The sequence below is a fragment of the Embiotoca jacksoni genome, unplaced genomic scaffold, assembly GCF_022577435.1.
Source record: "Embiotoca jacksoni isolate LCO1_2020_lvr unplaced genomic scaffold, fEmbJac1.0.p SCAF_23, whole genome shotgun sequence".
NCBI classification, from domain to species: Eukaryota; Metazoa; Chordata; class Actinopteri; family Embiotocidae; genus Embiotoca; species Embiotoca jacksoni.
The window spans coordinates 11,049,794-11,120,711 of NW_027185374.1; the positions used below are offsets into that span (position 1 = coordinate 11,049,794).

Sequence of the window (70,918 nt, forward strand, 5' to 3'; positions counted from 1 at the left end):
AGGTTCCAAAACCTTTCAGACCATGTTGCACTTTTTAACAATTCTTTTCATAAGATGGAATTGACTGATTTAACCATGCAAACAGCCTCAGACAGGCTAACTACATACGGCTACTGTTAGGGTCAAAGAATACATTTACATCTCTCAGCCACTCCTCAGCTCAACTGTCGACTCCTCCTCTTTTTCTTACTTGTCACTTTCCTCTCGGTTGTTTTTAGGACCTTGTAACCAACTGTAGTAATTGCTAATATCAGCGACTGAGGAGTCTGAATCTGACTGCATCACCTAGATTATAAATGTTTTTTACATTGCTGCAATGGGATGTGTACAGGTAATGACAATTGTTCGTGATGACAACATTTTGGACTTGGCCAGCTGGAGTGTGGTGGTCATAAACTTTCAGCAGGGCTCCTACATACCACCAGGTGGTGCTTTGTGTGTCACAGTTTGTGAATCTGGGCTCAATTATTTGAAACACACCTGTGTGGCTGTGAGAAGCCTTTAAGTAGGACTCATTTTAAAGATTTTAACCATTGAAAAGTTAAGAAGCAACACGCATGATGTCTGTTGAGCTTAAAATTATTTTGTATTCAAAATCTCTACCTTCAAACCACCAAGTCAACAGCCATCCAAAAAAACTAAAAGTAAAAGTAAAAGTAATAATGTAATCATGTAATCATGACATTATTTCACTTTTTAGTGTCCCGGAAACTCACAAAATGGAAATAGCTGTCTCTGTCGAAACCGCATTTTATAGTTCTATTAACTTCTGTCTGAGTCAACCCTTTGTGCTACAAATAAAACAGGAAGTAGAAACATAATTTAACATTGACATTTAAAGGAACTAGTTTTGCAGTCTTGAAAAGTATATAATTAGCACACACTCTGTTGTTGTCTATTCATGCTGCATGCCGTGTTGACCAGCAACCTACTGCCCAAACTTCTGGGGACATTCAGGCTCCGTGCCTTAAACTGCCTGCATTAGGTAGAAACATTTATCATGTCAGCACAGACACACAAAAACTATAAAAGACAAACAGAAGTCTGTTCACAAGGACAGTGGAAAAGAAAATTTTTCTTCAAGATAAGTTTTGGTATTTGAAAGAGTTCCAGGACACATTTAAAGAAGCTTGGGGAATTGTTTTTGAAAGTGTACCCTTAAATGGTGTGGAAACAGACCCCATAAAAACATTGAAGGGACCATGGATTGTCGAGGTGCACGTGTCCGCGGCTCCCTCAACCGTGGCAGAGTCTCAACAGTACTCGATCATGTGGGCCACAAATGAGGACTCAGTGTGAACCTGGTCAAAGTGTCTTCCCGCAGGAACAAAGACCACGTATCCCTCTAAAACCTGGAGAATTTTCTAAGGAGAGTTAGAGTCATATCTGGTGACATCCAAGAAAAAGTACAAGAAACTCATGGTGGTGATTTTAAGTGTTTAAGATTTCTGTATCTTGTGTGTTTGGTGAGTTACTGGAAGGGAAAGAAGTGTGGGACGTTTTCCTGGCTGAAGCTCAGGGGACTGTTGATGCGACACAAGGGACCTGCTACAAGGCAGGAGAAACCCCAGTTGGAAGGGGACAGGACGGACTGAAGCCTGGGAAATGCAGAAATAGCAACAACTGCACATCCTGGCTCCGAGTTGTAATTCTTTATAATGTATTTATACATTTGAAAAAAAAGAAAACAACAACATCGCATTCATTTGACACAACCTAATTACTTGTACAGGAGTCGTATATCAAACTTATCAGACTCATATCAGACTTCACTGGCGCTGCTATGTACTCAGCTCTCAGAGAGAAAAAACAAATCCTCATTAAAATGTTTCTCTAACGGCACTTCCTGTAGTTATACAGCTTTTAAGAGCCATTTATCTACGAGCACCTGTGATTCTAAAATACTACTTCAAGCACTCTGGAAGTGCTGGCAAGTGCAAGATAAAACCTCATCTGAGAAAAAAAGAAAAAAAAAGAAACCCCTCTAGTATACTAAAGATTGTGGAAGACACTGCACACACATCCCATAAAAAAAAATACACGACAACAGACATGTGTCCTGCTCAGTTCTTCATCAGGCTCAGTATACTGACTACTGTAAAGGTAAATAAAAATAATCCTGGATCTTATTGCTGTTCTTGTACGAGTATTGGTTGCCACTGGCAGGTGTTTTTTTTGTTTTGTTTGTTTGTTTGTTTCTTTTATTTATTTATTTGTTTTTTTCTTTTAGAATTTGATAAGATTTTATTTTCAATTTTATTTGATTATTATTTGTTCCTGATTATTTTGTACATTCAATGACTTGTTGCTGGTTTGTTGTGTATTACTTTGGGGTATTTTTGTATACTGTTTGCAATGACGTTTAGATAAATATGTCTAAGATTCTCAAGCATACTTTTCTCATCTATATTTCATGACTAACCACTACACAAACTGCGTTTGTATATTTAAAGCATAAATTCTTTGTTTTCATGTTCTGTTCATGTTACCTTATTGCCCTCCATTCTTTTCTTCTGTTATCACAAATAAGAATGTAGAAAATAAAGAAAATAATCCCGTCTGTGCGAGACTTAAACATTTAATGAACAAACTGCAGAAATGACTATAAAATGTTGTATTAGAGCAAAAACTAACATTAAACATTTAAACATGGTTTAATACGTTTTTATGGACAATGCAATATACGTTGTTTTTTTTGGCTAAAAAGTCCTTCAAAGACCATGAAACAGACCATATTTTATCCTTCACGATGACATCATTTACTGTGTGTTTGGGTCAGATAGATCCATTTTGGTGTGAGTCATCTCTTACAAACAAACTGTTCCAAACAGAAATCCAAACTGACTCCAACACCACATAGAAAAAAGGATCCAGGCTCTGCAAGATGCTCAAACAAATGAATTTACAATTTATATACAGATAAGTGCACACAGCCTAAATTTCCAGAGGAAGACCCCTTTCCCTCCACGTTACAAGTAACTGCACCACCTGTTCGAATGAGAAACCCTAACATCCACAGAAGCCACATTTTCTGTAGATGACATCTGAGATATATAGTATTGGGAAACAAAGGGGTCTGTAAAATAATGTGAGCAAATGTGAGTGAAGGGGTTTGATTTTGAAAAATGTACACATAAGTATCAACATTAATAATTCAATGAAATGCATTTGGAGGAAAGTATAAGATCCCAAAAATAAATGAAATTACACTTCCCAGATTGCTTTTAACCGGCCAGGATTGTAGTTGTGATATGAAGGATTTTGTGGTCAACAACATGGTGAATAATATTGATTATGCCGCTGATCAATGACAGCAAAGGCTTATATTTGCACTTCCACTTCACCTCCAGTCAGTAGTGTCGTGGAATTTGTAATTAAAATAAAACGTCCTGTCACTGTTTGTGGTTCATTTAAAGGATGAGTACCAAAATAAAGAGAATTAGTACAATGCCTCTCTATTTTGTTTGGCCAACTTTATTCAGTTTTCAACGTTTAAAATCGGTCATATACTATTATTCCTCAAACTTGCACTAAAACACATTCAAATGTTCATGAGTGATAAATACAGCATCATGGAGTCCAGAATCTTCCTGATAAAACACTGATGTATGTCAGAGGTTTTTTTTCATCTCTGTTTCCTGGAAGTGCGGACGCTCTGTGACCTGCGCTTACAGCCCGGTGATTTAAATGTGAAATTATTTCAGGCAGTGTGACAGTTTATCTCAGAAACATCCACATAGTGTGTTTGCCTGAGAAACAGGAAGTGACCCAGCTGCCTCAGTAAGGTAAGAAGGTAGGTATTTACTTTATTAATCCCTGAGGGGAAATTTTTTTCGCTACAGCAGCATACAGAAGCAATAAGATAATAATAGAAATAATAGAATAAAATAATAGAATACAATACAATAGAATAATAGAAAAGCAATAAAATAGCAGTAAATAGCAGTAAAAAATATAAAATGCACAGTATATACAGTACATTATATATCTATATATATTATATGCAAACAAACCAAGAAACACAGTCAACAGTGTTATTGTACTGTGATGGATTTTGCCAGAGGTGAGTTATTGTACAGTCTTATTGCAGTAGGCAGGAATGATCTCCTGTATCTGTCCTTGTGACAGCGGAGCTGGAGGAATCTTTTGGAGAAAGTGCTCCACTGTCCCTGCAGCAGGTGGTGGAGAGGGTGGTCAGGATTATCCAATATGGATAATAGTTTGTTCAGCGTCCTCCTCTCCACCACCTTTTCCAGGCTGTCCAGTTTGTAGCCAATGATGGAGCGGCCTTCTTCACCAGTTTGTTAAGTCTGTTGGTGTCACCGGCTCCAATGGTGCTACAGTACAGTTCACTGGCCACAACAGACTGGTAGAACATCTCCAACATCTTGCTGCACACATTGAAGGATCGAAGTTTCCTCAAGAAAAAGAGTCGACTCATCCCCTTCTTGTAGACAGCATTGATGTTGGTCTTCCCGTTCAGTCTGTTGTCGATGGAGACACCCAGGTACTTGTACTCCTCAACCATGTCCACCTCCTCTCCCAGAACTCTCAGCGGTTGTGGAGCCGTTGTCTTCCTCCTGAAGTCGACCACCATCTCTCTGGTCTTGGCCACGTTCAGGAGCAGGCGATTTCTTCCCGCCCACTCCACAAAGTCCTCCACTACTGCCCTGTACTCGTCCTCCCGTCCATCCCTTATACATCCCAGTCATCAGAGAACTTCTGCAGATGGCAGGACTCTGAGTTGTACTGGAAGTCAGTTGTGTATAAGGTGAACAGGAAGGGAGACAGAACAGTTCCCTGTGGAGCTCCAATACCACTGACCACCGTATCAGACAGCACACTGCCCAGACGGACAAACTGTGGTCTGCCTGTCAGGTAGTCAGTGATCCAGGAGACGGTGGACATGTCCACCCCCACCACCTGCAGCTTCTCACTCAGTAGCAGTGGTTGGATGGTGTTAAATGCACTGGAGAAATCAAAGAAAGTGATTCTCACAGAGTCACCGGTTCCATCCAGGTGAGACTGAGCTCGTTGCAGCAGGTAGATGATGGCGTCGTCCACTCCCACACGAGGCTGATACGCAAATTGCAGCGGGTCCAGAGAAGATTTCACCAGCGGCCTGAGGTGTGCCAAAACCAGCCTCTTCAGCACCTTCATCACATGAGATGTGAGGGCAACCGGTCGGTAGTCGTTGAGGCCAGATGGAGTCGTCTTCTTGGGGACAGGAACCAGGCAGGACGTCTTCCACAGCACCGGGACTTCCTCCTGCTTCAGGCTCAGGTTGAAGAGGTGTTGTAGGACCTCAGCCAGCTGGACGGCGCAGGTCTTCAGGACCCCGGGGCTGATGCCGTCAGGCCCTGCAGCCTTGCGCTGGTGGATTCTCTCCAGCTGTCTCCTAACCTGGCCAGTCGTCACAGGGGGGGGGGGTTGTGAGGGGTGTGTGTGTGTGTGTGTGTGGGGGGGGGGGGTCGAGGTGTCGATGGTGGAAGAGCCCTTTGAGATTGAGGGCTCTATGCAGTTCACCAGGGGGCGCAGAGGGAGGAGGGGGGGGGGGGGCAGCAGAGGTGTTTGGGAGGTGTGAGGTGTGGAGGAGACAGATGAGGGTGGTGAACTAAACCTGTTGAAGAAACAGTTTAGCTCATTGGACCTCTCCAGGGAGCCCCCTGGTTGTCTCTCTCTCCCCTTGAACCCAGTAATCTCCTTCATACCGGTCCACACCTCCCTCACGTTGTTCTGTTGGAGTTTGGCCTCCAGCTTCCTCCTGTAGGAGTCCTTGCACTCCCTGAGCTTCTCCTTCAGGTGGCGCTGCACTCTCCTGAGCTCCTCTCTGTCCCCAGACCTGAAGGCTGCTTTCTTCTTATTAAGAAGAACTTTCAGGTCACTGGTGATCCACGGCTTGTTGTTGGGGAAGCAGTGTACAGTCCGGGATGGTACGGTGGTGTGTTCACAGAATTTATTGTATTCTGTGATACAGTCCGTCATGCTGTTGATGTCCTCCCCATGTGGTCCACACAGCACATCCCAGTCTGTGGACTCAAAGCAGTCTTTGGCCTCCTGTGTCCACCTCCTCACAGTCCTGGTGGTTACAGGCTGCCTCTGTACCAGAGGAATATACTTGGGAGTCAGCAGGACCAGGTTGTGATCAGACCTACCAAGGGGGGGGGGGGGGGGGAGGGCAGTAGTACTATATGCATCCATGGCATTAGCATACAGTAAGTCCAGAGTTTTATTGTTCCGTGTGGGGCAGTTAACATACTGGTGCAAAGTTGGCAGTACTTTATCCAGACTGGTGTGGTTAAAGTCTCCAGTAACTGCCAAAAACGCACCGGGATGCTGAGTCTGCAGTTTAGACACAGTGGAGTAGATGGTGTCCACTGCTGCCTCTGCGTCAGCTGATGGAGGAACGTACACAGCGATAACAATAGTGGACGAGAACTCCCTCGGCAAATAATACGGGCGCATCCCCACGGCTAGAAGTTCAATGTCCGGGCTACAGAAACGTTCCTTCACACACACGTGGTCGGGATTGCACCACCTCTCGTTCACATAGACTGCAATCCCTCCACCCTTCTTCTTGCCGCTCTGCACAACGTCTCTGTCCGCCCGAACAGTCCTGAAGCCGGGTACGGCCGCGCTGTGGTCCGGGAAATGTGAGTGCAGCCATGTCTCGGTGAAACACATGATGCTACACTCCCGGTATTCCCGCTGGGTCTTTACCAGCGTGCTAAGCTCATCTGTCTTGTTGGCCAACGACCTCACGTTCCCCATTAAGATCGCTGGTACCGATGGTTTGTATTTCCTCCTTTCCGCCTTTAGCTTAGCTCCAGCTCTGCAACCCCGACGTCTTCTCCGAAGTTCAACGGGGATCTCAGGCCTCGCTCCGGGCAGCAGCAGTAGAGGGCTACTCAGCGCGATCAGCTGATCACAAGAGTAAACAATAACAGTGCCCCCATCCAGAAACGTGGAAAAATTACGGTCCATTGTCTGACCGTTAACTTAACACACGAGAGAAAGAAAAAAACAACTCCGAAGAGGAGAAAGGCTTAAAAAATACTAATAACAACACACTCGGGGAGGGGAACTGCTGCAACAGGCTGCCGCTAGCGCGGCGCCATCTTAGCACTAACAACAGGCCTGCAGAGGTGTTATCAGCCCCCCCCAAAAAAATGTTATACAGTGTTCTCAAAAGGTAATGTGCAGGTTTCAGTTACAGACTGCATCATTGATAGTTAAGATACAAATGTAGTCATGTAAGTGGTTGACATAAGTATAATTTATATATATAAAGAACTGCAGTCTGCGCAGCACTTTAAGAAAAAGAGCATTTTAAATCAGTTCTGTATTTTACTGGTAACCTGAAGGCTGGGCGGTGCAGGGCAGATATGGTCGAACTGACCTGAGAGTTTATTATTGCCTTGGCAAAAAACAGTTTTCACTTTTAAATCAATCTAACACGGAAGACGCAAGCTCTAACAACTTATCAAATTTAAACTAGACTCAAAGGCGACACCGAGATTTCTTGCACGGGAACGTACATTTTAGGACGGGGCCTCTGGTCTGTAGGAGGGTTCAGTGACATCATGCTACATTTTATTGCAGTAAAACAAATGCACCTGTTTTTTTTAACAGTGATATCCTCAGAAGTCCTCAAACAAGTTCATGAAAAAAGTAGATCCCATCAAGCTTTTTTATTATATATTTGGACAAAAAATAATTTTGATCCTCTTTGAGACAATGCCTAAAGATGAATGTTGTATACTTGAACATTAAGACAAGGAAACGTATCTTTTTCAAAGTATTATTAGATGTATGATGCACTATTTGTCCATGAAAAGAGTAAGTCGCAGTAAAGTCCATCATTGGCCTTATGAAGCTACTATTGCCTCCTTTGGCAGAAATAACATTGGTGTGCTGAAATTTTTGAACTGTCTTTCAACCCAAATCCCCTCAGCTAAAAGATATGTAAAGGTTTTCTTGAATGCATACTGCCTGTTTAAAATCCCTCCAAAACATTTCAATGGGTTTTAAATATGAGCTTGTTTTTTGTTTTTTTGTCATTTATTGGTGGATGTGTTGGTGTGCTGAGGATCATGATCTGGTTAAAAGGTCACTTCTGGCTGAGCTTCAATTTTCAGACAGATGGCCTCAGACTATCATCAAGCACTCTTTGATATGGTGCGGAATTCATAGCTGAGTCAATTCATACAAGCTGCCCAGTCCCAGAGGCAGCGAATTAACCCTCAACCATTATATTACCACCACTGTGCTTCACAGCTGGTCTGAGGTTCTTCTCCTTGATTCTTCTGTCCAGAGCACATTATTCTAAAACTTCTGGTCCTTGCCTGCATGTTTGTTGGTAAACTGAAGTTTTGCTCTAATGTTATTTTTCTCAAAATGTATACAGTCTCTATGTTATCTGAGTACCTATCTTACTGTTTTGAAGAGGTTCACGTGTTTGCTTGTTCAAATGTGTTAAAAAAAAAGTTAACGACATCCCTGATTATAAAATAGTGAAATACAGCATGTAATGAGGTTATAATGGCACAGTTAGTATTGTTACAACATTGTGACAATAAAGGGAATTAAATACTTAAAGAGGAAAACATAAATGCACCAGTTGTCTCACTGTTGAATACTTGTCAACCAACCGAACCCCGTATAAAAAGAATAAAATAAAAAAAACAACAACGGCATGAATTTAGTGCTATAGGTGATAAAAGATAGCCTACCTGTTGCCCCTGGAAACATTGCCTGTCTGGTTTGGTGATTTGACGACACTGTATATTCTATTGCAATGTTGAAAATCTAGGCAGGGCTGATTTATGGCAGTTTTGTTATGAAATTTCTGGCCTTAATGTGATTAAGTACTTATGGTACCTCTAGTTTTGTCTTTTTTTTTTAATTCAAAATTTACTATTTCATACTATCACTAGATTAATTCATATTTATGTGGCCTTCAAATACTCTGCACTAATATAAAAAAGTGTTAAGCAAATCAATTAAACTTTTTCCAGTTCCATTACCACTGCACCTCTGCGCAGTACAATACTAATAATACTGGTATTCTCCAACATTGCAGTGTCCTATTTAGGCCTAACACTTTCCCAGTATCTCATACCAAGTCCCAGCCTCTCCAGTTCCATCTCCTGTTGTTAAATCCTGCCTTATCAGGGTTATCAAGTTTTCAAGCCTAATAGTTTCAGGTATTACACCCCACATGCTTTTGATATGTGTTGAACCAGTCAGACCTGAACAGATAACAGGTTTTTTTTTTTTTTATTTTGTTTTTTTTTAATTATTCTATGGGTCCAAGAAACTCCCTTGAAAAACAACAAAACACAACTTCTGTAAATTATATAAACAAATAACACTGGTAAGTGTATACACTGCTTTTATCGACATAATATATATATATATATATATATATATATATATATATATATATATATATATATATATATATATATTTTATATGGCATGGCTTAACAGACAAAACTTTTGTTCAAATGTTATCACTGAGTTCACACATTTTCTGTAAAACGTTTTCCTGCAGTTCACTATTCAAATGAAGCACGCGTTACATTTCCTCCTCATATTACACAGCTATAGGTAGGGCAATGATTCGTTGAGCGGGAGCTCAGTCTCTCCCCCCGTTGGCTGAATGGTACACGTCAGCAGTCCACAAGTTGTACCCAACATGTATCATAGTCATATCATCCTCTTCCTGGTGTTGAAGCGTGTTGACACATTACAACTGGTTTGGGTAAGTCAAATTAGCTGCGAGTTAGCTTTTTCTAACTCTCGAAATGAACACCGTTTAAATGAACGTAACTTGTATAAAATGCTCACTTACTCCGTTCGCTTTGTTCTGTGTTGTTGTTTTTTTTTTTTTGTCCACACAGGTGCTAAAAATCAAGCGGTCGGAGCGGCAGTTCGGCAAATGACACGGTTTCTGGTGGGGAGACAGTAGCGTGAAAAGGAAAAGCAGCCGTCGAGAAACACTGGCGCTCGTCACGCTACGTTGGACTGTTTAGAGGAAGAGTCGCACGAGGAAACGATGTTCGAAGCAAGTTTACGACGAAGACGCGCGTGATAAGGTGAACGAGAGCCTTTGTTGTTGTGGCGACTCTGAAGTCTGCTTCTACTGAGAGAAAATGAGGTTTCGGCTGCTCAAAAAGAATCTGCTCGCGCTGCTGGGTGTTTCCGTTATAGTTGTGACTCTCTTGTTTTCCACACGTGTATTAATAGTTTCTGATAATGACACAAGTGGACCCCCAGTCCTTCAGGTGAACATGGTGAAGTTTAACTTTGGCTCGCCGTCAGAGTTGACTCAGTCTGTTTACAGTGGCAATTACAAGCAGTGTGTTCACAATGCAGACAAGTTTCCAGGGGAACCTCAACTGGTGCTGGTGGTCCAGGTCCACAACAGGCCCGAATACCTCAGTCTGCTCATCAAATCACTGGAGAAAGCTGCTGAGGTCCACAGCTTTCTCCTTATCTTCAGCCATGACTATTTTTCAGAGGAAATAAACTCAATTGTGCAAGGGATAACTTTCTGCAAGGTACTGCAGATTTATTTCCCTTTCAGTACTCAGCTGTATCCCAGTGAGTTTCCTGGGCAGGATCCACGAGACTGCCCTCGAGACATAGCCAAGGACAACGCTATCAAAACAGGATGCCTCAACGCTGAACACCCCGACTCCTACGGACATTACAGGGAAGCCTCCATCACTCAAACCAAACACCACTGGTGGTGGAAACTGCACTTTGTGTGGGAGCGAGTGCAGGCCATGCAGGGCTACAGCGGCTTTGCAATATTTCTGGAGGAGGACAACTATATCTTACCAGACTTTTTCCATTTTTATAAGTCAATGATAGAGTTCAGGAAGAGCAGCTGCCCCGACTGTGACATGCTGGCTTTGGGTAACCACAATGACCTGGCTGATTTCACCAAACAGACCAATAAGGTGTTGACCACTGGGTGGATGTCGACTAAACACAACATCGGCATGGCCATCTCCAGGGAGGTGTACTACAAGCTGATGGGCTGCAACAACGAGTTCTGCACCTACGACGACTACAACTGGGACTGGACTCTGCAGCACCTCTCGGGAACCTGCGTATCGAAGGCCCTCAAAGTGCTGGTAGCTCAGGGCTCCAGGGTTCTCCATACAGGGGACTGCGGTCTTCATCAGAAGCAGAACTGCAGGCCAGAATGGGCCTTGCAGAGGGTCGAGGACAGCCTTCAAAAAGCCAAGGAGGGCCTCTTTCCCCAGTCTCTCGTCCTTAACGGTGCAGAGGCAGCGGAGCACAAAGCGCACATGAAAAATGGAGGATGGGGAGACGTTCGAGATCACATCCTATGCAAAAACTATGCCAAACGCCTTTGAAAGCTTGCCTTCCGGGGCAGAAATGTTCACTTGTATTCTGCAGATGTGCCATCTTTTCAGCTTTTCAGGGTTTTAGAGGCTATGATGGGTTGGGTTTTTTGTTTTTCCTCTCCTCTTGCAAGGTCTTCTATGAAATGAGACCAAATCAACATTAAGCATTTTGAACACGGTTCAATTTGAGTTTAAATCTTTTATTTTTTTATTCACCAAAGCTGCATCAGTGCCAAAGCCCTTTCGGATATATTTCTGTTGCGTTTAAAATGCAAGCTCGGTCATGCTGTTCAATTTCATGTCACCAGGTTTGTTCTTCTCTGGGTGTCTTAAAAGCCAAAACATTAGAGTAGATTTAGTGCAGTGATGCAAAATGAGAGAAAACTATATATATTGTGTGTATGTGTGTGTGTGTGTGTGTGTGTGTGTGCGCGCGCACAGGAGAATTTGCATTTTTTTTTTTTAGCAAATCTATTTCCTTGATTAAGAATGCTGCACATGTTGTTTACTCTGTTAGTACACAAGACGTTCACCTTTGTTAATGTGGTGTCATGCATGGCTTTAATCAAACTTTAAGATACTATGTTTTTTTACATGTGCTTTTTATGGTACGGTTTTAAGTGCGACAACAAAAAAAGGCACATGTAATGTACTCGTAGGTTTAATCAAAAGGTGTTTGACAATCTTCCAGTGTAACAGGAAAAGTTGTAGTTTATATAGCCGCTGTTTCTTTTGAAGCTGACCATTGAATGATTTTGTACATGCATTGGAATTTGTGTTACTGAATGCAACTGCCACTTTGTCTCTTGTAATCAGGGGTCTTGGGTTTTTTTTGGTCTCATTTTTTTTTTTTTAAGGTGATGTTGCCAGACGCCACTTTTTTTTTTTAATCAGTCCCCTACTCTCCATCGTATTGATCCCTGGTAACAAAAACAGGAGCTGGCTCAATATCTCTTTTCTTTTCTTTTCTTTTCAAAAAAATTTTTTTTTTTTAGGAATTTGTGACTGTTTGCTGTCTTGCAAAAAAGTGACCTTTTGGAACCAGGATTTTTGTCCTGCAAAGCAAACATCAGGGTCACCTCTGATGCTGCATTTCTGTATTTGCACCTTCTTTGTTGGCAGAAGAGACTTTGGGATGTGACATTCAAATAAGAACAGAATGAACTACATTGGAATTTTGTAAAAAAGAAAAAAAAAAAGCTTCCTTCTGTTCCACTATTGCTCAAGTTTCCTTTTTGCAGTGTGACACATTAAGAGGATTTACATGAGTGTAATAATGCTTTTGTAATTGCCTTTAAACTCACCAAAAGTGCCTTTTTGCTGAAAAGCTTTTTCCAAATGAGATTTTAAAAGTGCACTGATACAATTGCTATTGACCAAGTACTTGTATGACTTATATTTGTCGAGGTAGATATTTTATGGTAATGCTCTTCATTAGATAATGCTCATTTCTCCCAAATCTTCACTCTGTAGTTGAGTAAAATGATTGCAGCGCTGCAATCATGCTTGTATCAGGTGTCAGTGTCCCCAGATATGTGGTTTTATCACATATTAATGCACCTCAATGTGCCTTTTGGAGATGTCTGATATAGAAATATAAAATGAATGTTATTGTGAAATAAATTCAAACCAATTTTTTTTGTTGAAAAGCACAATCACCTCTTACAGAACATAGCAAAGATGACCCTTGTAAAAAAAAAAAAAAAGACTATCAAGTGTGTGTGTGTGTATGTGCCTATGTGTATGTGTGTATGTTTATGGGATGTTTGATGGTTCCTTGTTTTTTTTTTTTTTTTTTTTTTTTTTTTTTTTTTTTTTTTTTTTGGGGGGGGGGGGGGGTTCTTTGTTTTTGCTTGTTTTCTTGTTTCTTTCTGATCATCACTTGAAGTAGCCTGGCTGTATGTTGTTCACTCTAACGTTTACCAAATGGGAAAATAAAAGAGAACATCAATTTTCATTGTTTTTTTTTGTAAATGTCACATATTTTAATATGTCCTAAAAATAACTCAAACTCTAGGTAGCTGAAAAACCTTTGAAAACATTTCCTGGAAATAACTGACAAGCAATAGGCCTAACTGTTTTTGTTTTTTTTTAATTTTAAATTATTATTTTTTTTAACAGAAACGGTGTTCAGTACATATTCAGCAGATACACTTCCAGCATGCTTTAGGCATCACATCGCAGGTTAATGTAGTTTCAAACAATAACCAAAAGTTGTCTCAAGTTAGTGTGTCTGGCTGCTCTTTTTACTATTAAAACCCCAAACTAAAGAGAAGCTGATCTTGGATCCGAGGTATTTCCCGTACGCACGTCAGGTGACTGAAACGTGCTTTTCTATTGGTCAGCTGCTGCGCCGTGTTTATTTCCGGAAGTAAGTTGTTGTCATCCTTAGACTTTCCATAAGGACTATCAAACCTCAAATCTACACCGCCGCACCGACAGGTAACCAGGGACAGCTCGACTGTCTTAGAAACAATCACAATTCATATGCTTAATATGACAAAAACGCAGTTGTCACATTGTTTAAATGAATCATGTTTACGTTTGTAGATGTAGCTACTGTTAGCCGTTAGCTGTCGCTCACCGTAGCTTACGTAATGGACTACTGTCTACAACCGACAGAACAAATACGAATTTAATCAGCATTTATAGCTGCCCGAAGTGACGTTAGAGGATTTATATGGTTTCCGTTTGGCAACGTGAGTTTGGGTCGGGACAACAAGTGCCTCGTAAGAGCGCTAACACGACGAGTCGTAGCCACAGTGTCGGTGAAATGACGCTAGCCGTGATGACACTTTTGCTAGCTCATTTTGGTTATTTGATAAGTGACACGTATAAATGAATTAATTAAGTGGGAGGTCATCCACTCTGTAAACTACACGTCGTATATGTCAGCCCCAGGTGCGTAACGCGTGTATCGTTCACCCTCCCCAGGTGTGTCCTCCTCACCCACAGGATGGCACATTGGTTTCACAGAAACCCCCTGAAGGCTACAGCGCCGGTCTCCTTTAATTTCTACGGGGTGGCCGGCAGCCCCGCCGCCAACAAGATATGCAAGTATGTCCGCATTGTCTTTGTGTAGCCTTCTCACCTCCTCCCGAGGAGATATACATCATACTGTCATTTGATCGCAGTCACCTCTCTGCACGATAAACTGACGATGGGTTGTTTAGATTGTAAGCAGCCCGAGGAGCGTAACGATCCGCGTAACACAGAGGATCAATAGATTGCTCTTTTGCTTGACCCACTCAGTGACCTGCGGACCACCAGGGCGAGACTGCTGGAGATGTTCACTGACGTCACCTGCAACCCCGAGATCATGAAAAATGCCACGGATGCATATTTCTCCCTCCTGCAAGGTCGATTTACGCATATCTTTGGCAAATGTGTTAATTTTTCATCTCTTTTGAGCGTCTCAACCTCAAAACACAGAGAGTTGCCTGGTAGTAGCTCAGTCAGTAAGACCTCATGCTGTTCAAACAAGGCGTTTGGTTACGGTTCTAGTGACGATCCAGAAGTTTTGCAATGTACCAGATGAGTAAGGCTGAATTTTAATGAAGTGATATACAGGGCATCTGTATTATTTCCAGTTGCTGAAATAGTGCAGCCATAAAAACACTCAGTGTAAATAGCTCATTACTTGAGTACACAGGTGGGACAAGTGGGCACAAAAACACACTGACATGGCGGAATAAGATCCATTTTCCAATATTAAGGGGAAAATTAAAGAGGAAAATTGATGTTAAAGGGCTGGAAGCCAGTTAATTATACAAATATGTGTCTCATTTGTGCCATGTCATTGTCTAAAAACATGTTGATTTACCAAATTAACTGCAAAACATACTGATTTAAATAGTTTGAACATTTAATAGAAAACTATCTTCACTTTGTGGAACACAGTTTATTATTGTTAATTGTGTTTCTCTTTGTTTGCCTTCTAACATTGCATTCATTTTTTTTTTTTATTATTATTTTGCTTTGCACCTAACCAGCTGCTTCTCTTGTTTCAAACCATCGGTTTATAATACAATAGGCTTTATTGTGTCCCTGGATGGAACCACACAGGAGAACAAGATGAGGTTCATCCAGAACTTCAAGTGGACGGACACTTTACAAGGAAACACACCGAGGTAAAAGTAAAGAGTGAATACTTTTAAGTCTCATAGTCAGTGGAAGCACTCATCATTATGGAAAAATTCAACGTAATATTTGAACGGTGAAGTGATGCACGAGCTTAAAGACCACGACATGTACCGTCACTCTCGACAACCTACGAGGCGCGATAAAAAAGGTCACAGACGGTCTTTGGTCCCACAAACGCAGCGCAGGAGGGAAGCTATGAGCAAGTATTCCAAGTTACATTGCTTGATCAACATCAGCGCCTGTGTTACACATGTTTTTATGAGCACTGACAGGTGCACATTTGTGATTTCACCATGGAACTGAAACTAGACCAGCGAGTGAACGTGGAATTTTATATGTAATTATCGGGGAAGGTGGCCAAATGTGTTGAGAAGAGGTGATGGGGATACGATACGATCGTTTTCGACACCCTGTGAGTCGGGCGTTGTCGCGGTGGAGAATCCACCATTCAGCTCATTGCTGTGTTAAACTATTTGTTGACACCTCGAAGATGAATTCACGGTTCAAATCCCCGTGAATGTCTTAACCAAACCTGGCTGCGTTCCTAACCTGATGCACTTTCTCTGGTCTTGGACCGTGACGTTTTGTATTTATCAAAACTCAAATGCCACTAAAAGCATCTTGCCTTGGCTCATTGATTTATTGCTGTTGGCTTTCTGAAGCATTCCACGAGTCTCTGTTGCCGATTTCATGTGTCTGATACAATATTTAATGTGCGCTGTCTGCTCAAGTCCATGGTGCATTTTGAAATGTGCACCTACCAGTGAAACTACGGTACGGGTGTCGATCGACTTGGAATCGACTTGTGACAGTTTCTCCTTCCGCCTGCTGCGTGAACATTACGGTCCTGCGCTCTGTTCAAGTGCAACAGGAACAGTCTCTGAACTTTGATTCAGGAATTCTGAAGTGAGAAACTCTGGCCAGAGTTTTAACCTGGAAAAATACATCAAGACAGGAATGAACTGTTTTACTTTTTGTTGAAATTGAATGGCAGAAGTGAACGTAGACATACACTCTCTGGTGTTGGGTCATATCCAGCGTGACAGTCTTCACACCGACCATAAGCTCTGTTCCAAACACCTCATGAACTATGTTCAGTTACTACCTGGTAAAAGTCGGACAGCAGAGTCAGTGTTTTTGTGGGTGGCAATTTTCAATCTTGGTAGCACTGACCTGCCACTGTCTCTCCTTGCTGTCCTCCCAGTGCCCAACAGGATGCCATCTTTGAACTGATCTCTATGGCCTTCAACGTCGCCCTCTGGTACACCAAGTTTGCCTCGAGACTAGCAGGGAAGGAAAAGTATGTGCCTTTTTTGTTATTTTTGTTTTTACCATATAATCTCCATCCTCTTTTTCATTATTATTCAGACATACATTCATCTTCGTTTTAAAACTCTACATTCATTTGTTACTTTGAGCTATTCGTGACGCACTGACTCACACGTTTTATCTATTTAATAGCGTAACGGAGGCGGAGGCAAAAGATGTTCACCGGAGCTTGAAGGCTGCTGCCGGAATATTCAAAAATCTCAAGGTAAAGCAGACGTACAGACAAATTCCTTTAAACAGTGACCACGACGATCACGGTTTCTCCCTTGGTCTCGTTCCCCCATCCAGACTGAACACACTGGTGCTGGTCAAACCCAGAGAGAGAGCGGATACAATTGTCCAATCGGTGTAGTCAACTCTGCTTAAAACATTTAGGACAAAACACAAACCCTTCGGAAGACACGACCCTCGTTCAGATCGCCACCATTTCTTACATGTTACGAGTAAAACAGTGAAAAGATTTATGACATATTAAGTGTTTATATGCCTTTTTGTTTCGGCAGGAGGTGCACATCCCTCGCCTCATCACCCCGGCTGAAAAGGGCAGAGACCTGGAGCCAAGAGTGATTGACGCCTACATCATCCAGTGTCAAGCAGAAGCACAAGAAGGTAGCTGTACTTCTCTGGAAATATAAACTGGAGTTATATTTGAATAATATGAAATTTACATAAATGTTAGACTGCTGTCTGGTACTGTTTTTTTTTTTTTTTTTTTCATTAAAGCTGCAACCATCTAGTAAGTTCAGAAAATGATATAACCTTATTGTAATGCAGCTTTTATTACTAGGAAAAGTCAACACCGATGCTATATCACAATATTATGATGTCCAAATCTAACATCCTATCTAGTCTCATACCGATCTTTGTTAGAAACAGATCAGCTAGTTAGGACTTTGTTAGGACTTTGTGAGGATACTTTAGGGCTTTGTTAAGACTTTGTTGGGATATGTCAGGACTTCGTTAGGATATGTTAGGAATTGTTTCTGCTAATCCATTGTGCTCTGCACGCGTGGGTTCGAATCCCATCCTCGTCGATAACTTTTTTGTTTTTTTTGTTAGGCTTATTAAACAGCACTATAGGTTGAACGTTTACAAAATTACAATATTTTACTTTCGCTTTTTGATATTGTGCAAACATCTATGTGGCTCTGACACACAAGACATGCCTGTACATTCATTATTGTTGTATTCATTTCCTTACGCATAAGAATAATTATTTTTAAGTTGATAATCACCATCATCATCAATCTGTACCAATATTTCAGTTCTTTTCTGTGTCTTTATGCCTCTTTTACAGTGACAATTGCCAGAGCCATTGAACTGAAGCACAATGCCACACTCATTGCAGCTTTGGCATTTGAGACGGCAAACTTTTATCAAAAAGCTGGTCAGTATTTTTACACATGGTTTTAGCATGACTGTAAACTTGTTACATTACAAGTTCAATTTAGGTAATAATTTGCTCTTTTTAGAGTCCGAATGAAACTGGAGATTTTGAGCCGATGCCGATATCAATAATGACATAAGGGAGTAAAAACATTTTGATACTTACAAATCAGCTGAAATATCACAAAAGTATATAATGGAGGCTGGATATTTAACAGTCTTATGATAAAGTTACTTGTCCAAAATTATGTCAGTGCTGTGAAACTATGAACGGAATGTTATATTTATAACTTATAAATAAAAAATGCAAATACAATAATTTCATAAATACCCCCAAGCCTCTTTTTCTGCCTTATGTCCTGTACATTTTTGATATGGAACAACATATACGTTGATACCAATATATCTGTGGTAGGCCAGTAAAATTGTCCAACCACTAAATTGGTCTAACTATAGTCCCAAAGCCATTCCCATTTGACTACGGGTTATTGAAGGTGTTTTCTGTCTCTCCAGACCACACGTTGAACACCTTGGAGCCGGAGTGCAGCAGCAAGTGGAGGAAGTATCTTCAGCTGAAGCAGCACTTTTACATGGCTTATGTAAGTTCCTGCACATGTTTGCAGCGCTGCGTTTGATGAAAAGCTCTTCTCTTTACAAAGACGGAAACAAAACAAAGAAATCCTGCTCCTAATGACACCATTTAACTCTGTTGGCAGGCGTACTGCTATCATGGACAGACGCTGCTGGCGAGTGACAAGTGTGGCGAGGCTATAAGATCCCTCCAGGAGGCAGAAAAGTGTGAGTATATCTACGTCTTGGACATGACGTTTGTTTAATGTGTTTTAAAGCACAGACCGTATGAGTGTATTTCTACCCGTGTTGATTTTAATGCAGTCATTGTGTTGCCACAAGTCAATCAGCTGAAGTTCACATCACACACAGAAGCCTGTTTTTGCCCTCTGATGAATGTGTGTCTTGTTCACGTTAATTTGTCTGTTAACTGCATTCTCCAGCGAAACTTCACACCGAGCGTTTCTGTCTGCCGACTACGGCACTTATTAATTGTCTGCTCACTCAAGTTCAGTGTCATGTAGTCGAGGCACAATCAACACTGCGCGTCCCCACACAATTGTTTCCTGTGCGTTTGCTTCCTGTGCGTGACTGCAGTATTTGTGAACACATCGTGAAATGAAGAGTGCGAAGCTTTGCGCTCGCTTACGCTCCTCTGCTCTCCGGGTTTCCTTATGCATTGACACGAAGACGTCTCTCCGTGTAGGTTACTCCCGTGCTGAGGCGCTGTGTAAAGAGTATCGTCAGACCAAAGGCCCGGGCACCACGGCCAAACCCTCGGAGCAGCTCTTCTTCCTCAAGTTGGGCGGCCTCATCAAAAACACACTGGAGAAGTGCCAGAGGGAAAACGGCTTCATGTGAGTCAGTCAGAGCAGCCAAATGCGTGCCCGCGCACACGCACACGCACACGCGCGCACACACACACACACACACACACACACACACACACACACACACACACACACACACACACACACACACACACACACACACACACACACACACACACACAGATTCTGTACACATTAGTGGTCTTTAAGTGGCAGGCGCAGTCATATTTTAGTGGAAACATTTCTGTATTTAAAATTTGCACAGTGCTGGATGGCTTTACTGAGGACAGCTGATAGTGTTTTTAAATTAAAAAGCTATAATAACATGTATATTTGGTCATATTTTTCACTGTGAACTGATCATTGTACATTTACGCAGATTTTGTGTTTAGTATATTAAAAGAAGACGGTCACGTTGTCGGATCAGAGTCAGCTGTGTCATCTGATTTTCCCAAAAGTTAACAATCACTTCAAGCTCATTTGAAAACATACTACAATAATAACAATAACAACAGCAGACACACACAACTTGTTCAGGTTAACTTACAGTAGTAACTAACACAAAGAAAATATCTCACTTTAAACCTACTCTGGGGGACTTTTAAACAATGCAAAGCTGATTAAACCCATCACCACCAGTTAGGTGCAGAGTTGCTTGAATTTCATAACCGATGCAGAAACGCAGCTGAAAAATGCATAAACAAGGTTTGTTTTTTTACACGGTTCAGACCTGTTACAGAAAGCCCGCCTTCACCGGGAGAGAAACACTAATTATTATTATTAATATTAATATCAGCAGAAATCAAAAAACAGTTATGCTAAATGTGAATGAACATGGATTTTGCCTAAGATACTGAAATAAACTAAAATAGATTTACTCTCAAGCATATACATAAACGGCATCATATTTGCCAAGATTTGTATTAGTATGTTTTGGAATTATAACTTTAAAACCGTTTGGGATAGAAATCGGCCACTTGGTCTTTGTGATGGTCTCTCAGGTATCATTCTCTTTTACAGTGTAACATTACTGACTGTAGGTTATATTATTGTGTTATGTAATATCTCACACCTTTGACTGCCTCTTGTTTGTCTTGGAGAGCTTTTCTTTAAGAAATGTCAAAATGAACTTCTATCACAGTGCAGCACTGTTCTGATGTGATTTCCAGTTATACCACATCTCCTTGCACTACTGATTATACTTCTTTTTTTTCAGCTCATTTCCTGCTTTGCAGTGTGAAAGTCTTATTTTTTCCTTCAGTAACATTTTTGTAAAAGAAACAATTGAAGCAGAAGAGGGAGCTTTATGTGGTCATTTTAAGAGTCATTTATTATTATTCTTATTATTCTTATTAGATTATTCTAATGATGAACTTGTGAACAGGCAAAATTCGTCAAACTGAAACAGTGATTTTGGACAAGTTTATGTTGTTAATAGTTTGGTGAATCTGACTTGGAGCTCTCACCTGATGAAAATGTTCTGTACAATTCATGGTGTTGACCCTTTTCATTTGACTTTACATCCTATATATTCTTAAGTCGTGAACATATTTGAGTGAAATTGTAAAACCTCTTTGAGCTTCAAAGTTCCTCTTTTAAACTTTTGAATTATTCCTCAGATACTTCCACAAGGTCCCAGCTGAGGCGCCCCAGCTGGAGCTGAAGGCGAGCTACGGCCTGGCTGAGCCAATCTCCTTCGAGCTGCCGCCGCCCAGCGAGCTGTGCACTGCCGAAGTGTACGTCACCTTCGACCTGACCAAGGGTGCCAAAAACGACAAGGTACTACAGGGATGACTGTGCAAACACGTAACTAAAAGTTGTGAGATTTCTGATTTTGTATTTCTTCCTGATTGCGTGATTGTTTGTTCACTTCCAGGCTAAACCCAAGGACGAGGAGGTGAAACCGGTGAAGGAGCCCGATCTGAAGCCCCAGAAGGACACGGGCTGCGCCATCTCCTAAACTCACTGCCTCTTCAGCCTCTCGCTTCACTCCCATCGCTTATAATGACGGCATCCATCCTCCTTCCCGTGTAAACCTCCGTAGGGAGAAAAAAAAAAAAAAATATATTTTTTTTCTCGATATTAATCCATGGTGTTTTACATTTATGCTGAAACGTGTATTGTATTTGGGTTTGACAGCCAGTTCAATATGACAGTATGAGGCCACATGAACTCTTTCAGGTTCTGGTTAGTAATCAGCTTAAAGTTTTACTTTAAATCAGAATATGATGACGAATATGCCTTCGGGGTGATGTGGTTTTATCAACGGTGCCTTTGGCTGCAATGTAAACCTGTTTGCCGTGGCCCCTTACACAAGTGTCTGGTTTTTATCCTTTCTGATCCTCGAGTGCTTTGGCCTGATTATAGATAATCAATACTCGCAACTGGAATATTACATGTAAAATACGGCTCTATAAAAAAAAATGTAGTAGTAGCATCCAATATGATCAAAAGCTGCAACTTATAACAAACATTTATCAGTACATAGAATCATACAATCAGCCTGTATACCGACTATTAACGTATTTTTTTTATTTGTTTCTGATTGCGTCTTGAAGAAAAGAGTTTTTTTCCCTGAGATTCCTCATAAAAAACATTTATGATTAACAGAAATGTAAATCCACAGTGGACAGAACAGACAACGTTGTACGTGTTACTGCTGGTGAATCTGGTTTGTCGTAGCTGTAGAAGTTTACAATCACTCGTTCATTTCGATCACACGACGTACGTACTGTAGTTCTTTTTTTGTACCTGACATGACGTGGCTGTTTTCTACTTTGTTCGTTTAAGGAGGTTTTATTACCGGATGAGGACGGAATCATTCTTTAACATGAAGGTTGTGCATTTACAGTTATTATCCCTTATAATAGTAGTCCTTAATTTATTTCAGCTGTTTTGTAATTATCTATTAACAGACAACTTAAAACACTTGAGACGGGTTTAAAGTGCTATGTAACTCAAATCACATGTTTTTGATTGGTGTTGATTTTAATCGGTATGTTTCAGCTGAGACATCAGACAGATACATAAAACACTTCCTCTCGTAAACTTTTAAGTTGACATAAATAATGTACTACACATCTACTGAGCGTAAGTCCCTCCCTTAAATACACAGATCGTGGGCGTAACTGTTTTGAGTTGGGAATTATTTTACCTCGCCCATGAAGAGCTGCGTCACCCTCCCGCTTTCAAAACAAAACTCCAGTCCAATGAAACATAACTATGAATTGCTGAAAACTTGTATAAACTGTAATATACTGCTTATGTGTATTCATTTAACCCACATGTATATTTGCTTACCTAAACTAAACACAAAGAGTTAAAAAAAAAAAAAAAAACTCGCTCATTTCTTTCAAGCACATTGAACCGTCTCTTTATATTCAGTTGTGCAGGGATTCAGTTGGTTAACATGTAACATCCTTGCAGTTTGAGACGCTAATGATTGACATGTAGTTCATAACACGCTAAGGCAACTGTTGATCATCGGGGTGTGACATCATCATTACCATGTGCACTCTTGTAGCTCTTTCCTCCTCCAATGGTGTCCTTCATGTGAAACGTATTAAATCATCCAAAAAAACCCCCCTCACTTCTGTCACATCTTGTGTTTGTATATCTCAACATGATTAATGATGAGTCGTAGATATTTAAGAGATAATCAGCATTATCCTTTTTTAAACATATTTAAGGAGCAGTCCACAAATTACACACATAAGGATGAACGCAGCCTGCGAGAGCTGTTGTGTCAGTTTAAGAGGAGCTTTGTCAGGCAGAAGAAACAACCCTGAAGTTGGAGACGTGGAGTTTAAAAGGCGTGTCCCACAAACATCAAAAAAATGAAGAATAGTGCTGCTGTGTCGGTTGTAGGAGGCAAAGTCAGAAATGATTCAGTTATTGATTCTGCCACCATGCTCATGTGTAAGCAAAACTAATTACGTAAAAGAAACAACTTAACAACCGACTTGGTTTCAATGCATAAAAACTGCACTACCGAAAGGTCAAACGCAAGTTAAATACTGGAACCACTTGAGGTTTATACAGCTTCAATTGTCAATAAGCTTCCACATTCCACACACCAGCACCACCGCACGAGTCCAACCCCTCCTGCCCGAGAACGAAAGTGACAACATCGCAGGTCGTAAGGCTTGCACTGCTGTCTTTCACGTCTCAGGTTTCAAGACTGATCCTGTGTCCTGTCGTTGTTTTTTTGTCCACGAAACAAGAGTCGGCGTGGATTCACACACAGTACAACTGTGACATGTAAAAAAAAAAACAAAGAAGAAAAAGAAGCTTCACTGCTGTGACAAAGAGAGACGACTCACATCAGCTGGAGAATGAACGACAGACACCAGGAAGTAAGTGTTGTAATAATTATTGCAAGACAAACAGAGCTGTTAGTTCAGGTTGTGTTTTCGGTGAGTTGAATTCCAACAGCTGTTTGGGACCATTTTTCAACTTTCTGGGGGCCTTGAGGTGAGGAGGGCATGAAACAAAAAAGCCAAGAAAAAAGCGACGCGCTTGGAGACACATGATGTGTCTCTCGAGGAAGAGAGTTGAAGTAAAAGTAAACATATTTCAAATGTGTTCAGACGTTAGCAGACATCCACCAATCAGAGTTCGGGGGTCCTGCCTCCTCCAAAGAGAGGAAGATCCTCCACTTCTCCAGCGGTGAAACTCTGGAGGTGGAAGACAGTGAGGAGGAGGAGGAGGAGGAAGAAGAAGAGGAGCAGTCGTCAGACAGAAGTCCCTTCAAAGAACCTGCAGAGAGGGTTTGGAATCTGACTCCGTGAGCAAACTCATGTTGGATGTCAAGTAGCAGTCATGTCATGAGTTGTATTTGTCTCTTGTTCTTCCCAGACTAGGTTCTCATTCAAGGCCATGGCCCTTCTAGTTGGGAGGATTTCACTGCTCAGTATGTAGTGTGACAAGTGAATTTAATTCAAGTAAACAGAATAAGTCAACTGGGCCTGATTTTAGCCGGATGTCTAACTTGAGTCTCTAAATCTTTTGTTTTCCAAAAACTAGCTTGTGATTTCCTCGGAGCGCGACTTGCTGGTGCACTTGGACTCAATGCAGCCAAATACCAGTACGCCATAGATCAACATTATCGTGATCACAAGGTAATATGTACTCAAATTCTTAAAGAAAAAGAGTAATGTCAACAAGCAGACTATGCTGTATCATCTTAGAGACGTTCGCCTACAACTGGAGGGATTTTTCAAAGGATAAATAGGATCAAATTAAATAATTTAACTGCACACTTGCAGGTGTCAAAGGATGGTTAGTTCCTTGTTTTTCATTTTCTGTATTTCCTCTATTATCCTCACAGACAACGAGTAACAGGGGCGAAGGTGACCTCGTGAAGGGACAGGCAGAGATGACCCACCTCACTCCCGGACTGGATGGGAATCATTATGGAGCTACCGGAGATTCAAGCTGCGCTTCTGAGCCCACAGGGAGCTGCGGTGAGAAACACCTGGAGAGGAAAGAAGGACGTCACAACAGAGGCTATGAGGCAGATCAACATCACTTGAAATAAAGCTAAAAAACAAAACAAAAGGAGAGCGAAAAAATGTGAAAGCCCCATGACGCACTGTGAAATAATGTATGCTTCTATAAAAAGTAGCAGGGTCGGGGCTGTTTGTATGGCATGGCAATGTTACAATATAACTATGTGAAGACAAAATTACAAACTAAAAGATTTCACAACGGCACTACTGTTGTACAGCTTCTTTGCAAGGTCACAATTTTGTGTATGTGGTACCTTAAAACTGAAATGAATACAACAATAATGAATGTACAGGCATGTCTTGTGTGTCGGAGCCACATAGATGTTTGCACAATATCAAAAAGCGAAAGTAAAATATTGTAATTTTGTAAACATTCAACCTATAGTGCTGTTTAATAAGCCTAACAAAAAAAAAGAAGCAAATAAAGTTATCGACGAGGATGGGATTCGAACCCACGCGTGCAGAGCACAATGGATTAGCAGAAACAATTCCTAACATATCCTAACGAAGTCCTGACATATCCTAACAAAGTCTTAACAAAGCCCTAAAGTATCCTCACAAAGTCCTAACTAGCTGATCACTTTTCTGTGCCTCGACTACTGTAAAAGAGAAATAAAGACACAGAAAAGAACTGAAATATTGGTACAGATTGATGATGATGGTGATTATCAACTTAAAAATAATTATTCTTATGAGTAAGGAAATGAATACAACAATAATGAATGTACAGGCATGTCTTGTGTGACAGAGCCACATAGGTGTTTGCACAATATCAAAAAGCGAAAGTAAAATATTGTAATTTTGTAAACATTCAACCTATAGTGCTGTTTAATAAAGCCTAACAAAAAAAAAAGCAAATAAAGTTATCGACGAGGATGGGATTCGAACCCACGCGTGCAGAGCACAATGGATTAGCAGTCCATCGCCTTAACCACTCGGCCACCTCGTCCTGGATATCGGTATGCACTATCGATACAATTTTCAATATCGCCTAAATACGGACGGTACAGGAAACGATCGCATCGATACTTAACTTTTGTTAAACTAACTGGGTCAATGATTTTGTCCTCATTAAGCATGCTAGTTTAGCTTTAGCAGAAATTAGACTAAATAGCCTGTGCTAGCTTACCGGCTAACGACACTGACAGGATAACATCAAAACGGCTGAGACTGCACGAACCTTCACCTGCCTGTGTCATTATGAATGTACCGTTGACGACTCTTAATCTCTCTGGAAGTACCGCTCTCTTCTTTTCAGCTCTGCCGAACCGAATTCTGTCGACTCAGCCTCGAAGGTCGTATTACGTCACAATATGTAACATGTGCGTCTTTCAGGTTCCTCACGAAATGCTGCGCTGGTCGTAGCTCAGCCGGTTCTTCGATGTGATGGGTATATACCTCCCTCTCTACACATATACTATCTTTATTTGTCTTATTTAAATGTTCCAAAACTGCATGTCTCGTTAAAAGTAAATATGATTTCGACCCATCGCAAAGCCCTCTTTTGGGGGGGGGGGGTAGGAGCGAGAGGAGGAGTCCACGACAAGGAGCCGGTTACGTTACGTTAAATATGGGTTCTTTCCAAAATATTCATCCACAATCATGAAATAATGAAACGGCTGGAAGCAGTAGTGTATGAAGTACCTGATAGGCACACTAAAGTAAAACTGCCCGATGCTTAACCAGAAAATAACTTTGGTAAAAGTCAAAGTCACTTAAAAGAATCTGATTTTTACCGTACTTAAATATCAATATGAATGCACCCAAGTAGGCTATATAAAGTAAAAGTAAATGCTGTTATTTAAAAAAAAAAAAAGAGAGAGAAAAAAGCAAGCAGTCCAATTTTTAAAACTCTTATAAACTTGGACCACAGCAGCTACAAGTGTAAATTAAGATGATTGTTGTTCAGTTGATGCTGTGACTCATGTCAACAACTCAACAGCCCTGCTTCTGTGCAGTGTGTATCATTAGGCCGTCAAATGTATTTTGAAGTATGACACTAAAAAGCTTAGGGAAAATGTATTGGAGTAAAATAATTTATTTTATTAAGGACATTTATTGGAGTAAAAGTAAAAGTTGACAGAAATAGAAAAAGTAAAGTAAAATTACTTCCAAAATACTTAACTGTAACGAACGATTGTTACAGTGTTACGTTACACCACTGCCTGGTATGGTGTCCACTTCGCCTGTATGTATGTATGTTTTTCCGTGTGTGAGTTTGTGTTGGCACATCAGGTGCAGGTTTACAGAAAGCGGGTATTTGTTGCCATCTAGTGGTGGAAGTTGATTACTGGTAAAAACAAGTTGGTTTTCATTCCCCCGTTCACAGTATGAAAAAAACAGACCACTCAGCTGGTGGAATGGACCTTCTTCTACTATTTAAAACTCCAATGTGTAATGAAAAAAACATGATGTCAATCAAATGAAATATTAAACAAATGAATACATCTAATTGCATATAAAAATAAAGTATGTGAGCAATACCGTCAATACGAGGCAATATAACTTAATCAGGATTCACAGAAAATATTACAACTGTCAACAACAGATATGAGATTTGGTATGTAAGAAAATGTTTTAGGCTCCTTCACCTGCATCAATCTAACAAAATAGAAGTGAGAAGCAATACTTTTATTTAAGTCACACTACACGTTTTCAGTTACTTTATGAGAGCCTCCATTTTAAAGGGAATTAATTACATATGAAATCAGCCTTTGGCCTTCTTGTATTGATGGCTCTTATCAGATGTTATAATCAAGTTATAGCCAGATGACAGAAACAGATAGTATCTAAAAGAGCATGCCGCTGCAGCCTTGAAGCACATGTTAAAGACAACCACCAATCAGTAACAATTCGGAGTCAAAGTCCTGCAGTTACTCTTTATAGCCGTTATGAACCTCATCCAGTTCTAAAGGTCGTATCCTGTCAGCTAAACATTTAAACCGAAGCAGCAACATGTGCCGGGTGACACTCGGCACCATGATGGAGAGAGTGTTGTTATTGTTTGGACTGGTGGTTCTGGCCACTTCGCACGCTGTAAGTATGAATTTATCATTCATAGTGAGTGAGCATGATTACCGTTAACTGAACGGTGACTCACGCTTGTCTTCTGCACAGATACCAGTCTCCCCTGGAGTACATGGTAAGTCACAGAAATGATCTTCCAAAGGTTTAAAAGTTGTGAGAGATGTGGAGAGACTTGTAATCATGTCCGTGTGTGTTTCAGAGGTATATGAGAACGGAGAAGATGAGAACCCTCTTCTCAACAAGGGTGAGAATCAACATACTGTGATGCTGTATGGACTCAAATAATATGTAACACGTTGGATATTTATTGATGATGATGACGACATTTCAATGCGAGTTGTTTTTACTTGTGCTGCAGGTTCAGAAGCCAACCTCTTCGAGGGGGACATTTTAATTCCCGTAAGTTGTTGACGGGATAAAAAAAATTCTCCTGTTGAATCACGTCTAATTGATTGTTTTATTGGCAGTTTTATGTGGCTGTTGGTCCTCCTCTTGAGATAATTGACTGCAATATAGATTTCACATATCATGTGTGTTTTTATTAACATTGATGAGGTTTACGGCCACAGTTTGTTTGAGCACTTTAATGTATTGGTACATGAATAATATTGAATTCATGCCTTACTTCATGCAGTTTTACCTCATGAATCATCAGTGAGTCGCGCAAGTTCAACGTCTTTCATTTTATTATCTCTTGCATGAACAGCACAATAATTGAAACAGACAGGTACATCATCAATGATGATGATTCATGAAGCATGATCGTAATTAATTCTTTGCTAAAAATTGCAGGCCGATTTTTGGGTCTGTCCATTTACTTGCATGTTAAGACGCAAACATAATAACTCAGATATCGTAATAATTGAAAAACATTTGTACTCACATGAATTACTGCAGTTTTACCCACATTGGATAATAAAGATCAAATGGTTCTCCACTACTAAAGTCAGCACGGCCTAATGCTTCGTCAGGGATGATTGCATGATGTGCTTCTGTGCTGCAGAGTTTGGAAGTGATGATTTCATGAGGTATCAATGCATGAAGAAATGCACAAGTCATGCAGGAATTCTTGATAATTCATTCACCCTTAAGTGAAGCGTTACCGGTACGTTTTAAACACCTCTTTTGTGCTGTAGGAAGGAAGGAATGCTATGATTGACAAGAGATACAGATGGAAATTTCCAATCCCTTACATTCTGGGGGACGATTTGGGTACGTTTCTTTACTCTTCCGTGCACTCTGTACACTGTGCTGACTGTAAAATATGTAAAATGTCATGTGTGGCTCAGTTAGAAGCAGTTTGTGCCTCCTTTCACCATCTGGATGAAAAAAAAAAACATGCTTTCCTCTGTTGTGACTGTTTCCTTCACCGCTCAGATCTGAATGCCAAAGGCTGCGTCCACCAGGCTTTTGAAATGTATCGGCTGAAGTCCTGTATCGACTTCAAGCCTTATGAGGGAGAGAAGACCTTCATCAAGTTTGAGAAGAGAGGAGGGTACGGCCGTCGCGTTCGCACTTCTTTTTACTTCATTTGCAAAATATGTCGTCAGTAGCTGCTGCAGAAAAGGTTTTTCATTTACAGTATCAACTGGAAGTAAATTCACCTTGACTCTTTTTCATTGTATTTACCTTGAACGGTGCATTCAAGGTCAAACCATCTGACAAAGTAAAGCTTAATTTGTAAGTTAAAAACTTATATTTCTTCGCTGACAACTTAAAAAAAAAGTCTGACTTTCAATTTATTTAACAACACAGTTCTACCTTTAGTTGGGATTAATATTCCATTCTCTACTCTAATTATTGTACTATCACCTGTGCACAAAGAAGGTCAGGTTATCTTTGTGTCAGTTGTTAACTTTAGATGTACCTTGAAAGGGCCAGTCCACCAATATTTTTACACTTCAAGATAACTTTGTTTCTCATAGCAAGTGCTATTCAGTACTACTTGAAAATAGCAGAGTGATGTCTTTAGTTGCCCTGGAGGAGCCAAGTCAATTTTGGGGAAAAAAAAACCCCAGATAGTTTGCTTTGCAGTGTTGCGGCCTCAAGTTTGAAACAAAAAAACAGAGCGTCCATTTTAAATGTTAGTTTTTGTGTCACAATTCAAATGAACTCCTTCCACTGTAATAGGTGCTTCTCCAGCGTTGGCGACCAACAGACCGGTCAGATCCTGTCTTTGGGGAGCGGCTGTGACCACAAGGCAGTCATAGAGCATGAGCTGCTCCACGCTCTGGGATTTTACCACGAACAGTCCCGCACAGACAGGGATGACTATGTCAACATCTGGCTGGACCAGGTTACACCAGGTACATATAGGAACATTATGGTCCTTCAATTTCTTCCTTTTGTCATTCAAGTGCTGTTAAAAATTTTTTTTTTATCACAAGTTGTTATGCAATGTATGATACTGTTGTCTATATAAATACTGAAACGCAGACAACCTACAGGATGTTTTTTTTTTTTTAAATTTTTATTATGCCCTCTTTGTTTGCACAAGTAACTAAAAAAATGTAAAAATTCCCTGCAGGACTTCAACATAACTTCAACAAATACAATGACGACTACATCACTGATCAAAACACTGCGTACGACTACGAGTCTGTCATGCATTACAGGCCTTTCTCCTTTAATAAGAACGAATCCATTCCCACCATCACCACCAAAATCCCAGAGTTCTACAACATCATCGGCCAGTACCTCGACTTCAGCAAGATGGACACCCTCAGGCTTAACCGCATGTACAACTGCTGTACGTACATGTTGTCATAGTGACCCTTTGGTGGTGATCATTGGACCCGTTTCTTAAGAAACTGAAAGCTACTACAAACAATATTATGAGACGGAAATTAAGAAGTGGGGTTCAATGTGTGTAAAAGTCTGATATAGCTACCTCAGAATCTTTACCCTCTTCCACCGCAGCTGGCCCACTCACTCTGCTGGATCAGTGTGCCTTTGAGTACGCTAGCGTCTGCGGGATGATCCAGGCCTCCACTGATGATGCTGACTGGGTCCACACCGAGAGCAGCGTGGGTTCAGAGGATCACACACTCCTGGGAAGATGCAGAGGTCTGAGGGGAACAAAATTCCATTCACTGTTTATTGTCAGTTCAGATGGCGTAAAAGAAATTTCCCCAAAATAAGTTGCGTGTTGTCAAAGCTTGTGTTGCTTTGTTTGGTTTTCTAGATGCTGGACACTTCATGCACTTCAACACCATGACCGGGAAGCCCCAGGAGTCAGCTGTGCTTGAATCCCGAACCCTCTACCCCAAGAGGAAGCGTCAGTGTCTGCAGTTCTTCTTCAAAATGACTGGAAGCCCCAAGGACAGGCTCGTCATATGGGTCAAGACAGATGATGGCACAGGCACCGTTCGCAGAATGAAGAAAATACACACATTCTATGGTATTTTATACCATATATATTATATATATATTATATACCATAGATACTTACGTTTTCAGTGGGCATGTTTTATACATATTTCACAGCAGCTACTGTACTGGGAGCTGTGCGGCAACATTCCCAGTAAATTTCTCAACACAAAGATTTGTATCAAGGCAAATATGAATCTGAATATTTGTTTAGCTGCTTGGTAGGGTAAATGTGATATTCAAATCAAGTTATTTTTGGTGTACATCCTCAAAGATAAAGTTGGACAGTTTGTACCTTCTTTCATACGCAGGCAGAGATATATTTTTGTGAATCTAGGCGCAGTTCAAACGCAGGTCTTAAGTTCTGTTGCTGGGAGCGCATGAGGTGCATCTGTGGTGCAGGAATAATGACTAGAAAATGTGTCACTTTCCAATCTGATAATATGATATTAATTGTGGCCAATCAAATCAGCTCTTCTTATGCCCTTTCAGTCCCTGTGGCGCACTAATTAACACACAAAGAATATTGCCACACAAGGTTCATAGAGATGTCTTTTTTTCTGTTTCCTTGTTACCCAGCGGATTCTGACCACACGTGGAAGATCGCCCATGTGCCGATGGAAGTAGGAGTGAAATTCCGTTATGTTTTCCAAGCCGTGTGCAGTAACCTGTCCACGTCTGCTGGAGGCATCTCCATCGACGACATTAGCCTGACCGAGACGCGTTGCCCCAATGCCGTGTGGAGGATCCAGAACTTCTCCAAGATAATGGAAACGGCAGACGTCAATACAGTTATCGACAGCCCTCGTTTCTACAGCCCTGAAGGCTACGGTTACGGCGTCCGCATCAATCCGTTGTCGAGATACACTGATTACACAGGGAACTACACCGGGCTGTACATCTACCTGGCCAGTGGGGAGAATGATGGAGTGTTGCAGTGGCCAGCTGTAAACAGGCAGGCCACCTTGGTGGTGATGGACCAAGACCCAGACATTAAGCTCAGGATGTCCACCGCTCGCAGTCTTACCACTGACATGAGGCTGAGTAAGTGCTCCTTATTGTCCAGCCCACAAGTACGGCAAAGTGTGTAACACGCCTATCGTTCGTAGAGGGCAGTGTGTCTTCGTGACGGTTTCATTGCCTCGGATTTAAAAGTAAACCACATCACACAAGAGAGGTTATGTAACGGAGGTCATGTGACGAACAGCATGTACAGGAGGTCATTAGAGGAAGTAGAAAGGCACTAAAGTTCTTGCAGGGAGATTGGGGGTGTGATCTGGTGGCATAAGATGCAATCTTTCACCCAGGACACCAGGGTTAGCGTCAGAGAGAAGGCAATTTGGATTTCTTTAAAGAAATGTAGTCTTGTGCTGTGTTCCAAATGACATACTTCCCAAAGTACACTGATAAATAGTGCTCCTATACAAAAGGACACCTAATTGTGTAGTGCAGGAGTTTTGACGGTGGTGTTGTTTCAAATCGCACACTGCCGTTCTGCACTGACTGGAAATAACCTCAGCATGTGAACACATCACCCACCAAAATATCTGCAGCTTTAATTACTTTACCCATAAATCAATGTGGTTCGTGGTTTTATTTAACACACTCAAAAAACACACTAATTCTTCTGTCCAGCAGCTGTAGTGAAAAGTAAACACTTTTGTGAGGTGTTCAGGAACAGCTGCTGCTTCCTCAGAAGTTTTAATTTGAAAATTCTTTAAACCGGTGGCCCCGCCCCTTCCTCTACATAGCCAAGATGGCGACCGTTTAGGGTGAAAAGTGTCCAGAGTTTCACACTTCTTTTTTGGACCGTTTTGAGTGCATCATCCTGATACTTGTAGTGCACTGCATGTTTCTGTACTTGGCAGGTTGAACGCACTGATGCACTCAGAAACGTGACACAGACACACTGCCCTCTCATGGACTTGATGGGGCATTACCCGCTTTGGTGTGATATCAAGCAGCATTCCTACAGGAAGGCTAGCTCCAGCAAATAACGATGAGATAACACTGTTCAAACAAATGAACAAAAATCTGACCACTGGACCAGTTTTATTTGTCCCAACAAGCTCTACTGATAGTTGTTGTACAGCTAAAAACTAAATGGGGCCTTTGGATACGATTTATTGGCTCAAAATGAAACATTATCCAGTTTCATAGACCTGTCTGCAACTCACATGTGCATACTGTGTTTCAAGGCAATAACATGGTGATTCTGTTTTATTTCTTGTAGCGTCAGATGGAAAGTTATTTTGGGACAATCCCACCATGGTGGGGAAGTTTGATCTCTCCTGTAATTGCTTCAGAGGTGAATCATTGGGCTGGAGGAATTTTGTCAAGCACTTTGACCTCAGGCGGCGCAATTACCTCAAGAATGATGACCTCATCATCTTCGTTGACTTTGAGGGTAGGTGGTCTGTGTTCAATATTTGCATTTGAAAATGCGATTATTTTTACAAACAGATCCAGCTACTGCTTCACAGCGTGGTGTTCTGTAGCTGACCAGAAGTCTGTCGAGACCAGTAACTGACTCTTCATTCACAGATATAACATCACTGATCAAAACAGAAGTTCCCATTAAACCGAAGGAGTAAGATCACGCAAGTTTAAAGATGGCGAGGAACTAGAGGTAAGACATTAGACACCGTTCCATCTTACCTGTGAAGATTACACCTCATAATTCAGTAAAATGTCTTTGTTTTTTCATTTGAAATATGAAGCATTTGCGGCTGGGATGAGAAGAAAAACGTGTCAAGATGAAGACAGAATGAAAGATTACTGCAGGATCACGATTAAGAACATAATATACAAAATGGAAAGTTATATTTGGTATATAATCTGTACATACAAGTTCAAATATATACATAACAAGCTTTTGAAGTCCATCATTACTGATGTGTTTTCTTAATTACAGTTTTTAAATTAAACTATTTAAGAACAAGCCTGTGGTGTGTTTGTGGTTTTGTGTCACAACATCGCTGACATGAGTGATTTCATGCAATTACGCGAATGTACAGAACAAAACATACATTTGTTACATTTATTAAAAAGAATGCAACAAGTTCATATGTTGCAACATACATCAACATGAATAAGGTAAGATATTTCATCACCAGTTCAACATGTTAAGATGAGTGTAGTCGTCATACAGAGGACCACCAAGCAGCAGCCATCCATCATCTTCTCCTATTGCAGGGGTGGCCAACCAGTCAGAGACCAAGAGCCACATTTTTTACTGTGCTACCGCAAAGAGCCACATCATACACATGGGCACACATGAACATCACCCCATCCCTTCCTCACACACACACACACACACACACACACACACACACACACACACACACACACACACACACACACACACACACACACACACACACACACACACACACACACACACACACACACACACACACACAGACCTCTGCTCAGCCAGATTTATTGTAAATGTCACACACCAACATGATAATGACAGAAATTGACTCCTACAGTACTAAGACCACAGGCCAGTCATTTTCAACAATGAACATTGTGTGCACTGTCTCACACACACAAACTCTCAGTTCAACCAAGTCCACAAACAAAAATATAGTAATTTACAATAGCGTTTTTCTTTTACTATGCATGTTGCTTAGTGGGACTTCTGGCATTCCTTGCCTTGAACAATCCTCTTCAAATCTGGCTTGTATTCCGTTGTTGCCACTCGAAGCAATTCTTTCACATGGGTGTCAGTCAGAACAGATCGATGCTTTGATTTCACGTGTTTCAGGGTAGAAAACACAGACTCGTTCACAGATCCGATCATGGCTGGCGCTCCATCCGTGGCTATTGCAGTTAGTTTCGGTGTGGGCAGATTTGCTTTCGCAAATGCAGCCATCATTGTTTCTTTCACATCTATGCCACGGGTTCTGTCTTTTAATGTCACAATATCAAGGCATTTTTTTTAAACGAACTCCCCTTCATTGTATGGCTTTTTAGCCCGTGCAATGTTCCAAGCCAGTTGATACGATGCAAGCGTTACGGTCTCTGAGTGCTTCGTAAATTTTTGGAAAAACTGTATCTGCTTTTCTGCCTGACTTTTCAAAGTGACCAACTTGTGCTTGCGAAGTTCAGTCCCTTTTGGAAATTCCTGGTCGATGTTAGCATGGAGTGAGCTGTAGTGGCGCTGAAGATTTGAAGCTTTGAAATGCGCTAATGACGCCTGACATATAAGGCAGAATGGCTTGCCATTACGTTCAACAAAAAAATATAAACTCTCCCACTCTGTTAAAAACGTCCTGTGTTCATCTTCATATTTTCGTTTTGCTGTGCATTTTTTTCCTGTCATTTTGAGAGCGAACTGGACACAAATTGTTTACTCAAATGATCTTGCCCCTACTGGGAAACTTTGCGGTATTTTCATCTCACGCACATGCGCATTTGACGAAAATACCGTATTGAACTCAAGCGAAGCGAACACGCACATTAAAAAAAACACAAACACTACTCCAAGAGACTTACAACTGAATGTACTATTCTGTATATCCCAATTTTTTGGACGGGTAATCCTGGCCTACCTCTCTGTCTAAAGTATTTGCAAAATCAATAAAAAGATTTTAAAAGAAGAAAAAAAAAAAAACACAAACACAAACTTCGATATGAACGTAAGAGCCGCATGAAACCAGGCAAAGAGCCGCATGCGGCTCGGGAGCCGCGGGTTGGCCAGGCCTGTCCTATTGGTTTGTGAACTGCTGTTTTGAAGTTTTCAGTCTGACATTATTGCGGTCCAGTGACCATATTTTTCTCGAGCTGGGTAGGAGTGAGGGGGGACCCGACTGAGGATCCGAGGTCACTGAGCACACTCACTTGTTCACTTTCAGAAATGTGACTGCATCCCAGGCATGTCAATCAACCCAGAAACGCCCACAAACATACCTCTCTTTGACGCCTTCTATTGAATTAATTATGAAATAATTTTCAGAACACTGATCAGAAGGAATGAAGATCAGATATGACACCATAATGCCTTGTAGAAAAAAAATTATTGACATATTTCCTTAAGAAATTGACTCTTTTTGAACGGGACTCTATTGGAGCCAGAGGTCTTTTCGAGCCAGCCCCTAGTGGCCCTCAGTCGTATTGCACCTCACACTTCTGCATTGGCCTCTGTTTTTAGATCTAGAGGCTCCATCCATTAATTCTGGACTAGGAGTACCACCCAGCGTATAAAAACAGAATATCTGTAGAGTTATCTTTCTTAGTTACATTCATGTAATAGCGTTGTTAAAGCCTCGGCTGCTTAAACTGCCTCATTGTTGAAATCTGTGTTGTGTAAGTCCCTTAACTTTATGTGTCTGCAATAATAAAACACTTAAGTGCTCTTTTAACATCAACTAAAGTCTGCTGTGTTGACAGTAACGGTGAGATAAGGGAAATGTAGGCCTAAAGAACCTTATCAGGTATTACAGAAAACAAGAGTGAATGATCAGCACTTTACTAGCCACTCTGTCCCGTGTGCTCCTCTTTTGTTTACATCTTTATTTTGCTTGTAGTTTATTTATGTGTAACTGGCTTTCATTACACAACCCATGCTGCTGATGCCCCCCAGCCACACAACAGAGGTCAGAGGTCAAACCGATAAACAACACGATTCCCAGATTTATTTCTTTCAGCGCGTGATTCTGCTACCTCTGTACAAAGTCGACATTTTACTGCCGTCATTACCTGCACACTTGACAACGTGCCAGTTTTAAGAGGCGACACTGGGAGACACGTGAAGTGTCTGTTACTCATTAAGAACAACAATCCCGATCAAAGTTCCTCTCCCATTCGTTGTCTTAATGGGCAAGTTTACGCTGGAGTCAGAGAAAGACATTTCTGTTTGAATGACACCATGGGCTCTGGAGACAGCTTGAAGAGAATCACCGCGCTGATTGGAGTCTTTGTGGTTTTAAAGGTAGGGAATTTTTTATTTGATTTTTTAAGTGTCACTCTGAGAAACAGGAATTGAAAAGTAATATCTGAGCTAAAGCATTTAAATTAAGCATCGTTTCTTGTTGTGTTGTAGGTGCAAGCTGTTCCGACATCTACCGGTTGGTTTCTGTTAACTTTGATCACATATGCACATAAAAAAAAAAGCTGTTTTATCCGCTACTTTTTTACTCTAACCATAAGTTTATCCTCTAGGCAACAATGCAGATGCGGGTGAACTGAGAGACGACATACCTGAGATCAACAGAGGTATCATTTTTAAACCCTGTTTGATGTTGATGCATGCACCTTGCTCTCGACTGCAATTCTCATTTATACTAAACGTGTATAATTCACATTTATAGGCTTGAAACATCTGTTTGAGGGTGACATTGCTGGTAATGTAAGTGAACAGAGAGTATAAGTAAGATTTGTATTCGTTAAGAATAAAAAATATCTTCTGAACTCGTTCAATGTTGTGTTGCAGCCCAACAAAAATGCAATCCTCGATCAAACAAGAAGATGGAAGTTTCCCATCGCCTACATCTTGACTGATTCTTTAGGTACACTGTGCACATTAGTATCAATTTCAATCAACGTATGATTTCAAAAGTACGGGGCTGATTTGGACATGTTTTCCTGCTGCTTTAGAACTGAATGCTAAAGGAGTGATCCTCCAGGCTTTTGAGGAGTACCGTTTGAGATCCTGCGTGGACTTCAAACCGTACGAGGGAGAGACAAGCTACATCTCTTTCACCCAGCTTCCCGGGTGAGATACAGTCTGTCACGTTTATTCAGGAGTGATCTCAGCTGTTGCTCAACTTTATGGGCCGAATTGGTGATGTAATCCTGTTTAAAGCTCAGTCAAATAACAGCAACAGCACGTTAGACTGATGTTTTTAGGTTGACTTCAATTTTCCATTTCAACAATTCAGATGCTGGTCATACGTCGGAGATAATAAAACGGGCCAGAATGTGTCCATCGGGGCCCAGTGTGACACCAAAGCCATCGTGGAGCACGAGCTCCTCCACGCTCTGGGCTTCTACCACGAGCAGTCTCGTTCAGACAGAGACGACTACGTTCAAATCTGGTGGGACCAGATTGAAGAAGGTGGGTCATAATATCATCTTTTTATTTATCATCGTTTTATTCAGAGCCACTATTTTAGAGATACTGAAGCGATGTTTGTGGCGGAAGTTTTCAGATCCTTTACATAAGTAAAAGTATGAATACAGCAATGAAAAAATACTCCATTCCGACTTACCTCCCTCTGGAACTCCCTTCCAAACACATCAGAAAACACGTTTCCTGTTGAACTCCCAACTCAAGACCCACCTTTTTAATGTGGGATTAATATTGTATGTCTTCACTGCCATTGGATTTATACTTGAACTGAACATTTTAACATGCAAAGTGTCTTTGAGTATCATAAAAAATGCTATATCAATAAAAATGTATTATTCTTGTTATTCTTATTGTCAATTTTACTCTCTCCCCACAGGCAAGGAGCACAATTTCAACAAGTATGAGGATGACTTCATCAGTGATCTGAACACGGCGTACGATTATGAGTCCATCATGCACTACAGACCGCTGTCCTTCAACAAGAACGGAAGTATCCCCACCATCACCACCGCCATACCCTACTTCAATGAGGTCATTGGCCAGCGGATGGACTTCAGTGCAGTGGACATCACCAGGCTCAACCGCATGTACGACTGTGGTGAGTGTCTTATTGTTGGAGCCTGGCAACTCCTGTGTCTGGACAAGGAAACGGGTTATGAATCTGTGCTCGCTCAAAATGAGCTGCAGTTGTCTATTAGTGTCAGTGAATAAATTGTTATGGAAGCTGATTCATTTGAACCTAAAATAACTTTATATTCCCTTCTTGGATTGATCAATACTTTCAGATTAATTACGAGCCAAACTTGTAATATGTAAAGGTATCTCGTAGCTCATAGAGACAAACCCACTTTAAACTGTACTCCAAATTTCTTCAGAACTTCTTCTATTACAAATATAGTAACATTATTGATTAACGATGGCTACATTGGTTATAATTATCAGGAATTATTTTCATTAACTATTATAAACAATGACAATGGCTAAAACAATGATCATTTACGGCAAAACGTTAGTGGAATACTTTTAGCAACTAGGTAAACATACACAAAGAGAAGCACTGCTGATGCTGTACACTAATTAATCACATTAATGCATTGACTGAATGACAGTCATATGTTTATAGTGCTCTCAGCTTTATAGGCTGACTGTTGACACCTGTCCCGTTGCAGCCAACACACATACCCTCCTGGACCAGTGCTCCTTTGAGCTGATCAACATGTGTGGAATGATCCAGAACGAGGAGGACGGTGCAGACTGGGTCCAGACGCTCAGCAGTCCAGAGGATGCAGATCAAACCCTGGCAGGACGCTGCAGAGGTACTGCACAGATTTTCTAGATCATATAAAATGCTGGCTAAAATCTCATTCAGGTGTTTATCTTACTGCCACATTTAAAACTCATCTTTGTCTTTGGCCATTTTGTGAAATACAGTAATTCAGCAAGATATAAATGTAGTTTGTGTACTGATCCCAGTCATCTCTCTAAACATATACCGATTGACGCATCTGTTCTTAGATTCTGGCTACTTCATGAAGTTTGACACATCCTCCGGTGCAGCTGGCAGTAGTGCCTCGCTGGAGTCACGAATCCTCTTCCCCAAAAGAGATGAACAGTGCTTGCAGTTCTTCTATAAGATGACTGGAGCCGCTGGGGACAAACTGGTGATATGGATCAAGACTGATGATGGGACAGGGACCGTACGTAGTGTCAAGAAGATCCACACCATTCAAGGTGCTTTGAACTGGAATGTTGGAATGGTGCTCGTGTTTCTTAAAAATGAGAATGAACTTAAAACATATTTCTTTCTTTGTTATGGTTGGGTTTACTGCTTGATTGACTCATTCAAAATACTCACTACAGTGTCCAGTAGGCTGATTAACCACCTGCTAACTGTCTTTAAGGTGATGGGGATGACGCCTGGAAAATAGCCCATGTGACTCTAAAGGTGACAGAGAAGTTCCGGTATTTCTTTCAAGGCATCAGAGGATCATCTAGCTCTTCGGGCGCCATCTTAATCGATGACATCACTCTCACGGAGACTGTTTGCCCCAGTGCTGTCTGGCAAATCCACAACTTCACCGGACTTCTCACCACCACTTCTCCCGGCAGCTCACTCTACAGCAGTTGCTTCTACAACTCGGAGGGCTACACATTTGGTATCAGTGTTTATCCAAATGGAGGAGACAATGCCTATCCAGATTATGTTGGCCTGGCATTACACTTCTGTAGTGGGGAAAATGATGCAGTTATGGAGTGGCCAGCCAAAAACAGGCAGGCGACCATAGTTGCCATGGACCAGGACCCGGATGTTAAGCTAAGGATGTCTGCCACAAGAAGCTTCACCACAGGTAGATCAAGCTCACTGAAGATGAAGGTGTTAGTCCAACTAAAGCTATCGATATAGTGAGGTACAGTGCAGAGAGTTTCCTTTTTATTTAGCAAGTTTGGTAATTGTTTGTGCCATTCCATGACAGGATTAGCCTGGTATTACCAGAGCCAAATTCACAGCAGGAATATATTGATCCGGCCAGGCTTCATTGGGGATTGTTTTCAGTCAATGCATCGTAAAAAGCAGCTTTTAAACTCTTAAAGCAGCTTTTAACCATTTTGCATCGACCACCATATGCCCTATATTGTGCATTGAAACTCCACAGTTGGAATGACTTCAACGTCATTGTATTTATCCACCTAAACTGGTCGCTGATTGGTCTGTCTTGTCAGAGTGGCTGAGCAAAATTCAATGTGAACAGGGTTTCCAGACTATAACAACAGAAACAACTTAAGCTGTGAACAATAGTTGGACAGAGAGATAATACAGGGAAGGTTATGATGAAAGTCATTGATAAAGGACAGAAACAAATTGCTCTGGTCTGTTAAATGCCACAAGTTTAAATCCCATCTCATTTCAAACAACACTGGAACTATATATTTAAAAATGACATCATTTATAAAAATAAGAAAGGGTTATCATTTTGAAATTCTCTTCTTATGGGTCCTTCTAAGCAAATACACTAAACCTAAAAGCTGCTTGATCCAGTATTTTAACATTTTGTATAATGAGAACGATGAAAAGGGTTGGTTGCAGGGATACACCTACAGAAAATGTATGTATAATGCAACCCTGTGGTTCTCATGTGCTCTGTGGAGCTTTTTAGCATTCTATTATTTACTTTTATGGCCCGCAATGTTGCTGTTTGGGTCCATTTATGGTTGCATCAGGTTTAAAAATGTTCATATAAACCTACCGTAGACAACTTGCCCAACACTAAACATCAGACAGACAGAGCCAGTGACTTGCAGGTGAACATAGGAGAGCTTTCAGCAGCTAAAGAGACAGTTATTTCCCTCAGGTGTTGGTGGAGAGCACAACAGAGCTAAAAGCAGAGGGAATACTGGATGTGTATTTGTTAGGGTATCTTAACCCGCCCGCTGTCCTCGGGTCAAATTGACCCGCTGCTGTGTTCAACCAAGTTCTATTTTATTTTTGTATTTTTTGGGATCATTGGTGACGAGGAGGCCGTGACGATTTCTTTAACCGTCATGGCAACACAGCAGCGGGTCAATTTGACCTGAGGACAGCGGAAGGGTTAAACATGGCTCCAAATGAATTTATTGAATTGCTTCATTTCAGCTGCATCTGTTTGCCAGCATGCTTGACAGCTTTAAGGTGATAATACTACAATGTGGTCAGCTTGTTCGTCAGCCCCAAATACCTCCAAAATTACTGTAGCAGCTGATTTAAAAACCCCTGTATAATTTTTGTTATGTCTGTGTCTGCTTTCCAATTTTGTAACTAACAAAACCATCACTGATTACTGTACGACTCCTCTTCCTCTTCTACTCTGTGCCATGCATGTGGTACTACATTTTGAGGGGTTCACTTTTAAAAAACTCCTTTTGTCCTGGTTGCTGTAATTTCTACCATGTAAAGAGTCAGTTTAGACAGCTGTGACAGTCTCACTTTTTTTGACCAAACCTGTCCCATTTTTGAACAATTTGTTTCCAACACTAACTTTAAGATACACACTTGGAAAATTCAAGAGTTGTGTAATGTGCCTGCTTTCTTTTCTTGGCTATTTTGCTTCTCAGACACAAATGTCTGGTGGAACAAACCAACAGCCACTCCAGGAGCAGTGTTCGATGAAAGCTGCAACTGCTACCGCAGTCAAGACTTCGGTTGGAGCATGTTCATTTCACACAAGCATCTGCACAGGAGGAGCTTCCTCAAGAACAATGACCTCATCATTACTGCTGAATTCAATGGTGAGGATCAGAAATATCGTTTACGTGCAATACCATCGCTGTTCATTTTAGTTTATTTAACACTTTTATTAACCTGATGTTTCATTAGATTTGAGCCACCTGATCAAGAGTGAGGTGCCTGTCAAACCAACTACACCAAGCAAATACATTGCAGAGGAGAAGTCAGGTGTAAACGAGATGGAACAGATACCGGAGGCACCAAAACACAGGGAAGCACGTGCTACAAACCCCTGTGACCCGAACCCATGTATTAATGGAGGCATGTGTGTGGAGAAGGAGGGGAAAGCCTCTTGCAGGTATGTATTTGTATATTTTTAGGGTTGTATATACAGTTCATATATTAATATTTGTTAATAATCCTCTTTAAAGGATTTATTTGACAATTTGATAAAAATCTTTCATTCCAAAAACAGATTATAAGATCTATAGCAGTCTTTTCAGTACAGAGTTGGAGCTGAGGAGTTAGCTTAACTAAAAACTGGAAACAAAGGAAACAGCGAACCCACTTCTGTCCAAAGTTATTCTGCAGTTTAGCTAGTGACTCTGTGCTCACATAATGATAGCAGCAAAGATGGTGACAGACTAATGTTCACTTGACCCACGTATACATAGCTTGATGAGATCAAACAGCACCATGACAACATCACTCCCTGCTTTTTTCACAGCCTTTAGACAAAAGACAGATTTTAGAAAAGCTTCTGTCCTGCAGTGTTTACTCGAAATAAGAGGTTTCTGCAGCATGTTTGGTTGCGTTGCTCTTCATGCTGTCTTAACAATGAACCTTGCTGTTGAAATGTTGTTCAGACCAGTTGTAAATGTTTTCTGACACTTATGAAGTGTGTGTGAAAGTGAAATTGGATTTAATATAAACAGGTAGAACACATTTACTCTTAATAAAGTTTTTATTTTCCAATGAACCTAATTTTGGTACATTTTTTTTTATAAAATAATAAATCTAATTAGAACTTATTTTGTTTGTTTTTGCTGTCATGTATCTATAGGTTTCCTACTGGAGGAAGATGCTTATAGTAATGGGCTTTCCTGGTTTCCCTATTCGTGCATGAGTGTGTGTGTGTGCTTTCAGTTACGTGACGTGTAAAAGACAAGCTGGTATCTTCTCAATATGTGGGACATTAAACAAGGCATAAAAATGCTGTCCAGTCCCACATAAAGTGGGACACCTGGTCACACTAGTTCTCACTGGGATCTTATGTCTACCTCTGTTACAACTCCACATAGACACCAAAGACTGTTGATCTTTCGATTCTGATTTTGTACTACTTAGACAACTGAGGAGTATTGTGTTAACTGTTGAGCTTTGAGTTCTGGGAGACACAGTTTTGAACTTTGTATGGAGCCTGGTCAACCTTTTCGACAGGCTTTGAGTTTCTATTTTACCCTACGCTAATCACTTCCTGGTTCTAACTTTATAGTAATTGTTGGCATTCAAGGACATTACATTTTGGTACTGACCATCAGATCCAGGGTTCTCAAAGAAGAAAAGCATATTTCCCAAAATGTCATATTATTCCTTTAAACCCTCACCCCCTTTTGGTGTTTCCACACTACAGAATTGTTGAACACTACATTTCAAAGTTATTCTTGATACAAGAACATTTTTGTTTTCCATATTTAAAAATCTGTCTTCTGCTCTCCAGGTGTGCAACAAGCCAGGCCACCTACTACACTGGGAAGAGGTGCGAGGAAATGAACATAGATAGAAGCATTGTGGGTGCTCTGATTGGTGGAACAACAGGAACTGTAATCCTGACGCTGGCCATTTTCACCATCATCAGGAGAGCTCAGTGAAACACATTTTAAACGTCTAATGCGTCATCTGCATTCGCTCAGCAGTGACATCACAGCAAAACAGGTAGCAGTACAACAGTGGAATATTACTTTTTACCAAAGGAGGACTCACTTTGGATGACAAATTAATTGTGGATTATCCTCACATGCAAAGATTAGTAGAGTGCTTTACATAACCAAATTTGGATCCTGTCCCTAAATTCACCAAACCACAGGCTTTATTTTAAAGTTTTAACATTAAAGTAGTAGAGAGTTTTCAATGATTGTAGGGAAACTAATGATACGCTTTCAAACCAGCAGTATCGTAGAATGGTTTTGTGTGTAAATTTGGTTTATTTTTATGATCGAACCAATTGTATGTTGTCTGCTGAATGGATTCTATGATGTAAAACGGAAATTTGGTTTACAAATTTCTCAACAATAAAAGACTTTATATTCCTTATGTTTATTTCAGTAGGTATTGAAGAAATACCATTGTTTTCTGGACATAGTATACAGATTATGTTTCACGTCAAACAGTGTAAATTTACAGACATCAAATTATCAAACAAAGCCAGACTTAATAAACATTTTTTTTGGTTCTAAAAATATACAGTCAGCTCTTACAATCTTGGCAACATCCAATTAAGCTGTTTTTATCTGTATGGATTTAGTGGCAGTTCAATATTATCATTTCATTTACATATAAATGGGGAAAAAAAATTGCATATACTCCACTCCTAAAAAACAACTGGCATTCAAATGTATCGTCACCCTCAGTTGAGGATAACGACAATCAGTACTAGTAAAACTAAGCATAATCTGGAAATATTATCAAAACTTAAGTGCTAATCATCAACATTAGTGTTCTATATAATAAGCTTTGGTTAACATTTAACCTGGTTTCAGTTCAACCATCTAGGAACTATAATATAACACAATGCCAATGGTAAGTGTTTTAAATGTATAGACCGAATTCACAAACCCACAAAAAAACCTTCTGCTTACATGTGGTACAAAGATAAGATATTGATTTTAAACTGTTACAACCATTTGATTTAACTCAGTAAAGTCTGTTAGGCCACAATTGTTTTAGTCTTGCAGTATTTGTCACTGGACCTCAAAATGTGACAAACTGCACAATATCAGCAGAAAACAGAAGCGTTCACATAAAAAGTGCAAAACCTTAACAGCGTTTTAATAGAAGTAATTCATATTATGATATTATTAATAGTTACGAATAGCGTTACTTTCATTTTCAGACTAGTGTTAAATTCAAACAGCTAAATAACAATTCTATCACAATTGAAAGTTTCAAACTGTACACTGCTGCAGCCGTGTAAAGAAACTTTTGTATTGCTAAATAAAAAGGGTCCAGACTGAAATATTTCAACATCTATTGAATGTATAGTCATAAAATAGGGCAGGATTTAGGACATAAGGTGCGTCCTAATGGATTTGGTGACGTCCTGACTCTTTTTTTTCAGTGACACCATGAAGTTCCATTTGTGGTTTTTAAACCACTTCTCATAAACAGTGTTACAGTTGGAGCATATACAGCTCAGAATATATATATATATATATTAAAAAAATGTTTCACTTCACAGCTCTACTGGATTACCATGAAATGTGTCACAGACATCTCTCTTAAGTATGAACTGACTTTAACCACTTTTGTGATCCCTTAACTTTTCATTAAACACCATCATCAGGTCAAACTTTTAATTTGGCTCAAACATTGGTTTATAACCAAACACCTACAAAACTAATGTTAATTCCATATACATTACACTATACTTTCTGTTTAGCCCTAATTTGAAAATATTATCATGCTTGTACATTAAACTAAGATGCATTCAAACATCGCAAATATACCTGCTGAACACCAACATACTAGCATTGTCACTATTAGAATGTCATCATGTGGATGTTAGCAGTCAAGACCACTCCACCGAAGTACAACTTCAAAGAGCTGGTAGCGAGAGAGCTGCTTTACTCGGTCTTGTCACAGTCAGTTTTCAGGAATTTTATTTTGGTGATGCAAAACAACATTTGGTTGTTTAATCTTTTGGCGCAGTGAAATTCAGGTCAACACCTTTGGTTAACAAATGTGAGTTACAGATGCATCTGTCTTCCCTTTCGAAATCGAGCAGATTTTAAATTAGAGACCGGCAGCCCAAGCACAATTAGCAACACTTGCAGACTAAATGCATCTACAGGTCTAAAATGTAAAGCTTCTTTACAGTTTGTGTCACTGGGGATGCAGCAAATGCTCACCAAAAGTAAACAGAGAACTAATGATGACATTATATCGGACTGACGTGCGTCTTCATTTGTCTTTTGTGTACGTAGTTGACGTCAGATTCTTTGTGCTCTCACTATTTCCTTTTGATTTTCCCTGAGGGTAGACAGAAAAACAAAATATGATCAATGTTCCATCATTTGATGGTGTGATTCTGAATAGATATTGTTGGTATACTTACCATTATGAGCTTGAGCAGTTCTTCTCTGACCTGAAAGTAATAAAACAGATACATTACTTTATAAATTGGGTATATGGTAAACACAAAACAATGGTTATTGGTAACATTTGTGGGCCCCACTGCATCTTTTTTCTTGGTTCTTTCAAAGAATTTGAACATTTGAGCTATTTTCAAGAAATCCTTGAACATGCTTGACACTGATAACTGGCCATTGTCAAAAATATAAACCTACCTTCTGCTCTGAAATACATCCTGTTATCAAAAGGAAAAGCCCCTGCAAGAGAAGAAATGAAGGATAACAGGTTTTAGATTTTGTTTTGATGGAGATATTTGTCTTTAAAAAATAATGTATACAACATTTTCTAGCATTTCTTAATACAGTGCTTTCATATTCAACCTCTATTTTTTGTTTTTGTCCAATGACTACATGTATCATCGCAGGGAGTAATCTGATGTACATACAGGGCAATACAAACTACTTACTATGTTTTGAAGTCAGGTTGCCATCTATATATGTGGCTTCAGACAATGGTAACTAAATCTTCCCTTTAAAAAATAAATAAATCATATCCTACCCTTATGAATGTATGGCAACTCTGTATACACTAAAACACTAATTTTCTATATTGACAGTGACAGTCAGCTTCTGTTACTGAATGTAATTTGATCTTTGCAGAAATGTATAAGACAAACCACAGTGGTCCAATAGGCAAATACTGACCTTAGTGAGCTGTCACAGTCTGACTTATTTGCATTACATGATGTTTTTATTGTTTATATCATAGACTTCTGATTATCGTCACAATTATCGAAAGGGCTTCATGAATTTAGCATTAAACAGTTTGAGTGCTGATTAATTTTTTGGCTCACAGCAATTCGAGTGGAGTATGCAAATTAACAATAGCCTAAATTTAAGAAAAAAGACATCATTTGTCAACATCGTTGCTTCCAAATTACCTGGAATGAATTGAGGATGGTAAAAGTGTAGTTAGCAATAGTAAACATGATATTGTTTGAATCCAACAGGAGCAGACAGAAGCCAATGATCCATGTTAGTCCAAAGACAGGCGTTAGAAAGACGAGCACTTTAATGATGCTTTTGGCTGTCTCCTTGTCATTTGCCTTGCTGCTGTCAGGCACCGAGGACTTCAACAGGGTAACAATGACGACCACCATGGAAAAGAGATTGGCCAAAATCACGGTTCCCACGGGAATGAAAAAAGCATGCGCAGAGCCCACCAAAAGTTTCTCGTAATGTAACCAGCATGTCTCCGGGTTGTAGTAGGGCTTATCGGTGTATCTGTAATACACATAGCTGGATCCCACAATCAGAATTGGGCAAACATAGCCCAAGATGCTAGAGAGGAACATGAAGACTCTTTTTCTTAGTGGGCTGAAGACAAAGATGAGCTGGTGGACGAGCATGATACTCAAGCACAGCATCCAGCTGAACATGGCCAGGAAAAAGAGGTGCTTACACACGGTGAAAACAAAGCACCAGGTGTCACTGAGAATCTTCGGTTCAGTGGAAGCCAAGAAACTACAATTGGCCAGCAAGAGGAACGTAGCGATGTTCACAATAGCTGTGTGACGGAAATGTGAAAGGTTGGACTTAACCACAGCTGCCCACACTAGAAACTCGATGAAGAGAAAGATCACCAAGGAGCAAATTGACACACCGAGGCCCACATTGGTAATCATGTCTAGAGTCTTTGTAGATATGTCGGACTTGGCAAAAAGGACAGAGAATGAAGTCAGGTGGTTGCACTCACACACTGTGTGGTTATCATCACTAGTGTTGAGAAAGCACCCTACATCTGACCAGTCATCCTTCTTGATGTCCCAGAAGACACAGTAAGCTTCCGGAGATTGATCGTGATCTTTGGGAAATTTAAGTTGAATTCCTAAAGACGAATCAGAGTTGTTTGTCAGTGTGGCTGATACTAAGAGGCTGGTATGCTCTACATTCTTGTAGCTGTTCTTTAATTTATCCATTATATTTTTCACAGCCACAGTTTTCATTATGCCGTCGGTCTGGTTCAGATTCACACCAATGTCAAATACGGTCAAATTGCAGTCACTGCCTGAGCAGAATTTGAGGTCTAGGTTTTCACTGTTAAATCCACTGCTCCGGTTGACTTTGATATGTTTCACCAGACTCTCCACAGACTCAAGGTACTTTGATGACATCAAGTAACGAGTCGACTCGTTAACTGTACTCCACGTTGAGTTCAACATTTTGCTTGCTGAAGTTACGAGATTCTGAAAGAGAATAAAACAAAAACAATCTGGTGAATATGATAGCTAAAATGATTTTTCCCAAAAGCAGCCCAAATCCAGTAACAGTTTCCAGACTCATGTCAGTACTGAAAACTGCCAAACATGGATGGATGCTGTTGGATACAGTGGTTTCAGACATGTTTGTCGCTGGATAATCTGCAAACGCATGTTGTACGCTCCATATTGGTATGACATCATTACGTCAACAGGTCGGAATATTGCCTTTTCCACGATTTGAATTTTGTACTAAAAATGCTAAAAAAACTAAAAACTATTACAAAAATTTATACCAGTATTCAGTTTTCTTCGCTGTGAGTAACAGTCTGGGTACTCGGCCCGTATTAGCGATTGCACAGCAACTCTGAAGGGCGGGCCAATTAGCGACCAGTAACGGTTGTTAACCGCATTTGTCCCACCCCTCCTTCACTGTGGTGTCGGCCAGTTTCCGCGTGAGCTGATTGGTTAAAATTAACCTGAGGTTTAAGCCCAGTAGGAAGGAACGTCCGCAAACGATTCTCTATGGACTGAGGCCAGACCCATATATTCACGTAGTGAAATTGGGTTCTGGTTCGCACCAGGCTAGCACTCTTGTCGCTCTATACATGAACACAGCTATCTGGGAACAGCAGCTTTCCACCCCCTTTCTGTTCACATCCTGTTTACCCTGTGTGACCACATGGCTAAAGCTCTATACTGAGTTTTGTGATGCCAACTAACCCATCATGATAAGTGAGTAAGCCAATCCACTAAGAAGGGTGAGGAAATGTGGTTAAAAGTGTTGAGAATTTCTTTAAATGCTGCTTTATAGGTCAAACGTGAACCTTAAAGTTAAAAACTTCACAAGTATTCCAGTAAATATAAAGAAGCTTACAGGAAAGACCTCCTCTTCCAAGACAACATTTTGGGATCCATCGGCCATCAAATTTAGAACACTGATGGAAGCGAAAATATCGGCCATGTCTTCCTCAAAACCAGAATTGTCTGTAGAGCTGTTCTTGAGTCCTTCAAATACAAGATTTGCCACCTCCTGGGTAGCCCCTAGTCCCTTCTTAAAGCCCTATTAAAAAAAAAAAGTTATTTAGTGGTCAAAAACACAGAAATTGGAGTGATAGTGGTGAGCTCTGAATTGTGGTATTGAAGTCCACAGTTTTGTCACACAAGTCAACCTGAAAGAATTAAGAAACAAAATCTAAATAACAGGCCTAAAAGAAAGATAATTCTCATTTTAATGAACATAAGGTTGGACAGTTGGCTGTGCTGAGGATGGACAAATGACATAAGTATGAGTTTGTGACATCACAAACTTACTTAGCGCAGCCGCTGAATATGGGTTGTGTGCATTTGTCAGTGGAATCAGTATTTGTTTAAGACCAGTTTCATAATGTAAAATAAAAGTGGAATTCTTGATTTGTACAATATGGGACCTTAAATAATTTAAGCTACTGCAGTGTAAATAACTAGATTGGACAAAAAAATCTTATAGAACTATAAGATTCAGAGGTCACGCATTGCTTGATAATTAAAGTCACACTCACGTCAGCTGCATTTACAACTTTTCTCAGCTCCTCCTTGACACAGTAGCTGTACACGTCCTGCCATTCAGGGCTGTTACAGGTGCGTGACTTATAGCCAGTTCTGCCAATTGGACAGGTTCGATTCAGCACTGTATTTCCAGCTGGGGCTTTTGGCCAAACCTCTCCATTTACTTCATCTTCTTCGCAAAATGCATCTCCAGCTTAAAAAAAAACATGTATATATAGGGGATCATTTGTTGATGCCAGAGATGTGAATGAAAAAAAGATGCAATTCTGAATTTAGAATATAAAATGGATTTAACCTAATTTAATTTCAGTTTCGTCCATGCAAGAAAACTATAGAGTTCACAATTTTTTTAAGAATCAGGTACCATATATTACTGGGATATCCACTTGTGCACTTTTCTCTTGTTCCCTCTTGTTTTTAAAAGTGATATTAACAAAATGTGGGTCAGCGGTTTTCTTGCAAGGGATGGTCTCCATGAAAATGTAGACTGTTCCTCGCGCTGCAACAAAAGATGGATGTTAGCAATAGGGTTGTTTGTACAGGTGGAGTTTATATATATGCATTTTGCCGGAAGACTGTGACATCACATGTTATATTGATATCAATTCTAGTAAATTTGCATTAGGATTAGTAAGGAGGAAGAAAGATGAGAAAAAGAGTAGGCCTGTCTTACATGTGTTTTGTGGAGGCCGAGCTGTGATTACGTCGCCATGACTGGGTTTCCACGAAACATCATAGCACTCTTCGCATCGTGAGATGATGGCTTTTACGGTAACGCTAATGCTTGTCGTTGGGCTTGGACAGTCCACAGTGAGGGGATCGATAGTCATGGTGATCACATCAGGCAGGAGTGCCACATTCAGCTGAGCCCGAGCTGTGTGCCTGAGCGACCCAAGAGTAAATCCACACTCATACGTGCCTGTTGGGAACATTTACGTAAATTACACGGTACAGTTAAAAATTGGCTCAAAATTACAAATGACACTCAATTTAGGAGGGGGGGCAGAATATCTCAATTACATATCTTTGAACTACCAGACAACAGGATGTGTATGAAATAGAGGCTAAAATGTGGCCCATTTAGACAACATGTTAAACAGCAGTCACTTCCAAGCTGCTGCACTGCACTGCTAAAATTAAAATTTTAAAATTTCAATGTCCCTTGACAAAGTGTTCTCTTACACAGCCTCACTGCCACTCACGGAACAGAGTAGATTCAGATAAAGGTGTGACTCTCGCTTACAGGGCAATACATAATAAGAAGTTAAGGCTTGTCCAAATAGTTGCTATGTTTATATTCAGGTGCTTTTTTTGGATGAAAAATAAAAGTCGCTGAATCTAGCAACAAAGTTTCTAAGTGGGTAACACTTTGTGCAGTTGAAATGATGTGATGCAATCATGTTGACATGGAGCAAAATCTCAAAAGAATGTTTCCAATATGTTGTGGAATTGTTACAACAAAGAAAAGAGGCTGTTTCAGAGGCCCTACCCAGTGTAACTCCAGTGTGAATATATAGGCTATTCATTTTCTTACAAGAAATGATCTTTAATTTCAAATCCACTTGAATTGAAGCAAAAATTGTCCATACTTGCCTGCCCATTTGCCTGTCACGTTGCTGAGTCTAACTGCAACACAAGATTTGTGCTCTTCTGTGGTACAGTTATACTCCAATTTGACCACACTGCCGTTGTTGAGCTCGAAGCGCTCAAATTGTGTGGTCATGTTCCAGCCAGCACTGGCTGTGGCCTCCCCAAATTTGCATATCAGTTTTGGCTCGGACTTGTAGCACACGCTACCCAACGGGCCCTCTATGGTGACCATTCCTGTGCAAAGAGGCAATATAAATATACGGAAAAATATATTATGAAAAGGCTCGGTGTATATACTTTCAATGTCAGAAAGGTCATTTGTTTGTGAGTCCCTACATTCATCTGTCCGACCAAGACTTTCATAGTGACATACCTCAGCGTCTTTTGGCCCCATGGCCATGATGTAACTCATGCATTTCAGTGGGTGATTGGTAATGACTGGTTTTTGGTGTCTACTTTGAACGATGATAATTTATCTTAAAAGCTGGAAATATTTAGGGTTGCAAGCTTTGGATATCCAGTTACTAGAACATAAATACTCAAAAGCTTTCAATTTTGTCAACTTTGCACAGAATATATGAACTAGGTCACTATGTACAACTTCACAAAATTCTCTGTATTCATGACCCCAAGTGGATAAACATTATGTTCTTACATAGAGGTTAAAGTACACCCAAATCATAAGTCTGTTCTTTGTTCACCCAAACATCACACCAGATTGTTGGTTTTAGTAATCATTCTGGCTTCTGGTTTAGCTGTCCTGCTGCCTTGCTGTCACACATTTCCATTCATTGTTCCAAGCACTGTTGCAAGGTTAAATATACTGTATGTCTGAACAGTAAAACTCTAAGGGTTTTACACTATATGAGAGGCAATCAAAACGTTCTGAGACTTTTCTAATTAAGTACAAGCTACCTTGCTCGATCAACATCAACACCTCTGTTAATCGTGTTTTCGTGAACACTGGTATGTGCGCAATTTGTAATTTCAACATGAACCTGAAACTTTGGCAAATTTAGTGTCACATTTTTGGGTAACAGAAACAAAATGGCAGGAAGCCAAATCCAGAAAATAAGGAGCAGAGAGCAACGATTGTGTTGGTGCGGGTATCACGTGTTGTGAGCTGGCGGGTTGTCATGTTGGAGGACCCGACCCATCCCTTGCTTTATTGCCTTGGGCTCTCTGAAGCATTTCAAAGGTCTGCAATGTCAATTCCCTGAGTTTGACACAAAATTTGATGTGACTCTGCTCACATCCATGTTGAAATCCCAAATGATCCAGCAATGTAACATACCTATTCATGAAACTCGCAGCGTCCCCCCTTCTACATACACATTACTAAGCTGGACCTTGTTCACACGCAACAGGGCCAGCCTCAGAACTTTATGATTACCCCTCATCGTTCACAGAGATCATTTTAATTTGCATTATTTCGCTACACCTTTAACATCATTGGACTGACAGCAGCTCCTTAACCAATGCCCAATTGTATGCACTGATGTGATAGAAAATCAACATGTGATGTGGTGAAGTCAGTCTTACAAAACTTAAGTGTGTTATAGTCCAAAGAAAGCATTACACTACAGCTGAGAAATAATTGTGATAGATTGAGTGAATATTGGTTGATGACAATAAACAGTCACAGTTTTTGCTGACCTTGAGTGTCGACCCAAATCACACCACCGAGTTGAATTTCCAGCGTTGTCACTATCTGTTGAAGCATACTGTTGTCTAGTCTGACATTGAGCGCTGCCTCAAAGTCAGCAGTGACGCTAGAAGTCGTTCTGGAGAGGATCAAGAAAAGACGGTCAGTGACAAAGCATTCATTTGATTCCCAATATCAATACGGTTAATAACAACGAGAGTATCTGTACATGTAGAATATAACACACATTCTGTTGCTTTGCAGCATTCTCCCACACAGGAATACCTTCCGTCTATGTCTAGACAGGCTCCATTCATTTGGCAGAATACTGTCATTCAGGAAATAGTGTCAAAAAATGGTGACCAGTACCATGCCATGCTCTATCATCACTTAACGCATATGTATACTTGGTTTGAGGTTATGGGGAAGCTTTTCCTTCTCTGCAGTCAGTTGTGATCTACATTTGTGTTGTGTTTAGAATCAAAACATTCCAATCTGTATCAATTCATTAATTTAAGGTCTTTGAATTAAAGTTTGACAGTATTCAGTGTTGAATGCTGTTGTGAGGTTTACACTGCCTAATTTATATTTATATTTTGGGACTTCTCAGCTTTATTACCCAGTTTAAAACATTTGTCAGAAAAGTCATTGAAGTGGTCAAATGTAATAGATTGCATTGCATAGATGAAGTCATCAAAATTACATTTCTTATAACACTTTTAGGGTAATCTGTAACCTATTACATTTCAAAAGTAAACTTCCCAAAATTGTTCACACCTTTATTTGCAGTCAAAAATCTTTTTTGGTGTAAAAAAAACAACAAATTATTGTGTGAATCTCTTTGTAAAGTACAATACCTCGGACCCGTTATGTTCAGGGACAGCAGGCCATTCAGTTTTTCAAGTTCAGCTTTAAGCTTTGAAAAGAAAGAACATGATTTAAATTTTATTTGTGTGACAAACAGTTTCACGAATGGAGTATTGTGTCAGTTTGTGATGAGCGGGAGATGTACCTTGTTAGTTTTGGTAGTATCCCAGATGGCTGTAGTCAACACTGTTCCATTGATGAAAACTGTGTTGATTGCAAACATTATCAGTCGTTTCAGTTTGGAATTCAACAGGTTCATTTGTCTTGTGACCCATATTCCATTATTTTACTAACATACAGAAAATAGTACCACAAATACAAAAAAGGAGGGAAACTTGTCATGCAGCAGTACTGTTACCTGGGGTTTGGGCAATGCAGAGTGGTGTGATATGGGTCACGTTTTCAGTGCAAGGAGCGTCACGGCAGCAGTTGTGACTGTAACACACTTGGTTGCTCCAAGAATACCCTTTGGAGCAGCTACAGTTGGACTCTTTTCCAATAATCAGGCACTCTGGACAGAAAGGCACCAACGAAACACAAAACATTCTCACTTCACTGAGTTTAGTTTTGAGTGCTCTTTTTAGGCCAAGCAACGCCAGAGTCAGAACTATATGCGGTGCAAATGGTATGGATTCACCCATATAGTACGAGATTAAGGTGAAAAACGGTTTGGCTTATTTGTCTTTACTTTACCGATCACAGTTGTCTTTGTTGGTACTAAGCCCAGGATGCAGGGACTGTGTCCTTGCAAAACAGTGTTAGGAGAAGGTGTTTTGGTGGGAGGTCGGGAGGTGACAGCATAGATAGCTCAAACTCTCGCTGTAGGACCTTTGTTATCGGCTATTTGGCTATGTTATTAGTGTATGTTGTATGGCATTGCATGATCTCCCCTCCCTCCCTCTCGTAACATGAAAGAATAATTGTTTGAAATGATAACCCACAAAAAAATAAATATACCTGCTACCAGTTCGCTGCTTGAGAAGATCACTGTGTGGTCATTTCCACCGCTGTCTTGCACGTTTACGCCGGTTTTGTTCAAAATGGACAAGACAGTCTCGGCTTCCAGTGAGATATTACTTTCCACCATCAGCTCGGCAATGTAGAAATCTTCAATGACAATAACAATTTCTTGTTATCTTTTTGTATTTTTTAATGGGTTGAAAAGCAAGTTCATTTATGCAAGAGTACCTTGACTGAAGTTGTTAACTGCATGCCACACACACACACACACACACACACACACACACACACACACACACACACACACACACACACACACACAGCATATTAACACCAACTCACACACACCTAACACAACTTGTAACCGGCCTGTATTGACTGCCCTTGTTGTCTTTGCTTCTTTCCTTCAGTGGATTGTCTATTTGTGTTGCAATTAATAATTAAAAAACAGCAACACAAAAACCTGCATGCTACATTATCTACATTTCATTTTAATCTCAGTGTAAAGATCTGGCCACATCAGAAAGTAGAAAAGTAAAGTTAATCTACACATCCAGTGTCAATATTTGACTTGTACTGACCTCTTGCACCACGAGCTAACCTGCTTGCTGCTTGGGCTGGCATTAGTCAGTGATAACAGCTTCTAGACCTTCTGTCTATAGGCTATGTATACAGTGTATAATGTTACTGTTCTTTTTACTCTTAACATGCATTTTGTTTACAATTTTGCACAATTTCCTTCAATAAAAAAGTTATTGATGAGGGGAAATAAAGCTCTTTGAAGTTAGTTCAGCGAACTAATAGGACAATATGTTTATAAGACGTATTTGTAGCATCATACCCTATTTAATAGCTGCGTGTAAACCACTGCTTTAACTGAGTAGGCTAAATAAAAGTGGGTGGTGTAAAACAGCTAGTAAGCTACAATTGCCTCCTCCATTTTGAACTCTCACAGGTCACTGTGAGGGTCCAAGCTTGCTATTTGCATTCAAGGGTGAAAGCTCAAAAAATGTGTGAATTCATTTTGCCAACTTAAGTTAAGCCAAAAACAGCTCCATTGAAATGAATGAGTAGAATCTGCTAAAAAAAAAAATAGAGCACTTTAAATGCTGGCGGGACCAGGCCTTTCATGGTGCTAACGATTTATGGACACTTTCTGAAGTAATTCACTGAGGTGTCTTCTATTACATTGTAGTCAAATGACTCACCAGTTGCAAAGACCTGTAATGACAACAATAACAGAATTAGTCATTTTGTCAAAGACACAATTTTAAGACAAATTAAAACATTAATTTTGTATCCCTGTTAAACGGTGAAACACTGTACACACAGAGTTGAATTTTGTCTTTTTAGTTTTTAGTTATTGAACAAAACAGGTTATATAAATGTAACAGTAAATTATGCGCATTAAAAATAATAAAATAAAAGTGAAGACTTGGTTACTGTCCTATACGAACATATAAGTCATTAGGCTGAGAAGGATCTCTACCTGATAGAAGATGAACATGGCTCCAATCAAAAAAATAAACACCCTGGAAAACATTGTTACCCTGATGGAAAAAAAAACATACAAAATGCAGAAATTAATGAATAAGAAGGCTGAAAAAACATCACACTTTTCTTCAGCACTTCAGAACATTACACAATGTTCGCATCCATATGCAGATGACAGCACTCTCTTAAAATAACACTGGCAGCATTTCAAATTAGTCCAGTTTTCAAAAGTCTGCAGTCAACTAATCAGGGTTGAGTTTGAACAACTGCCCCAAAGCTACAATATCAACTATCTTATTTGTCAGCATATGCTTTAGTATTGCTTTAGCCCAAAGAGAGATATAGTTTGTCTACACTTACCAGATTATTGTGAAATTGAATCATTTGAGATTAAGTCCCAGTCAATTTGATGACCAATTTGATCTTTTGTTTTAGACAAATTGTTCCAGACAAATGCTGTGGTGTGTCAAAAACAGGTGGAGAGTTCGCCTCTAAAGACTAAACAAGTATCTTTGTGCTCAGAGGAGTCAGTAAGCCAGCACTTGCATGTGCAAATAAAAAAAACAAATAAACTCTCCATTTCTAAAGCCCAAAAAAAGGCTTCAGACAGAAAAGATGCTGCGATAAGTTGAAAAAAAATGAAAGGTTACCATACACACTAAACAGTCTGTGAATTATCATTCTCTCCTCAAGATTACTCCAAATATTTTTGGTAACCCTCCTGATTTTTCCTCTGCTGCCCATGTCATGCCAAAATTTCCATTATACATAAATCCAATAAACTAAACTTAACATTGCAGTGCAATAAATCCATATCTGTTCTCACAGGATCTTGTTTAAAACAATATTTTCAAAGATTTGTATTGGACTTGTAAACTGTCCACTATTTAACAATGCGTCCAATTTTTTTTAGAACATTGTTATTAGCAGCTTCCTGTTTTTCCTTCCAAAGTATAGGCAGCGTATATTTACCTAAGCAAACCAGTTTGCAATACTTTGCATCTGGGCTACAATACAGATAATGGCTTGGTGGTTTTTACTGCTTCTCGTAACAGTGCACTGTTCACTCCTGCCCCCATCGGCGGCACCATATACCAAGTATGGTCAAAAACCTTTAGATGTGGTACAGTTCGTGCCCACATCATTTTCTGTGTTCGGACCCAGCTTCCTCTTTAGTTACTATACATTTTAAAACCACAACAACAGCACAGCCAGCCTATTTTGTTCCACACAATATCTATATATATCTATATACAGTGGGTACGGAAAGTATTCAGACCCCTTTAAATTTTTCACTCTTTGTTTCATTGCAGCCATTTGCTAAAATCAAAAAAGTTCATTTTATTTCTCATTAATGTACACTCAGCACCCCATCTTGACAGAAAAAAACAGAAATGTAGAAATTTGTGCAAATTTATTAAAAAAGAAAAACTGAAATATCACATGGTCATAAGTATTCAAACCCTTTGCTGTGACACTCATATTTAACTCACATGCTGTCCATTTCTTCTGATCCTCCTTGAGATGGTTCTACTCCTTCATTGGAGTCCAGCTGTGTTTAATTAAACTGATTGGACTTGATTAGGAAAGGCACACACCTGTCTATATAAGACCTTACAGCTCACAGTGCATGTCAGAGCAAATGAGAATCATGAGGTCGAAGGAACTGTCCAAGGAGCTCAGAGACAGAATTGTGGCAAGGCACAGATCTGGCCAAGGTTACAAAATAATTTCTGCAGCACTCAAGGTTCCTAAGAGCACAGTGGCCTCCATAATCCTTAAATGGAAGAAGTTTGGGACAACCAGAACTCTTCCTAGACCTGGCCGTCCAGCCAAACTGAGCAATCGTGGGAGAAGAGCCTTGGTGAGAGAGGTAAAGAAGAACCCAAAGATCACTGTGGCTGAGCTCCAGAGATGCACTAGGAAGATGGGAGAAAGTTCCACAAAGTCAACTATCACTGCAGCCCTCCACCAGTCGGGGCTTTATGGCAGAGTGGCCCGACGGAAGCCTCTCCTCAGTGCAAGACATATGAAAGCCCGCATAGAGTTTGCCAAAAAACACATGAAGGACTCCCAGACTGTGAGAAATAAGATTCTCTGGTCTGATGAGACCAAGATTGAACTTTTTGGCGTTAATTCTAAGCGGTATGTGTGGAGAAAACCAGGCACTGCTCATCACCTGCCCAATACAATCCCAACAGTGAAACATGGTGGTGACAGCATCATGCTATGTTTTTTTTTTTTCAGCTGCAGGGACAGGACGACTGGTTGCAATTGAAGGAAAGATGAATGCGGCCAAGTACAGAGATATCCTGGAAGAAAACCTCTTCCAGAGTGCTCTGGACCTCAGACTGGGCCGAAGGTTCACCTTCCAACAAGACAATGACCCTAAGCACACAGCTAAAATAACAAAGGAGTGGCTTCAGAACAACTCTGTGACCATTCTTGACTGGCCCAGCCAGAGCCCTGACCTAAACCCAATTGAGCATCTCTGGAGAGACCTGAAAATGGCTGTCCACCAACATTCACCATCCAACCTGACGGAACTGGAGAGGATCTGCAAGGAAGAATGGCAGAGGATCCCCAAATCCAGGTGTGAAAAGCTTGTTGCATAATTCCCAAGAAGACTCATGGCTGTACTAGCTCAAAAGGGTGCTTCTACTCAATACTGAGCAAAGGGTCTGAATACTTATGACCATGTGATATTTCAGTTTTTCTTTTTTAATAAATTTTCACAAATTTCTACATTTCTGTTTTTTTCTGTCAAGATGGGGTGCTGAGTGTACATTAATGAGAAATAAAATGAACTTTTTTGATTTTAGCAAATGGCTGCAATGAAACAAAGAGTGAAAAATTTAAAGGGGTCTGAATACTTTCCGTACCCACTGTATTTGAAGATTGAAACAGTAAATCTTACTCAGTTCTGTAGTATTTTCACCAGTGAGAAAACTCTTGTACAACTGCTTTTCCACCCCCTCCCCTCCTCCCTACCCCCGGAGTAACAAAGAAAAAAAAAAAAAATCACTCGCTCACTTACTTCGATTTTTCACAAGCAGTTGCTTATTCATGAATAATGCTGATGATATCATGAAGATGTGTGTTAGCTCCCTGTTATTTAGCCCATGGAAGGAGCCTGTTTCTGTCAACACCAGTGGTTAAGAGCTACATATCTAAGGAATAGCATGTACATTTCCTGCACTCAGTGGTGAAACATTTCAGTGTATTTTACCAGGCTGAAGGCTTCTTCTGCAACACCAAGAAGAGCTCTCAGATTTAAAGTTTAGGCTTAAGGTTTTTACATTTAACACATTGTTTTATTTCACCTAAATGCTTTGGAGATACTTTTTATACTAAAACGTTTCTATCAGAAACACGGTTGTGTGAAGAACAGTCAGGTGGTAGTAAAATCTCACATCATTTCAATCTTATTGCTTTCATAAAGACAAAAATATAGGAATAAAAAGTTCTTACCTGGGCTTCAAATTTGTACTAGACAGAGAAAAGATGGTTAACCTGTCAAATGCAATTAGCAAACAGAACTCTGACAATAGCCCATATCAATCACAAGCTCATCCGAATCCGACTCAAAGCAAGTGTTTATCACAAATTGCAGGTAAGGCTGGTACAGGGTGCTCGTGTTGAGGGGTGTGTGTGTATGTGTTTGGGCAGGTGGGGGGTGTGGTTGCGGGAGGTACTGTTGTCCTGGCTTTGTGTTGAAAGAGCATTTGCATTGATGGCATGTCTCCATGCCTGACGGATTGGTCAGCATACGTGCAGGCCCTTTCAGCTTTCCATGAATATTTGTCTACCAAATCAAGTCTCCTCCACAAGGTCACAGAGCAGCTGCCTCTCTTATGAAACCTACCCAAAGTGTGTGTGCTTGGAAACGGCTGGCCTCATAAATCCTAATGCTGAGGATCTGTGGTAACACACAAAGATAATTATATATTTTAACTAAATTTTGTCATGTATAATTACCAACAAATGAGCCAGTCACATGCAACAATAGAGATCCAGATCAGACTTGATCGGTGGCAGAAATTATATTTACTTTATTAATGTACTTGTGATTTACTTTAAATTTTTTAATTTGAAACTACTTCTATAATAAAGTCATGAGCTTTTTTACTCCACATAAATACATGTATCTGTGTGAGTACAGTTAGCTCTACTGCAGCGAGCTACACTAAAGAAAATGTAATAGTACAGTCCATTATAATGTAACACCGACAGCCCATTTTGGCTGTATACTGAATACTTTCAAGTTCATATTGGAAATATATTTAGTTACTAATACTTTTCATAAGTAAGATTATGAATGCATAACTCCAGTGAAAGATGTAATATGTAACTACAGTAAAGAGTAGAGGGGAATTAGACTTACTAATCACAAAACCTAAAAAAATAATACCAAATCAATATTGTAAGGACAGTAAAATGATTTGCTCTACACTACAGTATCACCAGCTTTGACAGAATGTGTGTTAAAGCCCCTCCAGCTCTACCAAACAGAATCGCCTGCGAACTCTGCTCGTCATTTTGTAATGGCTTCCTTGCTAATTTAAATGTCTCAACTCAAGGGACCGCGCCCCACGTCAACAGCAGGTGAAGGAAGGTGCATAGTGGGAAGTAAAGTCGACTGGAGATCAGCTGGCGTTTCAGCTTTTGAAAAAAAAATCTTCTGTCAAGTGTAAATAGAAGATACATATGGCATTTTTTTCTTGCTGGTAGGTTTATAGAAAACTAGTCAGAATCGCATGACAATGGGCCTCATGATCTTGTTATGATATCTCTAAGCATTTAAATTGCCCCTTTGCTCGTGGTCCGTAGCTTATGCCTGCCCATACCATAACCCAACTGCCATCATGGTCCATTCTGTTCTCAACATTCTCAATAGCAACCTGTCTTCCAACTGCCCTGTAGTGTAAACTGGAATTGATCCGTGAAGACAACACTTCTCCAAAATGCCAGATGCCATTGAAGGTGAGCATTTGCCCTGTCATTACTGGAGTTGGTGGCTATGGGCCGGCGTGGTTGAGAAGCGGGTTGGATGTAAAGCCAAAGTCTTGGAAATTACGTCAGAGATGTTTTACGGCACTGAAATGAAGTCAATACAAGGGCAACGGCTGGGGTAGTTCTGGCAGTCAGCAAGCTAACAGCACTCACTCTCCAAACTGGTCACATCGCATGATAAAACTGCACATTTTACAGTGGCTTTTCCAGTCCAAGTCTTGTCATGTTGTTTAATCAGCATTTTGATGTGCCACACCTGTCAGGTGGATGAATTTAACAAATTTTGGAGGGAAATTTGGGTAAAATAAACCTTTTAGAAGAACACAGAAGAAAAAGTCTCAAATCTTTTGCGTTCATATTTTTGTTGAGAGTAATTAAATCGAAAGTTGCAGATACATTTTTGAAATATTGACACCACGGACAGCTTCACCAACTTTTGACATATTGCTGAATTTATTGAAATGGTTTTCATTCATATTTTCCAGAATCTTATCCAGTATGTGGAATTAAGTTAGGAGACAACACTGTTTATTATTTAATGATGAAATATAGTTTATTATTGTGTTGCCCATTCCTTACTTCAAAATCATATATAGAATAAGTGAATCAAGCTGGTTGAGGTGAAGTTGGTATACCTCTTTTATTTGATCTGTACAAAAACTGTAAAGGGTTGAAATGAGAATTTGCTGGTGTACAAGCAGTTATGTGCCAGACTACATTTATTCTGAATTTATAGTGTTAAATACATACGGTAGATGTATTTTGTCTAGCACTTAAAATATGTGGGATTCTTATGCTTAATATATATTTTTTATGTACACATGCATTGCATACTGTGTAAACCTACACATATGCCACAAACCAAAGAGATGTAACTCTAAGATTTAAAGGCCAACTGTTAATGGAAACCAGGAGGTCCACTGATATTCGACACGAGCAAAGTTTTTCCCCAAAAAGGACATAGGGCAGTTTTTCAAGCTTTCCATTTTACTTTACAACCATCATTCCTGCAATGAAAATGTCAGGAAGCTGATTGGTCAGTTGCATCAGTTGTGAACATCAACATTAATGATGCAAATGTTGAACGTTGAGTAAGTGACACTATCAACCCAACTGGATTACTATTATGTTTTGATACAGCACAAACACGTTTTATAGAACTGATACATACAGTATGATGTTTTATAGATTCAAGTCGTAGAAAACAGTTTGTGGATGCAAGCTGCATTTCTCAAAATTAACAGCAGAACAAAATGAAGACGTGCTCTACATTAAGATGTCACATCGAACGATAAATATATTTTTTGATCAACCACAATTTCAGCTGTTCAGAAGCTGTTTGAATAACTGTGTACTGTTTGATAGTTATACCTGTAGCCTGACTGATGCTACACTACATGACTAATTCACAAAATACACACTGAATATCAAAAAGCATTTGTTGCTCTTGCACATATAGGCATATACAGTATGTCTTTCTGACACAACCTTGCAAGTTTTTGGCCATGCATGTGCGAAAAAAAAAAAAATCTATTAACATTATGCTGAAAGGTAGTTTTTGTAGCCATTAATATATACCCAGTGATCCTCCTTTCGATCTTGCTTTGACATTAAATAGCCCTGAGCATTCTAACCTTAAAACCAAGTGTTAATCTTCACACAGTCGTCTGAAAAGCCAAAATAGAAATGGCCTCAATATAATCTTTCAAAACTGTCAGATGTCACACATTTCTAGTTGTACTGGCATTAGAAATACTGTGGCTGAAAGCAGCTGTTGGAGCTGAACTGGGCTGAGGGTCTGTTCAGAGTTGTGTTCCACAGTAAGTGCTTTACATATAATGAGGCGAATGTGGATGTAGAATGTGGCTTTCTTCCTGCTGCAGTCATAATGTCAGAATATCATATTAGCAGCAGATGCTTCTTATTAAAAAAAGAAAGAAAAATACTAATTCCAGAGACTTTTCTTACCTGCTGGAATTAAATTTGACTGATAGGACCATCCAGGTCAATTTGTCATTGTGATGCCACCCCTTGACTAAACAAGCTCACTGACCTGTGTAAGACGGCCTTGCCCTGTCTAACTGATTTGATTTGCAAAGTAAAACAAAAGAACAGCCATTTTGCATCTAGGTTGTTGATTTAAAACAATGCCAAGAAATGAATTACATGTTGACAGTGCATTTAAAAAAAAAAAAAAAAAAAATTTGCTTGTGTACAAACACACAAAATACAAAAGGCATAAATCTAATCACTTTTACAAGAGATATAACATCTATCCTTTTGGTGAGATCTTTGTAGGAATAATAAACAACTACTTTCATCAAAAACAATTATGTATATGAAAAATGGTTAAAACAATTACTATAACAACATTATAATACCAATTTTGCATTGTGAGAGTTCCTTTGACAAAATACAACTTAAAAAAAAGAGCCACGACCGCTTCTATATGCATGTACAACGTAATATTAAAGTTCAGATGTAAATATATATTTGTAGCAGTATGGAGATGATGTCTCCATCTGAGTCAAGCAGAACAATGTTTTGATCACTGTGGGCACTGTGTAAAGGCCGGTCATGGCCCTGTGAGCTCTCCCCGGATGTCAAATGTATGTCCCGGTTCTGGCACACCCAACTTCCACAACTGTCGCAGGTATGGAGCAGTTTCTGCATGATTTGAGACCCTCTCAATCGGTGCTATGCTGTATTTATATTTAGCCTCCTATGAGTTTGCAGATGTTACTTGAGACTCCCCTCTTCACAGATGTGACTCACCCACGGATGTACCTGACCATCCCAAATGGGAGATCTATTCTGTTTTATTAAATTAGTACTTTTTTCTTTATTGTCTTAACACATTTTTTTTTCTTAGTTTACAGCCATTTTACAGGGTTTATTTCATTCAAGTACCATTTTTGTTTTGAATTTTTTTGACCTGGTTTGCAATTCGCATTGTTTAATATAGAATACTTAGAAAATTTGGCTTAAGCTGCAACATGTTTACAACTATTGTAAGCTAATGACTTTGTCTTGCGTAAATGTGATTGTTTATTGGTCCTGAAGTTGCAAATATCCAGGTGCTTTGTCGTATTAATATTGCTTTGTGTAATTCATTTAGTTTTGGTATTAAAGTTACCGACCTGCAGTTTCAACCATTAACACACAGCTGCTCACCGGGGACGTCTGTTTGGTGTTTTTTCTTGTTTTCTCATTTCTTCCTCTGGTTGTTGAAGTGGAGCCTCACTAATTATTTTCTTGTCATCTTAGATATTGAGGATGTAAAGTGTTGGAGCTGGTGCGTTCAGGTAAAGGTGCCTCCTTCCTGGTGCTGTGGGTTTATGTGGACACTGGTTCTGACCTCTAGCTGGCATGTATGTACACCTGTGATTGAGGTGCCGCCTCTTTGGATCCTCCACCTTTGCTGGCCCATCTCTCCACTGATTAGCCTCATCCATTAACCTTTCTTTACTTAATATATATATATATATATATATTTTTTTTTTAAATGGATACGGGAAGTTGTGGCCAATGGTGACTTCATCTGTTTTGTAGTATGAACACCATAGATCAGGGGTGGCCAACCAGTCAGAGACTAAGAGCCACATTTTTTACTGTGTTACCGCAAAGAGCCACATCATACACATGGGCACACATGAACATCACCCCATCCCTTCCTCACACACACACACACACACACACACACACACACACACACACACACACACACACACACACACACACACACACACACACACACACACAGACCTCTGCTCAGCCAGATTTATTGTAAATGTCACACACCAACATGATAATGACAGAAATTGACTCCTACAGTACTAAGATCACAGGCCAGTCATTTTCAACAATGAACATTGTGTGCACTGTCTCACACACACAAACTCTCAGTTCAACCAAGTCCACAAACAAAAATATAGTAATTTACAATAGCGTTTTTCTTTTACTATGCATGTTGCTTAGTGGGACTTCTGGCATTCCTTGCCTTGAACAATCCTCTTCAAATCTGGCTTGTATTCCGTTGTTGCCACTCGAAGCAATTCTTTCACATGGGTGTCAGTCAGAACAGATCGATGCTTTGATTTCACGTGTTTCAGGGTAGAAAACACAGACTCGTTCACAGATCCGATCATGGCTGGCGCTCCATCCGTGGCTATTGCAGTTAGTTTCGGTGTGGGCAGATTTGCTTTCGCAAATGCAGCCATCATTGTTTCTTTCACATCTATGCCACGGGTTCTGTCTTTTAATGTCACAATATCAAGGCATTTTTTTTAAACGAACTCCCCTTCATTGTATGGCTTTTTAGCCCGTGCAATGTTCCAAGCCAGTTGATACGATGCAAGCGTTACGGTCTCTGAGTGCTTCGTAAATTTTTGGAAAAACTGTATCTGCTTTTCTGCCTGACTTTTCAAAGTGACCAACTTGTGCTTGCGAAGTTCAGTCCCTTTTGGAAATTCCTGGTCGATGTTAGCATGGAGTGAGCTGTAGTGGCGCTGAAGATTTGAAGCTTTGAAATGCGCTAATGACGCCTGACATATAAGGCAGAATGGCTTGCCATTACGTTCAACAAAAAAATATAAACTCTCCCACTCTGTTAAAAACGTCCTGTGTTCATCTTCATATTTTCGTTTTGCTGTGCATTTTTTTCCTGTCATTTTGAGAGCGAACTGGACACAAATTGTTTACTCAAATGATCTTGCCCCTACTGGGAAACTTTGCGGTATTTTCATCTCACGCACATGCGCATTTGACGAAAATACCGTATTGAACTCAAGCGAAGCGAACACGCACATTAAAAAAAACACAAACACTACTCCAAGAGACTTACAACTGAATGTACTATTCTGTATATCCCAATTTTTTGGACGGGTAATCCTGGCCTACCTCTCTGTCTAAAGTATTTGCAAAATCAATAAAAAGATTTAAAAAAAAAAAAAAAAAAAACCCACAAACACAAACTTCGATATGAACGTAAGAGCCGCATGAAACCAGGCAAAGAGCCGCATGTGGCTCGGGAGCCGCGGGTTGGCCAGGCCTGCCATAGATCATGTGAGGTGTTATTTTTGGTCTTATTCCTGTGATTAAATAATTGATAGTAACACCAGACATTTTTGCAAGGACAAATAACATGTAATTCATGATGAATTAGATGCTCACATTGAGTATGATTTGGGCAATTTAATGTATTTATAAATCGATTCATAAATCGTTCAGAAAACCGGATGTGGAGAAGGCAAGAAAAGAATACAGCTGAAGCACCAGAAAAATCCACGGTACACCAAAGAATAAAATGTAGACGGGCCAGTACTATGTACGAGTAAGTACTTGTGCACCTCAAGCACTGGTAAATACTAACATAATATATTGATAAGTATTAGAAACTATTGAAATTGCACCTGCAGTGAATTGAAGAATGCAAATGAATAATGGATCCCTCTGTTGTATGGGTCAGTCATAGTTCCAACTCCCAGACCCCAAGTTAATCCAAAAATTGGTGTGAGCACAGAAAAACTCCTGGCAATAACAACTGGAACATTCCTCTCAACTGCTTTTGCAACGTCCCCTTCAACCCCACCCCTCAACATTTTGTACAAGACCACAAGCAGGATGATGAAGTTTATCAGCACTATCAACAGCGCCGGAATCAGAAATGCCAGTAGAGCCTTTGATTCATTCCAGTTAACCCAGCAGACCCCAGTCCCTCGGATGTATTCTCCTTTGGGTGCTGTTACAGCTATGGTTATAATTGTGATGATGAGAGGTGCTCCATAGCCTAGACAGAATCCGATAGCCAACATATTTGTTTTAGACAAATCCCCTTCGAAGACAGTGACTACACGGTAGAGCAGCAGCAGAGCTGAAGCTAACATCCAGAAGAACAGGGCTTGGTAGAAAAAAATGGATAAAAAAAATGTAGCTGCAGTGCATGCTGGTTGGTTTTCCTCCTTTGCATCTGAAATGGCTCTGTTAGCCACCTGTAACTATCAACTAATCATGTTTTAAACACACTTTGCTCACTTGTTTTGACATATAAAACATATGTATATATATATAAATATGTTTGTGTTAGTTCAGACAGCACTGACCATATTCAACATATTGGTTTGTTGTTTGTTCATCTGAACACCCTACTGACTTAGATCAAGTAAACAACCCTGGGTCAGAGTGAGAATGGACGTTTATGTATTTGTATTCGGAGCCATATTTGACAGGGTATATTTAACGTAGCTGGTTTTAATATTATAAGACAACTTTAGGTACGGCCAATCTGAGATGAGCAACCTTTTGTAAAATGTATAAACATTGTACTTAATATGTATTCCTACTTAAGGTGCTGATTCTAAACATGTGTAATATACAGTTACTGTAACATTTAAACTGTCAAAGGGATTCAATTGAATTCAGTTTTTTTTACAAAGCTAAACCACTGTGGAACATGGTCCCAATACACTTTACAAACAAAGAACAACCACATTAAAATAGAAATCACCTAGAAATATGAAAAAAAAGAAAAAAGAAAAAAAAAGAAATTTAAATAGACACAAAAAACACAATCCAAATTAAATTGAACTCACCACAAGTCAATTAACTGAGCCGGAAGTAGATTTGAAATGTGCTTCTTACATTGCTTTGGGATCTGTTTGAGACAGTGACACTGTCAGCACACACAACATTGAGGTTTAATGACACATTTGCTGTTGGAGTGAAGATATAATAACCGTTGCCAAACCTGTTGTTATGTTAATGTTGATAATTTCCCCAGTGCTGTTGATCACTAAAGGAAACTCGAGTGTGTTCAAAATCAGTCGGAGACTCTCCGGGTCAGAGATCCTTATTACAACTTGGAGTTCATACTCAGTGGAATTTAAGGAAGCTGAAACAAACATAATTAGGTACTCTGTCATTGTAGAATTGATACTTTAGTTGTAGGACAGACTCAGTAAAAAATATTTGCTAAACTGTTACATTCTGTTCACATTATCAAAATGTGACCCACTTTCTGTTTTTTGTCTGACATGAATGGTTGATGCTTTCATATCCACTAATTCCTGGAAAAACCATCAGATTAGTTCAACTGCACAGTTTGTTTACACAGAACAACAGCTGTAATTAAATACTAATCATAACCTAGTAAAGTACTCTAGACTATGTTTGGTAATGTAGCCAATTTACAGCAGTTGATTTTTTTTTGTGTTGATTTTATACACTTTATTAATCGCCGGGGGGAAATTTCTTCACTACAGCAGGGGGGCTTTCAGGGGGGAGCTGCTGCAGCAGGCTGCCACTAGCACGGCGCCAGGTAACCTGACCTGAGGTGCATGTTTTTGGATGATGGGAGGAAGCCGGAGAACCCGGAGAGAACTCACGCAAGCACAGGGAGAACATGCAAACTCCGCACAGAAAGGCCCAGGACCGGATTTGAACCCGGAACCTTTTTTGCTGTGAGGTGACAGTGCTAACCACTGCACCACCGTGCCGCCCATTTGCAGTATCTCATGGTATAACTATACAACCTCTCATGTTATTTCTTATTAATTCTGATTCTTACCTGAAAGAAGATATTCAGAAACTGTCTGTACACCTGATTCTCCAGATTATAGCATATACTGTAACCAGAAGAATAACCACAAATCCTACTGCCTTTGGTAATACCATCCTGATCAGAGAGAAAACACACAAGGCGTCAACTACTGGTGTTTTGTCACTGTTGGCATCAAAAAGATAACCACCAAGTGCATTTCATGCATTGGCGTGCCTTGAAGAGTGTCAGGGCCGGAAAGAACTTAATCCGGGGCACTTTAAAAGTTCTCTCTAGAGCGGGCAGCGTGGAGAAGGAACACATGGTCCCTTTCCTTTCTCTCAACCCATCTCACAGCTGAATGTGACTATAAATGCCCATCAAACAGGCCAAACAGGTTATCTGCTGCCACCCAGATAATGTCATTTTTAGGGAAGGACTTGGTTATTTAAGCAATACATTCCCCTGTCCCAAGTTTTTTTTTAAATGTGTGCCTGGCATCAAATTCAAATTGAGCACATATCTTTCATAAAACAATAACATTTCTCAGTTTCAATATTTGACATGTGGCTCTGGTCTATTTAAAATCAATAGACCAAAGACAAAATAAAATAAAATTTTCTTTAGCTAAAGATATGATAAGTAATTACCACTTGTAGTATTTAAGAGTAAATCTTTAAAACACTAATAAGATTTGTTTACCTCTCAATGTTGTCTTTAGATGTCATCAGGAGAGTGCGATCATTTTACTTTCCTTCAGACAAATACAGTCATCTAAACAGACCATCTGTCAACTTCGTGAATACTCATTCCCTCCAGGAAAGCACAATCTT

The 70,918-nt window shown here is 40.1% G+C and overlaps 6 protein-coding genes and 1 non-coding gene across 7 annotated transcripts; 5 read left to right on the top strand and 2 right to left on the bottom strand.

Moving 5' to 3' along the window:
- Positions 1-9,719: 9,719 nt before the first annotated feature.
- On the top strand, positions 9,720-13,335 carry LOC138203671 (alpha-1,6-mannosyl-glycoprotein 2-beta-N-acetylglucosaminyltransferase). The gene is made up of 2 exons (XM_069158689.1): positions 9,720-9,766; positions 9,906-13,335. Exon 2 carries the CDS (start codon positions 10,158-10,160, stop codon positions 11,391-11,393), a length of 1,236 nt encoding a protein of 411 aa, XP_069014790.1. The 5' UTR covers positions 9,720-9,766; positions 9,906-10,157; the 3' UTR covers positions 11,394-13,335.
- A 401-nt stretch (positions 13,336-13,736) lies between these two features.
- brox (BRO1 domain and CAAX motif containing) lies at positions 13,737-23,147 on the top strand. Its single transcript, XM_069158696.1, has 13 exons — positions 13,737-13,826; positions 14,319-14,441; positions 14,637-14,743; positions 15,418-15,514; positions 16,732-16,827; positions 16,989-17,061; positions 17,360-17,465; positions 18,154-18,243; positions 18,756-18,841; positions 18,959-19,040; positions 19,519-19,669; positions 21,262-21,421; positions 21,519-23,147. Exons 2-13 carry the CDS (start codon positions 14,341-14,343, stop codon positions 21,600-21,602), a joined length of 1,233 nt encoding a protein of 410 aa, XP_069014797.1. The 5' UTR covers positions 13,737-13,826; positions 14,319-14,340; the 3' UTR covers positions 21,603-23,147.
- Positions 23,148-23,750: 603 nt separating this feature from the next.
- Positions 23,751-25,970, top strand: LOC138203677 (protein FAM177B). The gene is made up of 5 exons (XM_069158697.1): positions 23,751-23,997; positions 24,232-24,411; positions 24,500-24,554; positions 24,668-24,762; positions 24,972-25,970. Exons 1-5 carry the CDS (start codon positions 23,977-23,979, stop codon positions 25,179-25,181), a joined length of 561 nt encoding a protein of 186 aa, XP_069014798.1. The 5' UTR covers positions 23,751-23,976; the 3' UTR covers positions 25,182-25,970.
- Positions 25,971-26,019: 49 nt separating this feature from the next.
- Positions 26,020-26,101, bottom strand: trnas-gcu (transfer RNA serine (anticodon GCU)). Its single transcript has one exon. It is a non-coding gene; the product is annotated as a tRNA-Ser (tRNA).
- Positions 26,102-27,746: 1,645 nt separating this feature from the next.
- On the top strand, positions 27,747-34,489 carry mep1a.1 (meprin A, alpha (PABA peptide hydrolase), tandem duplicate 1). Its single transcript, XM_069158742.1, has 14 exons — positions 27,747-28,188; positions 28,270-28,294; positions 28,379-28,423; positions 28,538-28,578; positions 29,316-29,391; positions 29,557-29,674; positions 30,310-30,485; positions 30,707-30,928; positions 31,099-31,245; positions 31,364-31,579; positions 32,128-32,592; positions 33,782-33,955; positions 34,093-34,177; positions 34,269-34,489. Exons 1-13 carry the CDS (start codon positions 28,108-28,110, stop codon positions 34,140-34,142), a joined length of 1,836 nt encoding a protein of 611 aa, XP_069014843.1. The 5' UTR covers positions 27,747-28,107; the 3' UTR covers positions 34,143-34,177; positions 34,269-34,489.
- A 2,934-nt stretch (positions 34,490-37,423) lies between these two features.
- On the top strand, positions 37,424-44,698 carry mep1a.2 (meprin A, alpha (PABA peptide hydrolase), tandem duplicate 2). The gene is made up of 14 exons (XM_069158777.1): positions 37,424-37,486; positions 37,598-37,622; positions 37,717-37,770; positions 37,866-37,903; positions 37,988-38,063; positions 38,152-38,269; positions 38,436-38,611; positions 39,003-39,224; positions 39,796-39,942; positions 40,142-40,357; positions 40,528-40,974; positions 42,716-42,889; positions 42,978-43,185; positions 44,548-44,698. Exons 1-14 carry the CDS (start codon positions 37,424-37,426, stop codon positions 44,696-44,698), a joined length of 2,115 nt encoding a protein of 704 aa, XP_069014878.1.
- Positions 44,699-46,995: 2,297 nt separating this feature from the next.
- adgrf3b (adhesion G protein-coupled receptor F3b) lies at positions 46,996-57,587 on the bottom strand. Its single transcript, XM_069158778.1, has 15 exons — positions 57,534-57,587; positions 56,042-56,207; positions 55,443-55,595; positions 55,230-55,288; positions 55,075-55,133; positions 54,229-54,356; positions 52,576-52,806; positions 51,656-51,901; positions 51,347-51,481; positions 50,976-51,175; positions 50,312-50,497; positions 48,118-49,422; positions 47,393-47,434; positions 47,161-47,190; positions 46,996-47,075 (listed from the first exon to the last, which is right to left on the bottom strand). The coding sequence occupies exons 1-15, from the start codon at positions 57,585-57,587 to the stop codon at positions 47,007-47,009; spliced, it is 3,063 nt and encodes a 1,020-aa protein (XP_069014879.1). The 3' UTR covers positions 46,996-47,006.
- Between the last annotated feature and the right edge of the window lie 13,331 nt (positions 57,588-70,918).

Bases quoted from the DNA above. Each gene is read 5' to 3' on its own strand.
- LOC138203671 (XM_069158689.1), top strand. From the start codon at position 10,158: ATGAGGTTTCGGCTGCTCAAAAAGAATCTGCTCGCGCTGCTGGGTGTT.
- mep1a.1 (XM_069158742.1), top strand. From the start codon at position 28,108: ATGTGCCGGGTGACACTCGGCACCATGATGGAGAGAGTGTTGTTATTG. The intron at 28,189-28,269 runs GTAAGTATGAAT...TCTTCTGCACAG, and splicing joins TTCTGGCCACTTCGCACGCT to ATACCAGTCTCCCCTGGAGT. The intron at 30,929-31,098 runs GTACGTACATGT...CTTCCACCGCAG, and splicing joins TAACCGCATGTACAACTGCT to CTGGCCCACTCACTCTGCTG.
- adgrf3b (XM_069158778.1), bottom strand. From the start codon at position 57,587: ATGTTTTCCAGGGTGTTTATTTTTTTGATTGGAGCCATGTTCATCTTC. The intron at 56,208-57,533 runs GTAGAGATCCTT...TAACAAGAAATT, and splicing joins CCATGTTCATCTTCTATCAG to GTTATTGTCATTGAAGATTT. The intron at 51,176-51,346 runs GTACCTGATTCT...TTTTTTTTTAAG, and splicing joins GGATATCCCAGTAATATATG to CTGGAGATGCATTTTGCGAA.
- LOC138203677 (XM_069158697.1), top strand. From the start codon at position 23,977: ATGAACGACAGACACCAGGAA. The intron at 24,412-24,499 runs GTTTGGAATCTG...TGTTCTTCCCAG, and splicing joins TCAAAGAACCTGCAGAGAGG to ACTAGGTTCTCATTCAAGGC. The intron at 24,763-24,971 runs GTAATATGTACT...TTATCCTCACAG, and splicing joins AACATTATCGTGATCACAAG to ACAACGAGTAACAGGGGCGA.
- brox (XM_069158696.1), top strand. From the start codon at position 14,341: ATGGCACATTGGTTTCACAGAAACCCCCTGAAGGCTACAGCGCCGGTC. The intron at 16,828-16,988 runs GTATGTGCCTTT...TCTATTTAATAG, and splicing joins AGACTAGCAGGGAAGGAAAA to CGTAACGGAGGCGGAGGCAA. The intron at 18,842-18,958 runs GTAAGTTCCTGC...CTCTGTTGGCAG, and splicing joins AGCACTTTTACATGGCTTAT to GCGTACTGCTATCATGGACA.
- mep1a.2 (XM_069158777.1), top strand. From the start codon at position 37,424: ATGGGCTCTGGAGACAGCTTGAAGAGAATCACCGCGCTGATTGGAGTC. The intron at 38,612-39,002 runs GTGGGTCATAAT...CTCTCCCCACAG, and splicing joins GTGGGACCAGATTGAAGAAG to GCAAGGAGCACAATTTCAAC. The intron at 40,975-42,715 runs GTAGATCAAGCT...TTTGCTTCTCAG, and splicing joins CACAAGAAGCTTCACCACAG to ACACAAATGTCTGGTGGAAC.